Source organism: Phaenicophaeus curvirostris, chromosome 6, assembly GCF_032191515.1.
Source record: "Phaenicophaeus curvirostris isolate KB17595 chromosome 6, BPBGC_Pcur_1.0, whole genome shotgun sequence".
In the NCBI taxonomy this organism is placed as follows: domain Eukaryota; kingdom Metazoa; phylum Chordata; class Aves; order Cuculiformes; family Cuculidae; genus Phaenicophaeus; species Phaenicophaeus curvirostris.
In genome coordinates this window covers 13,469,320-13,541,408 of record NC_091397.1, presented here as the reverse complement: position 1 = coordinate 13,541,408, position 72,089 = coordinate 13,469,320, and positions in this window count along the sequence as shown.

Genomic DNA, 72,089 nt, shown 5'->3' with positions numbered 1-72,089 from the left:
GGAGAGGTCTCCATAGAGGAACATGACAGACAATGTCACTGGCTTCTAATACATGTGTGCTTTAGTGAAGATCATGTTTCTGATATTTGCGTAAACTGGAGTGTCAGGATCTTATTGCTTTGAGTGGGAGGATGAGATGATCGTATCAGTGTGCCAAGTTCCTGTAACTCATCACTTTCCATTCTCCATGAAGTGGCATTCCCCTAATCTGGCTGCCAAAAGCTGGTTTCTATTTTGCAGTCCCAAGGAGGATGTGAAGTCTCACTTACCTATTACCTGCTTCATAAGCTAATTGTTGAAAACCATGTTTCTGATTTGCACTTTTTTTTGAAGTGGTGGTCAGGTATTTATTGAACATATATAAAATTACATGTGTTCCCTTTCTGGGTTAAATGCAGATGGCTCATCCACCTAGGTAAGACTGGTAATTAATGTCTTGGGTAGGATAGGTGATACATCATCATTCTGAGACTAATAAACTCTTCTTTCTCAGACTCTTGCTCTTTCCTTACTCCAGCACACCCTCCCTGTCCCTTTCCCCCTTCCCTCTGTGGGCATACTTTGAAGTGTCTGCAAAATCTGTGTCCTCAGCATGTGTAACAGTCACTGCTTGCTCTTTTTCTTTCAGATGGATTGCGATGCAAGACCAAATGGGTCCTAACTGGAGTCAAACCTGCTCAAAAAAGTGTGTTATTATATTAAACTGCATTGTTTCTGTGTTACTGGCACTTAGATTAATATAATATTCACACATAACACTTCACAACTTTGGAAAAAGCAACACGTATTGCAAGTTGTGTCTGGAACAAGCAGGTATAATCCTGGGAAGGTAAATATAATCCAGTTGCTAGCACTGATTTCTTTTGCATTATATCAAACTCCCTGTTGTAGCAACGGCCTTATGCTGTTTTTTTCCATTATGCTTAACCAGCAGATGACTCAGCCTACAGACCCGGATAACGTAGTACAATTATAGCATTCAGAATGGTTTATGTGTGACTACTCAAAGCTTGTCTTCACTCTGCTTACTGGCTACCAGCAAACTAAGCTAAATGCAAGTTAACAAATTCCTAAAAATACTCCAGGGATGAATCATCCCTTTCAAAAGGGTTCTGGAGAATGTTTACCACTGTGATGGTAAGTCACGGGGTAGTAGGGAAGCCAATTTCTGTTACAGAAAGAGGCAAGCTTGAATCAGCCAAATGCTACATTACAGACTCTGAATGCTTTTGGCTTTACGAGTTAATGTCTTCAAACTTGGGCAGCTAAAGGAAATTGTTAAAGCAAAAAAGTTCCCAAAGTATCCACTTGCCTTGCAAGCCTGATTTCTGTTGCTTTCCTTAGGAATCCAGGTATTAAGATTTTTCTCATTTTTAGAAGAGTTACTCCCAAATCCTAGTGAGTCATCATTTTCAGAAAAAAAAACCCTGCACAGTCTGTTTGCTTGCAATTTACATGCTTGATTTTCAATACTGATATTTAAAAATTTAATAATAAAACCAGTAAAAATTAGGTGAAATTGAACTCTGCCTTGTAATAAACACCTAATAAAACATAATAGATTTACTCATTTCTCCAGAAGTACTTAATTGAGGTTTATCTCCAGTAATGCTACTTGACCCTCTGATTTAATCTGATTGAAGATTATTTACTGTAAATTAAAGATCGAAGAAATTACCTAAAGTTTAATTTATGGAGATCTCGCTGTTTTCTAAATAATCGTTCCACCTTTACATCTTAACCTCTGATAAACTGCATAGTCAGGCACACTCCACTGTGATTTAAGGAGTTGTCTCCAGTCCTACTGAACAATGCTCTTCTGATCGAAGTTGCCATCTACACATATCTAAGATAATATAGGTGGCTGCACTTCCATTGCATTTTAGGCACGCTGCTCACCCACCTAATTAACACACATGGCTTGTGCTCATTAGATGTATTTAGAAGCACCTTTAGATAATTCAGACTTTCAGGTAGAAGAATAAAGTCCTGAACTATCACTCAATAAACAGATAACAGATTTCAGAGAAATATTTTGAAAAGTTGACTTAAAATCATGGCAGATCATAGATATTTGAATCTTGACCAGTTACAAAATATGGCTACACACTTGAGATAAATATGGAAAGACCAGGATAAAAATATTTCTTAGAAATCCTCAGTCAAACAACTGAATATATACGTGGCGTATCACAGACCTCTGTTTATGACACACTCCTCTCTGTTCATGTTATGCCTGCCATCTGATCAGCAGCAAAGGGAAAGAAAGGTACACATTTGCTTTGGTAAATTTGAAAAAGGTTTCTGACTAATTAGATAAATTAAAAAGATGTAAAAAGTAGTATTTTGAAAATAGAGGCAGTGTGAATGAGATTACAGTCTGTCATCTTCTTCGCTGTTATCGCTGCAACCAAACAAGTTTAAAGTTTCTCACAGGTTACCAGTAAGATGGGTCACATGAGAGGAGATGGATTCACATCTTCACCTCTGTAGACCAGATATCCTGGATCCTCTACATGGGAACTGTTAAGTATTCAGAGAAAGGTACTTAATTTTACTTCACTGTGAATTAAAAACTTTTTTTTCTTAATTGTATTTGAAATTTAATCTTTCTCTGTTCTTTGACTTCCCCTCTCACTGTTATGCTTTAATAACAAAGCTGATATTTGCACTGAAATTCTGTTATAAATCTTTTTAGGTAGTACCCTATGAAAATTCTTACCACTCAGACATCTCTTGTCAGAAGGAAAAGTGTTACCTAAGATTTGCTGCAGCCATGTTTGTAGAGGCGGATCTGGAGAATTGCCTGATGGAAAGCATTTCTGTGTAAAGCAAATGAGGATATTTTTAGGTAATCACCTGTGTTTGAGACTTTCAAATATATACCAGAAACGTTTGTGATAGCAAAACCTCCCACTTGATCCCTGTGGAGATCTGGAGGAAAAGCTGCTGCTCTGAAGTGGTGTGTTATGTCACTATGGATGCTCAGCTGAAGTCTATTGCAAAACCTTTGTTTCTAGCTTGACGTGAACTGAAAGCTCTTCGCTCCTGCACTTTGTCAGATGATCCATTTGCTGTCTTTCAAAGACAGTACTTTGAAAGATGTGCTGTAATGCAGCTTCTCAAAGTGAGATGCAAAATAAATGAGCCTTCAGGCAGGATGCTACTTAACAGCCTTCTGGGAGCTGTTTATCAAAGCCTAGCTCTGCCTCACATCCATCCTCACCATCACTCGTCCGTAGGGATGTCAGAGCACTCACTGAAACCATTGGACAGATGCAAACCTACCGTATAGTCCAAATGCATGAGGGGCCAGGAGATAAGGATTTGAAAACTCTATACTTCCATGTTTTCCCTCTGACTTTTTTACAATGAGACAAAGGCGGCTGGCAGGCTGTGAAGACCTCTCACAGGCTGTAGAAATGCTTGATCCTGTTAGCTTGTACATAAGTATAGAACAACTGCAGAATGGTTTTGCAAATACTTTAATTAGAGTTAAGATTTATTGAGATAGCAAATTCACAGTTTTATAATAATTTCGTTTTCTGTTTTTTCTTCTTTCTCACAAGTGTGTAATGCTGTTAGAACAGTATCCAAACAACAGCAAAAAATATATTCTGCAATAAAATTGCACACATAGAAAAAGTTAGTCCTTCAGAAAAGTGCTTGAAGAAGTTCAAACACAAATAACTGTCTTAAGTGTGTATGGCTTTCTCAGCTGCATACTTTTTTCTATAATTAGAGCTTCATGAATAACAGTTCTTTTCTGTTTGCTGGCAGCTCTACATACAGACCAAATCAATGAATGTACAGCCATCCAAGGACGTTTAGTATTGATTAAAATTAAAAAAAAATCCAGTTTTAAAAATTTTCAATGAATCAGTTCCCTTTTTTCTGAATTTGTTACAAGAACAACTGGCAAAGATATGAATTTATGATATATTTTTATAGAGTTGTACATATATTTTTCACATGTAAAGTTATGCCTGGAAAGGTTTCTACAAATTGCAAATTAGAAAGTTACAACCTGTTTAACAAATGTAAACAGAATATCAGAATCCAGTTCTGTACCAATTTCATGAATACCTTGTACACGACACATAATTTCCTGTTTTGTGTTTATTTTTCCTACTTATTTTTAATATTTTATCTTAACTTTCTTATTTTCTTTTTTTTCTTTAGCTTCCTCCTATACATAGCTTATTTCACAACACTTGGGATACTCACATGCTAACAGTGAAATCAGATCATAGAATCATAGAATAGTTAGGGTTGGAAGGGATCCTAAAGATCACCTATTTCCAATACCCCTGCCATGGGCGGGGTCATTCATGTATTCAAAATAAAAGGGGAAAAACTGCCTTCTGTGACTTAATATTTCTAGATTTGACATGATTGACAATATTATAGTCTAGATTAGTTTATATTTGTGATACTCTTCAAGAATTAGTCACTGTGTTGACCTCCTAGGACTGGGAATAGCTCAGCAAACAAATGGAAGAGAGAAACTTGCTCAGAGTGTTAGACTAAGTAAACACTAGACAGAAATCACTAGGGTAGGCTCATACATATACACTGTCAAGGCGTCATCTTGACAAAGTCTAATTTTTCACTACAGCTGTATGTTTTATACTGTCAACAGGTTTTAGAAGTGAAATACATGAATTACATTGTTAGAATTAAAAAGAAAGCTTTAGAATCCCTCTCTGCACCATTTTTTCAACAAGGTATTAAGCAAAAATGCTGTTAACACAGAAAGAGAAAACGTGCAGGGAAAGGTCAGTGTGATAGGTTTAAAGAATCATAGAATCATAGAATCATAGAATAACCAGGTCGGGAGAGACCCACGGGATCATCGAGTCCAACCATTCCTATCAAACACTAAACCATGACTCTTAGCACCTCGTCCACCCGTGCCTTAAACACCTCCAGGGAAGGTGGAATCAACCACCTCTCTGGGCAGCCTGTTCCAGTGCCCAATGACCCTTTCTGTGAAGAATTTTTTCCTGATGTCCAGCCTAAATCTCCCCTGGTGGAGCTTGAGGCCTTTCCCTCTTGTCCTGTCTCCTGTTTAAGGCACAGGTGGACGAGGTGCTAAGGGGCATGGTTTAGTATGTGATAGGAATGGTTGGATTCGATGATCCGGTGGATCTCTTCTAACCTGGTTATTCTATGATTCTATGATTCTATGATTACTCTGTCACTTGGGAGAAGAGGCCAGCACCCTCCTCTCTACAACTTCCTTTCAGGTAGTTGTAGAGAGCAATGAGGTCTCCCCTCAGCCTCCTCTTCTCCAGGCTAAACGACCCCAGCTCTCTCAGCCACCCCTTGTAAGACTTGTTCTCCAGCCCCTTCACCAGCTTTGTTGCTCTTCTCTGGACTCGCTCCAGAGCCTCAACATCCTTCTTATGGCGAGGGGCCCAGAACTGAATACAGGATTCGAGGAGCGGTCTCACCAGTGCCGAGTACAGAGGGAGGATAACCTCCCTGGACCTGCTGATCACGCCGTTTCTGATACAAGCCAAGATGCCATTGGCCTTCTTGGCCACCTGGGCACACTGCTGGCTCATATTCAGTCGGCTGTCAACCAACACCCCCAGGTCCCTCTCCTCCAGGCAGCTTTCTAGACAGACTTCTCCTAGTCTGTAGCACTGCATAGGGTTGTTGTGCCCCAAGTGCAGGACCCGGCATTTGGCCTTGTTAAACCTCATCCCATTGGACTCTGCCCAGCGGTCCAGCCTGTTCAGATCCCTTTGCAGAGCCTCCCTACCCTCCAGCAGATCCACACTTCCACCCAGCTTAGTGTCGTCCGCAAACTTGCTAAGAGTGCAGTCAATGCCTTCATCCAGGTCGTTGATAAAGACATTGAACAGGGCTGGACCCAGCACTGAGCCCTGGGGAACCCCACTTGTCACTGGCCTCCAGCTGGATTTCACACCATTTCCCACCACTCTCTGGGCCCGGCCATCCAACCAGTTTTCCACCCAGGAGAGTGTGCGCCTGTCCAGGCCAGAGGCTGACAGTTTCTCAAGCAGAGTGCTGTGAGAAACTGTGTCAAAGGCTTTGCTGAAGTCCAGGAAGACCACATCCACAGCCTTTCTCTCATCCAGCAGCCGAGTCACTTTGTCATCGAAGGCGATCAGGTTAGTTTGGCAGGACCTGCCTTTTGTGAACCTGTGTTGACTGGGTCTGATCACCTGGTTCTCTTGCGTGTGCTTCATGATAGCACTCAAGATCACCTGTTCCATGACTTTCCCTGGCACTGAGGTCAGACTCACAGGCCTGTAGTTTCCTGGGTCCTCCCTGCTGCCCTTCTTGTAGATGGGCACAACATCAGCCAGCCTCCATTCCAGTGGAACTTCCCCAGTCTTCCAGGACTGTTGGAAGATGATGGAAAGGGGTTTGGCCAGCACATCCGCCAGCTCCTTCAATACCCTTGGATGAATCCCATCCGGCCCCATAGACTTGTGGGTGTCTAGTCAGGCTAGCAAGGCTCTGACCACCTCCTCTTGGATCATGGGAGCCTCATTTTGCTCCTCTAGCTCCTGGGTTTGTACACAGACGGAACAACTTTCTTTACAATTAAAGACTGAGGCAAAGAAGGCATTAAGTACCTCAGCCTTTTCCTCATCCCCTGTCACTGTTGTTCCTTCTGCATCCAATAGGGACTGTATGGTCTCCCTAGTCCTCCTTTTATTATTTATATATTTATAGAAGGATTTTTTGTTATCTTTCACAGACTTTGCCAATCTGATTCCTAGTTGAGCCTTAGCCCTTCTGATTTTTTTCTCTACACAATCTCACTTCCCTCCTGTAGTCTACCCATGAGACCTGTTCCCTCTTCCAGAGCCCATAAACTTTTCTCTTCTTCTTGATATCACTCAAGATCTCTCTGTTCAACCAAGCTATTTTTTTCCCCTGCCGTTTTTTTTTCCGGAACAAAGTGCAGATGATGACTCAGTAAAGCTAACATCAATGACGATTTTAAACAGAGGCCTTGCTGTCTCTCCAGTAAGTATCAAAAACACTGGGGCCTGGACAGGAGATAAACAAATGCATAAAGTTCATGAGTTCTTAAATTCATCATTCTTCACAGAAACATGAAAGTTCATCCCCTTAACTAAAATTGCCTTGTTGTATTGCTGTGGGTGGAATAGGAGTGTGAATTAGGAGTGTGCTAAAGCCTTGGTTTCAGATGAGGATGATGACAGCAAGGGGAGATGGTTCAGGCTCCCAGTGGATCCTGATGGCCGTGGAAGTCTGACCACTGGCAGTGGGTTTAACGGAATAATTTGATACACACCTGCCTACACTGCTCAGAAGTAATTAACAATTCAGTCTCTTGCAGGTATTTTATATCTGGCAGTGTCTTGGCTTTGATTACACTGGAAATGTAATATGCATATCCTTTTCTACAGAAAGGAGGAAAAAATCAGGTTGCTGCATTAGACACCTGCGTATCAGATTGTACAGCGATATACTGCTAGTGGCTGGGGATAAAATACTTGTGATACAGATATGCTAGAGTTCCAGGTAGCTCTGCATGATCCTATCGCACATTATGAAACATGTTAGGAGAAACTAAACCCTAAACTGACCAAAGAAACATAATTTTACATACAGTTTATTTTCATGTTCTGTCTTGGATGAGGAATGGAAAATCAATCTGCGACTGTTTTCTGCCCACCTGGAGCCAATAGCTGCATTTCTTTCATGTGCTGCAGAAACATATTGTCAGCTATCCCAGAAGTCTGCTGTGAGCTAATATAATAACAAGTCTGTGTACATAAGGGAAGAAAAAGAAAGAAATGAGGGGAGCAGGGAAACTGCAGAAAATAGAGAAATACTGCAGAAACTTTTCTGTCTCTGTCAAACAAAACAAAATAGTTTAACGAAACTAAGCTTCCATCTGATAACTTGTGATTTTTAATTGCTTGATAGGGAAGGTATTCCTGGAGGAATTTCTGCTTCAAGAGTAATTACCAGCAATGTTTTGACTGCTGATGCCTTTGGGCAGCAATTTTCTTCTGTTTAGTTTTTAGGTACTGTGATGTCAATCAGGTTTGTGGCTGTATTCATAGGCAGTTTTATCACCCAAACCAAGGGAAATACATGCTAAAAGGCATGTCCTCCCATCCATGTTTAAGGCAGAGTCATTTAACCAGCTGCACTTCTAAGGACAGGAGACAAAAAGTGTTAAATGGAGAGATGAGAGATTTATTCAGTATGAAAGCAATAGGGAACGTATTTCTCCTCTTTTCTCCTTTGCACAGTTTTATTTAGAGACGTTGGTAGTTCTGTAATTATTTATCATATTTCTTTGCACAACATTAATAAATCATAGAATCATAGAATAACCAGGTTGGAAGAGACCCATGGGATCATCGAGTCCAACCATTCCTATCAAACACTAAACCATGCCCCTTAGCACTTCATCCATCTGTCTTTTAAATACCTCCAGGGAAGGTGACTCAACCACCTCCCTGGGCAGCCTGTTCCAGTGCCCAATGACCCTTTCTGTGAAATTTTTTTCCTAATGTCCAGCCTAAACCTCCCCTGGTGGAGCTGGAGGCCATTCCCTCTTGTCCTGTCCCCTGTCACTTGGAAGAAGAGCCCAGCTCCCTCCTCTCTACAACCTCCTTTCAGGTAGTTAGAGAGCAATGAGGTCTCCCCTCAGCCTCCTCTTCTCCAGGCTAAACAACCCCAGCTCTCTCAGCCGTTCCTCATAAGTGTAAACTATTCTTTATGAAGTTCAGCACAGTCTCCAGCCCTCCCTCCTTCCTTCTATGGATCTGTCCTGCAGCTCATCAAAATTAACTGCATTTTCCACAAGACTGTTCTAGCCAAGAAAAATTTAGGTAGGCAGAAAATCTCTGTGCTGGGATTTTGCTGGAGGTGGTGGGAAAATTGTCATTTGTTTCTTTTTTCTTTGCCAGCTTCCTGCAGTCTGTCTTCATGTGTATAACAATCATAACTAAACCTTAAGTTATTATTACTAGACTTTAATAGTATATAGTATGTTTTGATTTTTGATTGATTAAATCTCTTAGAATTAGTATTGCAAATACTAATTTAAAAAGGAGTCTATGGATGTTCTACATACTGATTTAAATTTTTGACAATGTTCCTAAACTTCACAGTCTTTTTGTTTTAAGGTCTTAAATGATGCACCACCCATTGATGCTGTTTCTAACACCTCATGGTCCCACTTACTAGAAGATAAAGGAATATAATTTTAGCTGTTCAGGGGCAGGCTGCTGAGCTATGGGGAGAATCTGATCACTGACACACTTTAGTCAGTATTTTCAACTGCAGTATACGTAAGTGCATCTCACTCCTGGAAAGGACTTCCATCCTGCCCACATCCTACTTCCACATCAAGCCAGATTTTTTCCTGTGGGAAGGACAGAGGCAGGAGCATTTCTGTAATACATAGCATGCTTTAGATGTTGCCATGAGAAGTCTGTAGAAGCAAAGAAGTACCTTTCCTGCGTCCACACATACTGATCTATCCTTCTTCTTAGGAGAAGTGCAGAACGCTAGTAGATGGAAAGATGAATGTAGGCAAAAAGATCTAAAAGTTGTTTCAAAAAGCTATTTTATATTGTTAACCATAATCACAGTGATTATTATATCTTAGCACTTAGAGATCCAAGTTCTTTATTCCAGAAATTATCTAAACCTACAGTGACTGAAGGTGCCCAAACTCTGAAGTTTTCAGCTACCAGCAGAGATGCAAAATGCTTTCCAGTGCGTTGCAACAGATGAAATGCTAGATTGTACTTCTATGAATGGATGACCTCGCAATGTTTGGCAAGTGACTTTATCACCTTGTGCCTATTTCCTATTCACAGATTTGTATTACGACTACGACACTCCATGTTGTAGTATTTTCAAATCTGCAGGAAATCAGGAAACAGTGCTGTCAAACAAGGCAGCATTAAAGAAAATATCTGTAAAGAATCTGGAAATATAAAAGGTTTATCTATTCCTTTGCCATGCATTTTTTTTTGACTATACAGTGAAATCTTATATAATTCTCTAAATGAATCATCCTTGGGAAGAGAGCTCTGGAAGAGTGCAGGAAAAACAAAGTCAATGAAGTTGAAATTAAAAAGGTAGACAAAAAGTAAAATTTTCAAATCCTAATCACCTTAGTCCCTAGAAAGAAGATTAATCTTTTTTTATTTTATTTTTTTTTAAAAAAACAAACCTCTATCTGGACATTTTCTCTAACTTCTTCATTCTATGCTACAGAATTCTGGAAGTCACACAAATAAAATTTCTATTTAGACTGGACTTGAACTCCTCTCTTACTCTGCCAGAAAGCTACAGGGTGGAAAAATGGAGAAAATTGAGAAATTAAGAGTTTAAATATAATGTTTAGCTTGTCCCAGCTTTAGCAAGTGAAATAAACCCACAGTTTTTGTGCAATGAAATTAGAATATTATAGAACTGTAAGTTGTTTTTTGTAGATCCATACTCTTTTTATCCTTTAAAGAACAGTGAAAATGTCTTTATAAGTAGGGAAGGCAGGAAAGCTGCAATTTTCTGTGTATTCTTAATTTCACAGAGAGATCTGGAAGGAAACCTGAAAATTAATAGAAAAGCTGAACAGTCACACACTGAGTATTGTGTCTCATGTGGTAGCACAAGGACTAGTCAAGGACCATTAAAGGGATATCACTCTGGGCTCAGTTTATGATGACTGATAACATTGCAGGCATTGGATTTTTTTCAGCAAATAAGGCAAAACGTAAAACCTGCAAACTTCACTCCTGTATCTACATAACATCTTGGCTAGAGTCTGAGGTCTCACTGTCTTCTGCAGGGAAGAGAGAGCAGACATCCTGGCCTGTGCCACGTATCGCATCAGAGAACTAAACATACTGTCTCGAACAGAAGACTCTCCAGCAACTTTTGCAGGCTTGTTCAGACTGCTACACTGTGATGACACTGTCATACTCATTCTCAACTGCAGTTCATAGACACTACACAGTGAAAGAGCAGAAAGCAATTTACCCATCTCTGGTTGCCGCTCAATATTTTCATTTGCTGAACAACTGTGCCTGGGTGATGGCAGCATACAATGACAGAGACTTCACACTCAGCCGATCACGCTTCCAGTTGCAGTGCTGCAGGCCAGATCCTACCACAAAGCCTGAGACCAGGGTGAAGAGACTCAAGGAAAAGCATAAAATCAATTTTATGTTGATACAACTATTTTGAGTACCAGGGCAGACTTAGCAAGTAGCAGTCAAGGAATCACAAATACAGCCCCCGTGGTTTTCATCCTCCCTCTTTCCTTCTATTTATGAAAGCTGAAACAATATGTTCAGCAATTATATGGAGAGATTCAAAACAGGGTAGTAATAATCCTGTTAAGGTGACACCAGTCATGTTATACTTTTGTAAGCAGAGAGGCAGATAACATCATTATATCACAGATTCATACTAATAGGTGGGGTTAGGTGAAAGCCTTTCTGCAAGTGTATTTTCTGGAATTAGCTACTAAGTTTAATGCAACACCATGGACACTAGGATCTTCCTTGTTTGCCTAAAAATACTTCAGTACAGACAAACTTGCAGCATCATAATCTTAGTAAATCTGAATAAAAAATTCTTGATATACGTGAAAAAAAATACCACTTAAATATAACAATCTTAGTGCAATAAATTATTTTTTTCTTTAAGGATTTCAGGTTACAATTCCAAATTGAATGGATTCCGTGTCACCACACTCTGTGAACATCATTATTCCCCTTACACAGAGGGAGAAATTAACAGAGAAACAAAATTAATTGTTTGTTTCAGATCATGCAGAATTTTAAAACAAAGATTATTTGATTTTATAATTCAACATTAAAATCACAGAACAGCCAACTGCTGCTCTTTGAGTTGCTCTGTCATTCTTTGAGTCATTTGCATTTTCAGTCTGATTTAACATATGTTAAATGGTGCCGCCCATCTATAAATCAAATCCACAGCATTTAAATAGACTATATTAATTTTTAACACAACTCCATAGACTACTCTGCATTTACATTGTGGATAAATTGATGGACATCTTGGCATCCAATGAGTTTGACTTTTTATGGTAAAAGTAATATATTGTGTTTGTTCCCTGTCCTCAAGAATAACAGTTTCCATTATTACTGTCTCTAAAAAGCCAGAAGGCACATCTGTACTTTTCTGTTTTATATAACCTCACCTTTTAAAACCTGTGACAGTAGACCTCTGAGTAATTTAAACATTTCTCAATTACATTGTGAAGCTGAGCAACTCATTCATAGCTATTTACATCCTTCAGTATTTCTTCATCATTCTTCATTTAAAAGGCTGTTCCTGAATTAATCCTCTATGTTCTTTTGTTTCCAGTTGTGAATATTCATTTGGCTTGGGAAAGAGACAAATGCAGATTAGACTTTAAACAGTGCCTCAAGGTCAAATTGGTTGAGAAAATAAAGGATTCCAAAAACCAATCAAACAAAAAAAGTGCTATCCCAACCTCTGGCCTGCACAAACTTGTTTCATAAATATGAAGCACTATCCATGGGAAATTATGGAGATTTTATAAAGTGGTAGTCCATCTTCCTCCGGTATTATTTTTCATGAGGAATCAAGAGATGTTTTTTCTTCTGAGATGAGAAAAGCTACAGATAAAGATATTTACTCCAGACTGATCACAATAGGAGTTCCTAGTTAATATTCCATTGTGCGAAAAAGAAGTTTATACTTTCAAGAACTACTTTGTCTTCAGAAAAAGGCTTTCCTCAGAATAAAATGACCTCAATTGAAGGAATTCATACCCAGCTCAGCCTCTGAAGACCATGTTAGAAAATAGAACTTAAAATGGGCAGTTTTATTTTCTTGATGTTTTGAATAACTTTTGAAAGACTTCAGCAGTTCTCAAGTTTGATGCACCATTTTCAAGTGACAGAGATCCTTTGTCTGAAGATATATTTTTTTGTATGTATGCTTCTTTACTATGTAGAAAAGATATATAAAACTCAGTAGGTGTGGAGTTCTTCCACCGTAGGAAGCAGGTTCTTCTAATGAACAAATCACTCAGACTAGATTCTTACTAAAGCTTCAGGTGGAACCAAGAAGGAAAAATCCTGCCTTTATTTCTCCTCAGGGCTTCTGTTTTGATATTCCTTTAGGTGACAGCAGAGAAGCTTTAATGTACCTCTATATAAGTTCTTGTTATTGTGACATGTAGATAAGATTTAGGCAAGGCCATCAATAGTTACATACGAAATATATTAGACCTAGAAGAAAAAAGCAAGAAATTGCTCAGCTCTGGGGACAATGTCCATTCTCTGAGACCATATTTGATGAAGTTTTATGAAACATACTGTAAGAGAGAGTTTGTCTTTAGGGCCAGTCTTTTGCTTACTGTGGCTTTTTATAAAGTAGGGAGAGATAGAACGTTATTTTTCACAAAGAGTGAAAAAGATCAAGTTGTCTTTCATCTAATGCTTTTTACTGTTGGTTTTTTAAATTCATCATCTATTTTTTGTGGCATTCCATTTTCCTGAATATATGAAGGAAAAGAACACTCAGGCAGTATCAAAGTCACTGGCTTTTTCTTATCTTTCTGCATTTCATTCTGCTTTCTCAGGCTTTAATCCCTGGGCAGAGGGAGAGAAGCTGTGTGCAGAACATTGGTAGGAATAGAAAATGGAGGCAGCTTTTACCTTTGCCTATCCCCATGAACATTGTTGACAAAGTCTGTTTCCAAGGATCCTATGCACTTTATTTGCTCTAAAGGATATTATTCATATTCTATTGGTCTTGAAGTATGTGGGCTATTGGACATAGAGGGGGGCTCTTTTCATGTCTCAGTGAGGAAAGTTTATTACTTTCAAGGTATTTTACTAGTTGACTTTTTCTCCTCTATCCCCTTCCCTGCCTCTTCAACTCGGAAGTGTTATTTTTTCTGTCCAGTTGATGTAGGTCTATGAAATATATGACTGAAGACATATCTGAAAGACTTGGAAGAGATGGGTGAGATTTACTTCAACAAGGCTGCATCAGACCTGAATTGAAATGCCAGTTGAAAGACACCCATTGACACTAGTTGCTTAATCCAAGTTGGATTAAATGTGATAGGCTGAGACACAACAAGGACAAATTGGAATAATTGAAAAATTAACATTTAATTTTATATTTTTTTCCAAGGACCTGAATCCCTAATTAGTTTAGTCTCTCAAATATTCCTAATATGCAGGTAAATACAGAGGAGTGCTGAGATGTTTTTAATCTGGTGTCAGATTTGGATGCCATATCCATTTCATTGTTTGCCTAAGCTTTTTTTAAATTGTGTTAGTTCTACATCTTGCAATAATCCTAGGGACAGTAACCTAATAAGCCATGGGTTTGGTTAGGTTTGCTGATCACTAGACTATGTGATCACAATTCCTTCTGCTACGTGTAACCAACACCATTAATAAGAGAAGACCTTTTTATTTTATAAATGAGAGGTTTGACAAATATCAAGACTATAGCTCAGGAACCAGAGGTAGGAGGGGAGAGATAAAGAGATGGTTATAGAACATGTTCTAACCTGTCACGGTTAGACAAGGCTCAACTCAATCACTTCACTCAGTGTGAGTGGAAGCGTGTTCAAATATAGATGTTTTCTTACCCTTGGTCAGAAAATGTCAGTGTGCACCAGCCCACAATGCTTTGTCTGTGAAGAAATTTTTAGCTAATAACAACATCACTGTGCTTGAGCACCCACCCTGTTCACCAGACCTGGCTCCCTCCAATTTCCTATTTTTTTAAATTTATGATTCTTTTCTAATTGTGCATTTTTTATGTACTTGGGATGAAGTTGCAGTGGAAGATAAAATTAAAACCTACAATTGAATACTGAAGTAAAAATAATCTAAATAAGTACTCTGATACTCAGTTCTTCGGTCACTTTTGCACAGTACTCCATCTTACTTATTTTTGCTGATTTCCTCAAAGTCCGATCTTCTTCCTTTTGTTGCCAGCAGCAGTGTAGCAATGCCACCTGTGTGGACTATTTAAGACAGCACAGGATTTGCAAAGGTCTTTGTGTACGACTTCCATCACGCATGACACCAACCCTATGGAAACCCTGCAACACCATTAGACGAGGGCTCTCCCAGAGAAGAGAAGTGAGACAAATACAAAGGTGATCCATCCTTCAGTCATTCCTGTTCTTTACAGTGTGGGAAAAATCCCAGCAAATATTTAATAGTGCTTCAAATACACCATTATTCCTATAGGGGCTTTAGGATTTCCCTGTCTCTTTCTATGGAATAATAACAGAATAACAGAATAACAGAATAACCAGGTTGGAAGAGACCCACCGGATCACCGAGTCCAACCGTTCCTACCAAACACTAAACCATATCCCTCAGCACCTCGTCCACCCGTGCCTTAAACACCTCCAGGGAAGGTGACTCAACCACCTCCCTGGGCAGCCTGTTCCAGTGCCCAATGACCCTTTCTGTAAAGAATTTTTTCCTAACGTCTAGCCTAAACCTCCCCTGTCGGAGCTGGAGGCCATTTCCTCTTGTCCTGTCCCCTGTCACTTGGGAGAAGAGGCCAGCACCCTCCTCTCTACAACCTCCTTTCAGGTAGTTGTAGAGAGCAATGAGGTCTCCCCTCAGCCTCCTCTTCTCCAGGCTAAACAACCCCAGCTCTCTCAGCCGCTCCTCATAAGGCCTGTTCTCCAGCCCTTTCACCAGCTTTGTTGCTCTTCTCTGTACTCTCTCCAGAGCCTCAACATCCTTCTTGTGGTGAGGGGCCCAGAACTGAACACAGTATTCGAGGAGCGGTCTCACCAGTGCCGAGTACAGAGGGAGGATAACCTCCCTGGACCTGCTGGTCACGCCGTTTCTGATACAAGCCAAGATGCCATTGGCCTTCTTGGCCACCTGGGCACACTGCTGGCTCATATTCAGTCGGCTGTCAACCAACACCCCCAGGTCCCTCTCCTCCAGGCAGCTTTCTAGACAGACTTCTCCTAGTCTGTAGCACTGCATAGGGTTGTTGTGCCCCAAGTGCAGGACCCGGCATTTGGCCTTGTTAAACCTCATGCCATTGGACTCTGCCCAGCGGTCCAGCCTGTTCAGATCCCTTTGCAGAGCCTCCCGACCCTCCAGCAGATCGACACTTCCACCCAGCTTAGTGTCATCCGCAAACTTGCTAAGGGTGCATTCGATGCCTTCATCCAGGTCATTGATGAAGACATTGAACAGGGCTGGACCCAGGGCTGGACCCAGCACTGAGCCCTGGGGAACCCCACTTGTCACTGGCCTCCAGCTGGATTTCACACCATTTACCACCACTCTCTGGGCCCGGCCAGCCAACCAGTTTTCCACCCAGGAGAGTGTGCGCCTGTCCAGCCCAGAGGCTGACAGTTTCTCAAGCAGAACGCTGTGAGAAACTGTGTCAAAGGCTTTGCTGAAGTCCAGGAAGACCACATCCACAGCCTTTCCCTCATCCAGTAGCCGGGTCACTTTGTCATAGAAGGCGATCAGGTTAGTCCTTTGTCATAGAAGGCGATCAGGTTAGTCACCTGTGATCACCACACCCGTCTAAGCCAGACAGAAGCCTGAAGTTCCTTATAGCTTGGAGGTTTCCACAATGAATTAAAATAATGCATGTCACTCTTCTGAGCTGGTCACTCCAGTGTCAACTCAGGTAAACTACACACATCACAGCTGCTTCTGAGATTCAGTGAAAGACATGTAAATTTACCTGTAAATCTGTGTAGTCACTCCATCTGTATAAAATAAATTGCTAGATAAAATCACCATGCCTCAGAGAATCAGAGACTATGTATACTCATAAAACACAGTGAAACAAAAAAAAAACACAGCGAAACAAAAACTTTGTATGTTTTGCCAAGTGGAATTCCTTTCTTTTTGTAAAATGTGACTTGTAAAATCTCCCTACTCATTTGTAAACTCAGGCTATCCTGTTTTATTGGCAAAATTTAATTGGCTTGATCTAGGCACACTTGTGTAATTAACATTGCAAGAGAAATCCTTCCTTGCAGATAATCATTTGGAAGGTCGAAGAAAGATTTAATGTCAACAAATTGAAGTTCCTCTCATGTTGCTGTGCCTTTTATGAATCTAAATAAAGCACTTCTTAGGTCTTGGAGAGTTGTATCTGAAACTGCAATATATGTCCTGCTTCCAATGTGACCTTTAAGCTTTTATTTTTTTTGATAGGCTGCTGTTCACAGCAAGGAAAAGTGGCAGGAGATTTCTTTATAGAAGAATAAAAATATGTTTACCTAAAGGAAAAGCAACATGAGCTATAGACTGTTATTTCTTTTAAAATTATACAAAATCAGAAAAGGCTCCTCAAAGAGCCCTTGAGAGACTTGGATCACAACCTGTAGCAGAACTCATCAATATTTGGGCTTAATTCACTCATTTTATTCTTTGAGAGACTTTTATTAATATATATTTACCCTTCAGGAAACGTACTAAACTCAGGTTGTTGAAGCTATAACTTGTTTCTGTAGTGGTAGCAATAGACTAACAGTTTGATTTTATTTAAACAGAAACTAATATCCAATGGCTAGTTGTCTCCTTGAACTGACTGGGCAAGTTCATTTGGCGAGAGGATTAGTGACTAGAAGCCCCTGTGTGACTGTCCTGCGTCATACATTTACTACAGACACAAAAGTTGTGGTTTTGGAAGCCCTATTTAACCCTTTGCTTATCCCTGAGACCAGTTATAGCAAACAAAAGCCTGCAATAGAAGCAGAAAGAAGTAGTATGGTTCAGTGTGGACTATTTGTTTAATCTTTATTTTTGTCAAGGAGGACTAGAAGTATCATGCATTTGGTCTTTCTGTAACCACATGTCATGATCTAAGTGGGAATTGCAGTGTTGTTTCCATGTGTCTTGATGTTCATCAAAGTGCCTCAGGGACTGCGATATGCTGTACACAATCTCCTTGAAGAATTTTTTGTGTCTGTGACACTGGAGAGGTTTAGGCAAATATAACTGGGTTTCAGATTTCACATGGAGTTCGCCATTTAAACTTACTGGTCTGGTCAATAACGTGCTGAGGAAAAGACTCAGAAAACGTGAGTTTCATTCCCAGATCTCTCTTTGGCTTTCTGTATCACTTCAGTCACTTTTCTCTTAGCTTATTTCTTTGTCATTTCTTTGCCATTGAAACATGAATGGTGAACTATCTAGTACATTGTGAAGTCTTTATGTTATAATAGGTTCAAACATAATGAATAGATTTAAAATTTTGCATTTCCACCCCAGTGTATACTGTTCTTAAGTTGCCTATATATTTCACCACACACCTGATATGGTGAGTTGATAACAGTCTCCATCAGTGTACAGTACATGCATTTTCTGTTTAGACTGAAATAGGCAACATTTGAGCGTGCTGCAGGGTAGCACCCATCAGAAGGAGGTTCACAAGCAACAAAGTTAGCAAGTTTTCATTTATGCAAAATTGCAACCCCCATAGGTATTCAGAGTCACTACATAACAAATTCTGAACAGTGAGAATTAGTGAGGTCACACAGAAAAAGGTAATGTGCAGCTTGCAATTCAGCCTAAAGTTCTTATGAAGACAGACGAGAGAAATTTATTACAGCTTTTCAGAAACTCTTATGACAGCAAGTTCATTGTATTTTTGGTAAGGTAGAATTACACTTATTATCTGTGTAAATCCACAAAACACAACTTTCAGTAAATGAGTTTCAAATACCTCACACTCAGCAGGAAAAGAGTGACTACCAAAGTAGTTATTTCAAGTTGCTGAAAACACACTCTGTGTGTGTGTGTGTAAACGCTCCAAGAATATTCCCTGTTTTAATATTCCCTGTTTTGCCTTTCTCTGTCTGCTTTAATTTACTGTCTTTTTTAACTATGTTAAATCAATGAGATATAAGATTCTTTAAAACACGGCTTCAAACTTTGCAGAATACTATATCCTGTTAATAGCTTTCCTAACAAATGTCCAGAAAAATCTCAGAATACAATAACACTATGACAGTTCAGCTGTCTATATTTCCACTGACCTGCTACAAAGTTTCCAAGTAAATAACTCTGCTATGTCTAAATTTTTAACATCTTACCTTTTCTTTATTAGACAGAGAAATGTATTAGCTTACTATTAGTTCCATCCATGGTGTACAGCAATTTGTTAATGAACAGTGACACCAAAAAAATCTAGTCTCCAAAATGAAAAGAAGAATTAATTTCAGTTCATCTTAATATTAATGGAAGTAGTAGAATGAATGTCAACATTTCAGCAATGCTGAAAGCTGTTTGGGATTTGATCCTTCGCAGAACATTTCAGTGAATTGCTTGGCCATACTGATGCTCAATGAATTCAGAAATGAGCTTTTCTATGTCCTGTATTGAAGGGTAGCTATGAAATCAATATCCAATATAGTTAACATTCAGGTAAAGCCATTTTGATTTATCATTTCTACAGAGGTTTCATAGAGAAATAGTATTACTATTTAAAGGTAATGCATAGAGAAGGATAAATTGATTGAAAACACCATCCCTAGAGAAATTTGAAACTGTAAGCATTAGGAATATTCCATAGTGGGAAGGTGTACTGGATGTGCAAGATGAAAATATACTTTACCCTCACAGTGGGCAATACTACTTGCATTGATGTTCACATTTTACAAAATTCTCAAGTGAAAATGATTTTGTGTATAGACAAATTCTGGATTGTGTACTCAAACTTCGAGTCAAATCTTCCAGTCACCCATGAGAGCTGCTTCCAAAAATGTTGGTTTCTTCATGAATAGAGGTGGTGGGACAATGTACATAGGAACTTGAGATTATCGCAGCAAGTCCAAAACTAAAATTCTCTCATCCACATTTTGTTATTCATTAGTCATTCACAGCCAAGGAACCTGACAAGAGTTTGTTATAATCTGTGTGTAAATTTTAACTGCTCTGCCTTGTATAACATAGATCTTCACATGTCATAACAACTACTAAAAGTTTTTTCCCTGAACTTCTTAAAGGTAAAACTGCCAGCATTTTCATTTATCAGTTAATAATACCACTTAACAAGAAATAAGACAGGAAACGTTTAGGACACATAAACACACTTACCTTTGTCACTAGTGTATCTGGAATGTACTTATACTGTTAAGGTTCCTAGTGTTATTTTAGAGGTCTATCTTCTTTCAAGACTATTGTTATTACACAAGGATAAATCCTTTGGTTCTCTGTATCATGCTCTGATGCTCAGCCATCTTAACCTGTTACAGTTGCCATCTGAGACCTTCTTGACAGGAAGATCCCAAAGCACAATTAACTAAGCCAAAACTAAGCGTTGTCTTTATCTTGGAGATGTGGAGAAGTCCGTCATTCATCTGTTCATCGTGTATGTCTGAAGTGGTACTTTCATGACTAGACACATGTTAGGATAGCACTGTTCTTTAAAATATTACAGTTCTCCACTGGAGACACGTAAGTAATTATTTCCCCTGGATGGTTTACTCCTAGGACCGCTCATTAAATGGGTCATTTTACAATTCTTTGATTGTCTTTCCATAAATCTGAAAGTCACTTGAGGGTGTAACATCAATTTCTAAGAATTTTGGCATTATTTTTCCATGTTGAGACTGAATAAAATGCCAGCAGGTCTGAATTCTGGATTCATTTGTGCTGTGCCCAAATTTAACATCCTTAAATATAGCTCTGAGTTTGATTTTGAATTTTTTGACAAGACATTTGTTTAACACTATTTTCTACCAGGTCATTAGAGTGGATAGAGTGGCAACTTGAAGTGATATAGCAAAGCCTCTGTTTTCTGAAAACTGTTTAAACTCATAGTTAAAATGTTTCCCATTACAATTTCAGTTGTTCCTTGTTTAATGAAAGAGACTTCCATATTCAGGGTGTTTCTGTGGAATTTTGTAGTAAAATCAAGAAAACTAACTGTTTACTCTTTTGTGCTGATTTTTAATCCAGTTAAATCTCAACTTGCTTCTGGTAGTCACTTTTCCAGCACAGCAATTTGAGCCTGGGTTATTTTGACTGTTGTGCTGTTTGCTTGAATCCACTATAAAATTTCACCTCATTTTCTAAAATGATCAATCGTTTTTGTATATTTTCTGTAAGATCTAGAGATAATCACCATTAAGGCCTTTAATGTAAACCTCATCTAATTATGAGGATTATTCCTTACTCTGATGACAGTGATTTTCCTACAGTTCCTTAAGATCTTTATTCTGTGGAATAAGAAACACACAAGCAAAATAATAAATAAGTGAATAAAGCACAGGATTTTTTTGAGGGTCTTTTTAAAGTCAGCGCTTTCATTTTCCATTAATAAACACCAAAAAAATCTGCAAACTCACTCATGAAGCACTCTGATACACTTTTATGTGTGTTTGATTCATTTTTGCTCTTTTCACACCAGGCTTTGTCAGGGAATGGAACAACAGCAAACATAGCAAAAGTCCTGAGAATACTTTAATGTTTTGGATGTAAGGGGGCTTTGCTATGTCTGTATTGTCAGCACTATTGAAATTATAAATGGAATCACTATGGAAATTATAAATGTTCCCTCTCTAGCAAAACTATTAGTTATCAGTACAGTATGCAGGGTATAGTAATCATCCTCTGTCTTAAGACTTAAAATGTCATGTCTATGGCACAGACAATCATTACTATGGGATTTTTTCATAATTTAAAACATTACATAAGGCATCACATATTAGAAAAGGAGAAGTGCTGGTTCTTCTAAATTCAGTACCAAAACTTTTATGTTTTTTCATTTCTATGAATCAGAAACCTTGAATGTTATTAGTCCTTCTTACCAGTTCCAATGGTTAAATTTGTTTGTAATATTTGTAAGAATCACAAGGCAAAAGGAAAAAAAGTCAGTTTTCTGAGATAGCTGAGGTTAAAAACTGGTAAGATACTAATCTAATTAGAAGGTTGGTGCTCTTAATACTTTTCAGTTATTTGCATATTAGTTTACTTCAAGAGGAATAATGCTTCAGAGCTTAGTTGTCTGCAAAATGCAGCTGGAGTAATTATTACAGTGTGGTAAAAGCTCGGCACTACAACTCACTAAGCGAATGTCTTAGGTTCATCTCTCAGGGTGTGTTTGTGTATGTGTGAGTGTGCATGTGTTTGTGTTTGCCTTCAGTTTGCTTGGATACAATAGGTGTAAAATTAGCCTTGATTTTTCACAAGTGCTATTCAAATCAAATCAAAGAGCTGTAAAGTCACAAGTCTCGTGATAGTGTCTTTGAAAGCTGTTTTTTTTTGTATACGTGTAATGTTATATTCTTGAGAAAAATGGCTACTTTGCATTCACCACGACCCCCCCCCCCCTCATTTTTTTTCCCTTTCCTATATTTTTATCCCCTTTTGTGAAAACAAAACAAAGGTCTTGGCAAGGCAGCCTGCACTTACAGACTTCTTCCTTCTCCTTTGTGAAGCGTGATGTCACCACTTGGCACCGGGAAAGCCATTGTTTCGGTGAGACTCCCATAAATGGCCTTTCTGTGCTCCTGATTTACATGTTAAGAAATCGGATGGGAATTGCTTGCTGTGGTGACTCCCACTTTCCTTTCAGTTAAACATAATTCAGTAGTAAATATCCACAGGATACATTGTTATTCATGGTACATCCTGTCTACCACCTAAGCACTCTCTTTTTTTGTTGTTTTCTGGAACTCTGGGTTTGAAGGAATTTGCAAAATAAAGCTCTTCTTCCTTTCTCTCCTTTCTCCTCCCTCTCCTTCCAAACATTACAAACGTTGGCTCTGATATTTGAACATTTCAATCCTAGAACAAAGACAACTTGTTTCTTTATTTCAGAAGTAAACTCATAATGGTGGCACACTTCCAGAGTGGTGTAGTATTCCTTACAGAGTCATATTTACTATGCCTTGGACAAGTCATGGCAAAGCTATTCAATTTTTAGACTGCTCAGGATTGATTCATTTCATAATCAAGTGTTCCCTTCTGGACTGCAAACAGGAGTAGGGTTAAACTGGAAGATAAAGAAGGTTTTGTGAATAAAGACCTAGATAAAGAAAGCAAATAGAATCTACAGTTCTCCCACAGTCTTCTTTTAGGCTTTGGCAAATAATTTTATTAGCATTTTTTCCCCATAAAATGGGAAAAATACTTCTATATGGTTTGGGGGGATTTGGAATTTTGTGTGTGTGTGTGTTTGTATGTTTTTTTTCTTCTTTTTAATAGATTTGAAGTCTTAGGAATGGAGCTCTCCTTGTCTGTGTAAGAAATGTATTCCTGATCTTACATGAGCCCTCCATGAGCCATTGTGATAAAATAACTTACACTAGTTAAACCTCAAATCCCAGAGAACCTCAAATTTGATGGAAGAACAATGGCAGAAGTTCTATGACTACCAAAAAGTCAGTACCCCTCACTAATGACCACATCATTTGGAGTACTACTTAGATCTGTATCCAGGGTTCAGGCAGCTTTCAGCTGCAGGGAAAAGTTTGATGATGTTATTACCTCTATTTCTCTTAAAAGCTTTTAAAAACATGCCCATGATGAACACTTGCCATCTTCATTTGTTAGAATGTGGTAGGAGGGATCCCTAGTTGATTTAAGTCAATGTTGTTTTGATTGACATCATATTAAGTTTAGAATTTTGCCTTTTAAATAAAAAGGGAGCTCAGATATTGTTATAAATACAGCTGTGAGTTATTTTTACTTAGTCAATCAAGAAAAAATATTGCCACCCTAAATAAAGACAGTTTTAACAAGTCCTGAGTAGGTACTCTGGGGCTGTGAAAAATCTGTTTCTTCTCAGTGAGCATCTGGAACCCCCAGTGGAGCTCTGGCCTGTTCCCATACACTTTTCTTCCAGTAATAACACTGCGGAGTGGCAGTTTCCCATCAGCTCTGCAGAGCAGAACTCTAACCTCAGGAAGGAGTGAATAAACATCATTGCCAAGTAGCAGCTCCTGAGGAGAAGGGTGAAATTTCACGTGTTTTGTTCATGTGGAGAAAGGAATGTTGACCAAGTTCATCTGGATAATTGGAAAAATATCCTGGGCTTCACTAAAATTACTTTTTCCTTCCACGGGACTGACAGCCACTTTCTGTTTCATGACAGCAATGTTTTCCAAAACCAAAATTGTCAAATAATGCTGAAGCAACCTTTATGGAAAGAAAAAGCTGATTGGCTTATAATTAGTTAGACAAAGTAGACACCTTTTTAGACACATTCTACATTGCAAGTACTGGATGAGAATGAAATTTGTGTTTTGTCAGAGAGCATGTGTGCCTAAATGCAAGGCCAGTTTAGTATTCTAAAGCTTATTTATTGTTTTGAGACTAAGAAGTTGGTATAATTCACAATTGTTAAAATTCAGCTAATGCAACTAAATGTTATTATTTAGTTAAGAACTTCACAAAGGAAGACATACTAGTGTGTGCAACAATATGTCTTCTAGCAGATAATGCATGTTTCCAAACAAGATCTCTGAAAGAATACAAATGAACTCATCGGGAACTTGGAGTACAAAAATATTAAGACAACAAAGAGAAAAAGATGGGGGAGCATCACCAAATGAAAGAAAGGGAGAGAGAGAACAGATATGGTAGAAAAGTTATATATAGTGTGGAAAATAAGTTACAGGGATTTGAAAACATCTGGAATACATTTCTGGAATGTCTATGAAAAACAAAACTAACCACAGGAGGAAAGTCAGACTAAGTGTTACTCAATTCTTTTCTTCCTTTCCTTCTCAGAGAGGGAGGATGCAAAAATGTTTGATGTTAATGGAAAAATTCCTTCCAGTATATGTATTCTGCCTTCATAGGCCTCATCTAAGCAAGCACAAACCTTATTTTACATATTTTGGCAGCTTCTTGAAAATCAGTGGGATTATGCTTGTGTTTGAATTCGGTGAATAAAAGGGCCGAAGTGAAAACTACTTTCTAGTGATTTTGGTGAGTTTTGGAATAGGCTACTTCCAAGTTCCTTGCCTTCAGCATCCTATCCCTTAAAATTAAAAGTGGCACTTTCTAACTGAATGGGAGAAAGACCAGCATTGGCCAAAAGTTCAGTGAAGAACACTTTTGTCTTGCTTCAACTTCTGTGTGCAAGAGTGTTACAGAGAAGCTGGTGCGATGAAGCTGGTGAGGGGGCCGGAGAACAAGCCTTATGAGGAATGGCTGAGAGAGCTGGGATTGTTTAGCCTGGAGAAGAGGAGGCTGAAGGGAGACCTCATTGCGCTCTGTAACTACCTGAAAGGAGGTTGTGGAGAGGAAGGCGCTGGCCTCTTCTCCCAAGTGACAGGGGACAGGACAAGAGGAAATGGCCTCCAGCTCCACCAGGGGAGGTTTAGGCTGGACATTAGAAAAAAAATTTCCATGGAAATGGTCATTGGGCACTGGAACAGGCTGCCCAGGGATGTGGTTGATTCACCTTCCCTGGAGGTGTTTAAGAGATGGGTGCACGAGGTGCTGAGGGGCATGGTTTAATGATTGATAGGAATGGTTGGACTCGATGATCCCGTGGGTCTTTTCCAACCCGGTGATTCTGTGATTCTATGATTCTATGATAGTGAGACTATTATGAAAAAAAAAAGTTTTCAAATCTGTAAAGTATTACTTAGATTAACAAAAAGGTTTTCTATGAATGTAAAAAACTTCCAAAAGTAAAGATTTTCAGATCTGCAAATGTGATATATGTGCAGTCTGGTATTTTACAGGTATACATCATGTTGGTCCAAAATTTAACTGCTCTTGTTGAGTCATGTATTGATCCCTTAGAAAATGTAGCAAGTCTGGTGTTAGGTAGAGGCAGTAGCTTCTATCTGAAACAATGTCTTGAATCTACTCTCTCTAATCCTTATGAAAAAAAAAACCAAACAATTTTACTAAGAGAGAGACCACGATGGCATAAGCAAAGCTGATGTCATGAGAAAGGGATCAGACCCAAAGTTGCTGAGGTCTTCCAAGCTGGAGAGTTTGCAAAATACTGTGAATTCTGGACACAAAACAAGCTGACGTATTCCAAAGACATTCAGTTTGCTCTGAAAAACAAATGAAACCAGTGCAAAAGTAACACTCTAGGGAATTTTGGGTCTTCTTGCTTCCCACGCTCCATTATTCCCAACCCGCTGTCTCCTCAAGGAAGTGCTCAGGGCTCAGATTCCTTTAGAAGTAGTGATGCTTTAGTTAGCAGCACTAAGGCAGTGATATTTGTGGCCATGCTTGCTAAGACCATATTCTAGTTTAAGCCAACCTGAAACAGAGAGGTTATCACTGGCCTTAGTGATCATTCCACGCTATCATCTGTGGTCTAACCATGGCCACTGGCACCTTTTGTAAAGAGCAGAGGCATTTTTTCCAATGTGTCTGACTTTTGACATCTTCTTTACTAAATACCTTACAATTACTAATGCCCCCTGCCCTCCACCATACATTTCTCCTTAGACAATTATGTGATTCATCATATTTTTGTACTTGAAAATGTAAGCTCAATATTCTCATCTTTAATACTCTAAAACAAGACTATGTATAACATGGAGTTAGTCAGCTGCAACTGAACACGTTATATCAAAGGTTTTCAGACCCCAGGAAGCCAGAACTTGTGTTTATGTGGATTCCACATATATATCAAATTTCTGTGGGAGTGATGGAGCCAATTCTGTGCAGAATCTGAGCAGTTAGTGTTCTCAGAGAAAGAAAAGGTGGTTATGGTTTAATTCCCTATTTATTTTCCCAACTGATTCCTTGTATAATGTAACAACAGTCTCTTCTGAAGGGCTGAGAATGGCAATCTGATTTACGGTTGTGTGCCAGTGTGCTAAAAGGCAAGTTGGGTTTCTTTGGCCAAAAGAAAGTGGCAAAGTGGCAAAAAGGTTTGATATCTTGTGGTTTGAGTTCTCACAGGAAAATCTCAGCAATCCAAACAATGTTTTCTTGTGTGTTAAGCTGAAACTGTAAAATGTATAAGATATTTTGTGGTCGGCTGTAACACAAATGAAGATCTTTCTTATAAGTTCTTTATTAGCATAATATTTTTCAAAGTTGTAAGAAGATAAGCTAGTAATGTAACACACACTTGCTATTAGATCTTATCTTGACAGTATGACATTAAATATGTCAAGAACTGCCAAAATAGTGTGCATGAATTTTATACAGTACCTGAGCCCAGACATAACAATTAAATAAATGCAATGTAGTTTTATTCAATTTGACAATTCTGATTAAAGAATCTTTCACCTAGGATTTTTGGTGATTTAGGCAAAGTAGTTTACTCCAGGGCAGTCCTACTTGAAAAGCAAAAGTAATTTGCATCATTGATAAAGAAAAGTACAAAAGGTTTAATGGAGTTAAATGAGCAGGTCTTGTGATTACAACATATTCCCAATAGTTTGTCTCTATTATCTCAGTATTACAGCAATCCTAGGAATATCTTAGCAGAAATGTCTGAGCTTTTCCCTTCTGCAACAACCTCTATAACTTTTTCATTCAGTGCTTTTCTATTGTCTTTGGAACAAATAGCAGCTTCTTAACTTTCCTTCCACTCTGACTCCCAGTGCACATCCTACTCTAAACTTCAAAATATAATCACAAAGGGTATGAAATTTTCTTTCTTTTATTCATTTGCCAGGTGCTGTAATTGCATAATGAGCATGAAATATCAGGGGAATCCTCCTATAAAGTAGGTATTGAACAGACAACAAGCATAGATGGCAAAATTATGATTCTCTGATCCTAGTACTCCTGTCTTTTCTGGATATTAACCAAACTATTTCTTTTTCTGTAACTGCTGCAGAATGGGTGATTATTTGTTGCAATGAAATACTGTACCGAAAAAATGTAATCTTCATGTCAGTTCACAACAATCTTTAATTTTGCTGATTTTTTTTTATTGGTAAGTGGCCTAGAAGAACCAGTTAAGCTTATGGCTAGTTGATCAATAGGTCACTTTCCGATAGCCTTAGTTACTTATGATTCTGCTGTTGGCACATGTGAATGCTAAATGTTCCTATTTCTGCTATCCTCACTTCAAATTTTCAAGGAACTAACATGTTTAAAATAGAAAACAAATCAACAAATTAAAGGATTTTATTTATGATGAAAATTCATTTTATAAAATTAAAGTAAGTGGACATGTGTGTATTACATGTATATATTAAAATTTAAATCACTAAAAGATGTAAAAACAGAATGGTACCTCTCTGTATGCTAATAAAATTTCTGTGGGAAATGATTTGTTTTGCAAGGAATAAAAACTTCAGAATCTTTTATTCTTGCGGGGTTTTTTTTTACCTTCAAATGAGAATAGGCACTACTGGAAAACTGACTGATTTTTGATTAAGAAATTAAATATTTCAGAAGCATCACCATATTGCTTTATAGAACTGCAGTTGTGTCAGATCTCCATTCCTTTCTCTGAATTGTTCACTATGGTAATATGTATAAAAATACTGTCTCAGTAAGAGAAAAATACTGTCTAACATTGCAGGATATTGTCTGGTTGAAAATTTTGTGATAGGATAATATAGTTGTGGAATTGTACAACCGTCTTAAACTAAAATCAGCTTTTATTTTTTCCTATTTAATAAAAAATGGGATTTTGAATATTTCCTGGTGAGAGATAGGTGAAAGAAACATCTATTCCAAAGTCAAATGACTATTCCTGAAAACCCTTTCTTCGTTATTTGTCCAGTTATAACCTACCACGATTTCACATTCAGATACTCAGTGAACTGAAGGTGCAGACACACTGTGAGTGTCATATTAACTGGTAATAATGCCGTAAAACAAGTGGCAGTGCATATTAGACTGGAAAGAAATTACATAATAGGAAAATGTCAATGAGACAAACTGGGGTCTGCAAGAGTGACTGTTACTTATTTGTAGGATGAATTTTACTGAGTTATCCAGGATCTACAGATAAACACAAGGCCTCAACACAACTTTAGGTTTTTTTGAGCAACATATTCATACTAGGTACAGAGCTGAGCCAGCATCCTCCTAGATAACTTAATGTTTTGGCAATCATTAAAATAAAAATCAGCCAAGAAGTGCTGATCTTTTGAAATTTTTTGCTTTACTGTCAGTTAAACAACTTCTGCCACAAGGACTGATCTGTATATCTGGCATCTTATTACTGATGATAAAGCAATTCATTCTGCATTGGGTACTTTGACCCTTGAAAAGGGAACTCATATAGAAAATGTTCAATATCTTTATTATTTCTCAATAGGCAATATAGGTTTATTGGTTTTCAGTGACAGATTCAGTCCCACAGAAAGAAGGAAACTCTTAGTACAAAGGTAGGAATACTGCTGACTTTAATTCCTTACCATTCCAGGTCTTTCATTTGTTATTTATGGAGTGTTAGAATCCAGTAGGACAATCTGAGCTAAAACATGCGATTCATTATTACCCAGACTTCTTTATAACTTTATTCATTTTGAAGAAATTACAGGAAGCACAAAATAATTAATCTAGAAATGAAGTAGCTGATACTTTACATTTATTACAACTGTGAAGCCTTCAAGGTAGATGAGTAATAGTTTTTCATTCTCAACAATAGTTTTACAGAGAATACTTGGAGACTTGTGAAGGATGATTAACAGACTGTGCATTCCCATGTAATGGCATCATGCTACTAATTCACTTCAAAATAAGTTTGCCATTTACTACCAACAAGGAAAGAAATTGAAAGACTTGGCATTTTGCTCAAATTATCTGCTTTAATAACCATTTATTTTCAAGTCAAGTCCAAAATCTTTTCTAAAAATTGTGGAAGTCTACAGGGCGTAATTACCATGAATATATATTGTGCCTAGACTCAAGCTTTTTCTATTAAAAATATAAAAGATTTCAGAACTAGAAGGACATGAACTAATAATACAGACACAAAAACTCATGTGGAATTTTTGACCTGCACTTAAAGCTCTACTATTCCTGCATTAAGCTCCAAGACTAAAATTTAGAATGGAAGAAAAACAGAAAGGGGAAGGGGAACTTTGCAAAATTCAGTTGTATTTCAGGCAGTGGAGTTAGTCAAACATTGTTTAAGTACACACTGTGAAGCAGATTCCCTCTGGGCAGACTGAAGCTCTAATTCATGCAAAGATTTCCACTAGCATCATAAAGAAAAGCATACAGTTTTATACAAAGAGCAGCTTGGAGCTGACATAGTGGCTTTATATTCATAAGGCACATTATGAAAGTATTTAAATAAAGCAATTCTTAATTAACATATCTGACTTTACATTCAAAGATGGTTTCAGAATGCCTGCCACATCCTGCCTCAGGGCCACTGATTAGGTGATCAAGCAAGTTAAAGTTGAACCAATCTCAATACTACCAAGTATCTTGATTGTAGCCGATAATTATTTATGTTGACTTTGTGAAAATAACAGAACTTGGCAAATAATTTTTGCAGGAAGATGTTTCATTTAGGGTATTAAATTTCCTTAGAAACTCCTAGATATTTATTAATCATATAATCTTCAACAGGACTGTTTGCATTAGACATTTATCACTGTGATCTACAAGTTGAATGAAAAATTGTGTCTCTAGGATTTCTGTTCTTATCCCAGAGCCTGTATCAACGTCATCTGGAAGAAAGTTGTAGTCCATTGTCACATTTTGTATGTGTATTTTGGGATATACAAATCTTATAAATAAGTGTAAATCTTCTAACCAGAAGGGAATGGTCTGTTTAAGAGTATTTACTACAGCTGGTCACTACAGAAAATGCTCTTTTAAGAAACGCAACAGAGATTCCTGCTTTTAATGGTGAATATTCAGAATTCTTAATGCTATCCTAAACAGTTTGTTGCAAAAGTGGAGCATGAGCTCTTTGCTTCAATATTAGTGAATTGCACATAATCCAGTGGGGCTTTTCTAAGCTGGAGAAGTGTGTAACTTTCTATAAGGGTGTATAGATCCTTCTTCACCTGTAAACGATAAGCCCTAGCAGTGATGAATATATTCATTGAGACTCTCTCTGAAAAGGAGCTGGCATCTTCTGCTGCAGGCAGTATTTTACTATTTATAATTGCAGTGAATAAGCACATGCACAGTCTCAAACACTTTCTCTTTTCCACAATAATTTAGAGGAAAACTAAATAAATCACAGCTATTCCCAGGAAAAGATTTTCAGAAAAAAATATTGGATGCGTCAGTGAATGTAATGATTTACATTATAACAGATTCCTCCACGATGAAATGCATGAGATTTTTTTAATTTGATGAAAATGTGTTTAGATCTTTCATTTCTATAGTAACCAACAAAGCAGTTTTAGCACAACTTGACAGGTTATTTTTACATACATATGCATATATGTATGTGAATCTGTGTACATCATTTGCAGAAAATTGTGAAAAATTACTCGGAACTTCCAGCTGACCACTAAGTATTATGGGGAAAGATTTCTCCTGGGCTTTATCCCTTGGGTATCTTGCAGGATACTTACCTGTTCTTTCTCCCACTTACACTGCTTTTATTAGCTTATTTATTTCTATTATTTATAGTGAAATTTACCTGTTATACAAAATTTTAAACAGCATTGAACACAACCATCATCGTTTGGAATTCAGTACTATTGTCAGGTGGGTGAAATCACCATCACAAATGAAACAGGGCAGATGCCTGTAGGGTTCTGTGTATTTATAGCATTATGGATCACAGGGATTTAACAAGATAATCACAGAGAACATGTACTGGAATTAAAAACCTAAGAGTAACAGTCTGATTTACTGAAGGAGTCTTTTGTCTCTGTCTCTTCCAAAATTATGAATGAAACTAAAGTCACTCTTCAAGAGGAAAGTTGATTTTGTCTTTTATCTTCATTCTTCACAGCAGTGTAAAAATTGCAGGATTTAATATTTATTACTGATTCAATTCCAAGTATGATTCAATAGTGTGGATGTTGCGCACTGTTAAGCTCTTAAATTTATAGAATTTCTGCATGTTCCAGTGTGCCAGCTTTTCTGCAACTTACAGCAACTTTAGCTGTTTCTGCTTTCTGGTAAGCATCTCTTTATCACAGACTGTTGCCACAAAATACACTAAATGAACAACTACATCTTTGCAATCACCTCTTTATAGACTCCAATAGAGCATGCAAAATTTGTGTCAATTTACATATAGCATTTCTTTTCTTGCTTTTGTATCCTTTCTATCAAACATCTTCTGTGAATTTTCCCAAGGCAGCTTCAGGTCATAATCAGAGCCCTATCTACTGAGTTAGCAACATTTGCAAAACAATAGCAGTATTTGTTTGCTTAGGAGCTTCCTTGTTAGTGTTTCAAACCACTTTATAAAACCTTAAATAGTATAACCAGCTGGGTTATAATTTCCTTTGCTTGTTTGTGTACCTCTCCCTCTTCCTCCACTCTCCTTCAAGATACAGGTTAATTAAAGAGAAAATGTGGAAAAGGGGACTATGGTTCTGCATCTCTCCCAGCTCTCACTAGCCACAGGGCATGTGTGTACCCATATCACATGTCACAACTCCAGGAAGTGTCTCATAACCCCCTACTCTGCATTAGAATCAATTCCGTATCTATTCTTGTCTCAGTACAGCTCATGAATAGATAATTGTGGCAAACGTATTTAACTTCTAAAGATCATTTATTTAACTACACCTAGGGTGAAATGGGTAAGTTTGGTTGGTCCTGATTTCACCTGATTATAACTTTATGAAATAAAAAGTGACATTGGCCAAGTCAGTTTTCTGAAAAGGGTTATATTTTTTTGGTGGCATTAAAAAAGAAAATATTCTCTCCTCACACAGAATGATATTAAGGGGAAAGCAGTTTCTGTGACTATGTAAAGTATAGCTTTAAAAAATTGAGAAGTTACTCTAAGGCTCCCACAATGTGGGAGATGGAGAGAGCAAATTAGGCAGTAAAAAGGAGGGAGCAGCTGGGAGTTGATGGATGCGTAAGTACTCTATGTCTAAGTTCAAACAGGTAAGTTTGAACAACTGTGCCTTTATAGTGCACGGAGAGAATCAAGCAATTTGACATCCCTAAATAGCCTGCTGGGACAGGTTAACAGACTTCTACCCACCAACTATAAGAGACACACAGAGCTTAATGCATTACTTCAGATTTAGATGCTTTAAACTGGGATAAATGAGTTTGACCTACACCATCTATAATTAGATGGTCTCAATGCTATGTTCCTTACATATGGGGTTAGATTTCCCTAAACAGGCCTGTTAGGGTAATCTTTATCAATTTTTCTCCCTTGTATTTTTTCCTTAGGATCTGCAAACAGTGCCTGAGAAAATAATTTTGATAATGTAGTAAATAAGTGTACTGCAAACTGGCTTCTTGCTTTATTAGATGGAGAAGTCCAAAGTTGTGTAGTAAATGTAGCAAGAGAAGTGTTAAGAGAGAAAGGATAATTTAATCATTAAGATGACTGAACGCTGTGTGAATCCAGATCTTTGCATTAGTGGCATTTCTGATGGATCCAACCAATTCCCTTAAACTAAATTTTTCGCCAGTAGCTACTACCATGCATTATTCACTTTCTGATTACCCATCCTGGGTCACAAGGAGCCAGATTTTCCAAAACTGAGCACTCATAGCTGCAAATGTAGTCACTTGTGTTTTAAATGTGTTCTGAAAAGTGTTGTTACTCTTGAGGTTGTGTGTTTCAGGTAAAGAATCTAAAATAAGTGTATAAAATTGAAAACGTTGATGTTTATCTGTGCCTTAGCTCTTTGTTTGCAATATATGAATAATAGCCCCATCAAACTCTCAGGAGTAGTTTGAAGTGAAAATCACCTCCCATGTAAAGTATGTGAACTCCTCACACAAAGGAACACAGAAATAACCGTAACGACCTTATATTTCCTTCAGAGTTTAGCTCATATTCTCTAAATAAGATCTAAGCTACATTGAGCCAGAAGAATAGAATGAAATATTTAATATCATTCACTCATCTTAGGCTTGGGAAAGAGAACAGATTTAGCTTGAGTCTCTTATTGACACGGTTATAAAGATTACAGGAAGGCTGCAACGATGACTTCCCTTCTGAGGTGCTTAGAAGTGTAGTATTCTTCTCTATTTCTTTCAACATTAGTATTTGCTTTGTGTTACTGGTGTGTACAGACTTTTCTGGGGGTTTGGAGATGGGGACCTAGGTGTGGTTTTATTTTACTTTATGTTATTTTGCCTACAGTATCAGTTCAAATAAGGAAATTGTTCATAAGTAATGGATAATTAGGGTCACAAATTGCTTCTCCATTCAGATCAATGGAAAGATTTCCGAAACAGTGAAGGGATTTTACCTTCTTACCTTCTCACAGCATTGCATCAGTCAGAGATACCCAAGCCAATGAGATGATCCTTTATCTAGGAGTGTGAAAGCCATGCCAGCTCCCAGCCAAGGTTTCCTATCACCCATCGGAAACAAGCAATAATCCTTGTGCTCAGCTTGGCACTGGGAAAGCCTCATCTGAAAACCATACACCGGTTTGGACACCTCCTTCAGGTGAGGGGCAGAAACAATCCAGAGCAGAATAGCAAATTAGAGAAAACACAGCTGGGGAGGGGAACTGCTAGGAAGAACTGGGATTGCGTAGTCTATATGAGGGAAGGTACATTGAGGTAGGGTTTAGGGTTTAAGTACAGGATACATGAAATTCTGCTACAGAAGGGAAGAATTTATTCTTACTATGCAAGGAAAAACCAGTCAGAAATACAGGAAATCCTGTTTCAGCAGGATCCAATTTAGATGTCAGGAATAGCTTCTAATGTAAGCAAAGCACTATCAGTGATTCACTGAGCCAAAATGCCCAGGGCAATTTGGGAACATCTATTACAGTAAGTCCTTAAGAAAAAGTTATAAAAGTATCTCAGGATGACCAGATGGATGGATGAGGTGAGCTATCTGGGACCTGACAATTTTATCCTTCCACACTTCTGTGCTTCAGTTATAAATCTTCTCAGTAAGGCAAATTAACTTCTGTTAAGAGCTTCACTATCGTGACTATAATATTTCAAGAATCCCAGGTACTTGCTCGGTAATGGAGCTGCAGATATATGAGATATCGAGTCTTGTAGCTACCTTCAGTCATTTAGGAGCTATCACCTATAATCAAACCTTTAGCTCATTAGACCAAGAAACAATCCTGAAAATATTCCTGTCTGGTTACTGTCAATGGAAAACTATTATTAATGTGTAGTTTGCAAGAATAAATAAAATATATTTACTTGTAAATACTTACATGTGTATATTTATATGCATATTATCTAAACATAACAGATTCTTTGAATGGGAGTCAGGTCCTGAGTGGTAGAATGTCTTTTATTTGTACTGTTCCAGTTAAACATGATTTATAGACAATACAATAATTGTTGAGGAAAAAAAATATCTCTCAGAATGTCTTTGCATTTCAATGCATCTATGATGTTATATACCAAAAACTCCCTCAACACAAGCAGTGCACGTTCAGTTTACTTTAATAATGAAGAAAAAAAAGAAATAAAATCTCAAAGCTCTTAGGAAAATGTTATGCTCTTTAATAACAGCATAGCATGTGTGAAGAAAATCCTGTCTTCTTTAAGTTCCTACTTCACACAAAGGGAAGGAAAACCATTGTTTGTGTTAGGTCTTTAGTTTAGTATAAAATGACCATGTTCGAGTACTCCCCTGGACTCAGTAGCAACTACTTGGTTGTACTAGAAAGCAACATTCAAGCATATTGAAGTAAAAGAGCAAATTGCTGAATGGGACTAAACTGCAGACATTAAAAGGATGGAAAAAATTGTCATAAGCATAAAGCTGTGCTTTCACAATAAGTTTTCTTATTTGAAGTGTATCCTCAGTCTCTGTTTACATTTATAAAACATTTTTCCAAGCCCCTCAGAGAGACTTTTATAATGTGGAAGTTATCATTTAATTACCTTGAAAGGCTTCTGGGGAGTTTCTGGTGTTCACTGTTCTGTGTTTTTAGGGAACCTAATTTAGGCTAGCGGTTAAATTTTAGCTCCATTATTGCTCATTTTAGCTTCTTCAGCATTTCCCAGTATAGGACCTCTGAAAAAGCCTGATCAATCACGCACCATAATTTCAAGAGATATTTCCACTATGAATACCAGACAACCTGGTATACTCAATCTTCACCTAACTATACTTCAAAACTGAATTCTGATCACTTAGAATTCCTGTATGTTTGATCATATATCACTTAGAGCCATTCTTTTGGAAACACTCCAGATTTTCTCCACCTTTTCACCCTATCAACATTTAATTGAGTAAACACTGAAAATGCTTCTCTAGACACTATGTTTCTGTCACTTCCATTTTATAAAGTGTCTCTAGCTAATTTACCTGAAACAAAGATAATCCAAAATATAGCTACCATATTCCGGATTATGTAAATTCTTAGTAAGCAATTGCAGTGAACAGACAGTTAAACAAGTAATTAATCTTCAGTCAGAAGGTGAAAGAAAATATTTACTGCTTGTCCTTGATTAACTTCTTCTGAAAACCTGAAAAGAAAAGCTTCGATAGGCCTTTTGAAGTAATGAAATCCAAAGATGATATTAGAAGCAATTGACTGATTCCCTATAAAATGAGATGCCAGAATTTCTTTCCTGGATAAATAATGCACTAACAAGTAAAGATAAGACTAACTTATTTATTAATTTATTTAAACAAGATATATCAGCAGAAGACAGAGCAGGAAAACTCTGAAAAATGTGTCAGTATTTTAAATTATGAGATCAAAATATGGAGTCTAACTTCAAGCCACAACCCTGTCTGCTTTATTTGTAACTAATCATAACTAATGAGGTATGTTTTGAGGCATTGAAGTCCAACTCTGACATTTATTATTACGCAGAGTTTGAATTAGCATTGCATCTTCAGGCAGTTATGAATGTCAGCACCAGAGATAAAATCAGTCTTCTCTAGAAGAAATAAACAAATTTATAGCTGACGCTATTGGGGCCAAGAGAGAATACAACATTGTGCAACCAAATTGAGATTCATTTGCCCTGGCGATAGCATCTGGGATTTCTTAGACCCCTCTTTTACCATCAGCACACTATTTAGAGGTCCCCATGTCTTGCCCAGTTAGACAGGTGGCTGCCATTGACCACTAGGTCCCAACTGGAGCTGGGGAAGTCAGGCTACTCATCCTGTCCAATGGCTGGAAAACAGCTCAGCTATGCAGCCATGCACTGGCTGGGAAGGCAGCACACAAGGCTAGGGGTGAGGGGGCTGTTTATATCTTATAAGAAATAATAATTGGTGTTTTGCTCACTGGTAATAATTAGTTTCCCAGTGCTCCTAAAATGATAAGAAAGTTGAAAGATATTAGTATCGGCTTTGAAAAAATACAATTAGCTCAGTGCTTTCCTTCAGTCAGTTCTTTTTGAAGTTCTCTGCAACAAACACTAAGCAATTTCCTTTCCCTTTTAACATCAATAACCCTACTCGGTGGAGGACTTCGTTTAAATAGTTTTGTGTTGTCTGCAAACAAATCAAAGGAAAATAAAGTTAATTAATCTAATGAAAATGTGGCTGAGAAAAAAGGGGTATTGTTTAGTGTTGGTTCTTTGGCTCTAAAATGATGATTGCATTTAGATGCTCGAGCAAGGCCTCTCTAACCTTAAAAGCTGCCACTGTGACTTACTACCAAGACTGCTGGTTATACCAGTAAGCCTCAGGCCAAGCCTGAATGACACAGCAGGCTCAAAATAAACTGTAACCTTCTCCTGTGTGACACAGTTTGGGTTACGTCAAAAGCAGTGCTTGTGGGATTGTTTCAGCTTTTACTGTAAAACATGAGGTATGGAAGAGGATAATCAAATTTCATGCGTCCTAAAAATTGTTCCTGTGACTCAGACTTCATGTTATCTGGATCTGTCTGGATGAGCACCTCTTGGGAAGTATGAAAGTAACATTGACTACAAAAACAGTTTTATTAAACAACATGGTCTTTCCAGTTCTTTCTGTAAAGGAGATGACCTTTACAAATCATTTTGATTTTCTTTGCACAAGCAGATCACTTGTGCTTTGCCCTGCCTTGACTATTTAAAAGAAATTATATTATCACTGGATTATATTTACTTAACATATTGTAGTGAAGAGACACATCAGTGTTGAAAGTTAATATGTTCATGCTTCTCAGGTGGTGGGATGTTTGGGTACTTCTGGGTTTCAAAGGACGAGATCTCACCTGGAACAGAGAAGCTGAAACATCTTCATATGAAATTCCATACCTGCTCCTTGGCTTTCTCCAAGGATATTAAAGTGTTGCTTCCCATAAGTGTCGATAAGGGAATGTCGAGTTACTGAGACGGTTTTCTCAAACAGCGGCATAACTCAGAAAAGTATCTAAAAGAAGGATCAGAAATGAAGCTCATCATGGTGTTACTGGAGAAGTTCAGAACCCATGTGGTGGGTTTTGTTGCCCTCCCTCCTCCTCGGATGACTATGTGATGGCTGTAACTCTCCACCAAACACATCCAGAACTCAGAGCCTGCTGTACTCTGTAGCAGGGCCTGTAAATGAACATATTGCACAAATGTGAAGTCACTAAAGACCTTTGGCTAACAGACTTTTTCAAATGATGTTATCCACACTAAAACTACATGCAAGAGTTACAATCTGATGATGTTATTCACTGACCAGCAAAACTGGACCAGTAAGGTACATGAGCTCAGTTCATGACTACTGATGACTGGAGTTCTCATGGTACAGAAGGGCCAAGGGCTGGTGGGTGCCAAGTCTCCAAGTCATTTTCAGGATGTGCTCCCACAGCTTGCCATCTGAGGTCCTGGTGACCTGGTGCCTCTCCACAATCCAGTTGCTTCCTACAGAGTGCTGCTATTCTTTTGGCAAGAAGTTGCCAGGAGTAGTGGGACTTAAAAGGCTCACCTTCTGGGAGACCATAATAGGACACTCGTAACATCAGCAATGTGAGATTTCCCTCAGAATCCACATGGCCCCAGCACACAGTGAAGCTGCTCAGTAATAAATTAGTGATTTCTGGTGGTCCCTGGTAGAGTGGGTATGTCTCATCTGTGTGGAAATAGAAATAGGTAACATTCACACTGATGATGCTTGTGAAATTCATTGTAAGGTCATTGCTATAGGGGATGTATCCTGTTACTATAATCTTGTTTGCTAGTCAAAAAAAGAAAAAAAAAAATCAGAAAACCAACACAATTTGGCTTTTATAATGCAGTATATTTGGGTTGTTTGCTGGAATAGTTACTAATGATATGTAATCCGCAGTTATAACTGCAACATAACCATGGTAATATGAGATAATAAATAATGCTGCAATTTTCAAGAAAATTACTTCTGCAGCCTATAAGAATTTTATTCTAATGCATTAAACTATGTATTTAAGAAATACTTGGTCAATAATAATGTATGTGAGAAAAGTAAGGTTTTTATCTTTTGTAAAAGTGATGTTTCTGGATACAGTGCTGTATGCCTTTGTCAGGCCAAAGTAAAAAAGGTCTTTGATTTTGTTAGAAAAGAATACTAACTCTGCTTCTTAGTTTCTGTTTATGTAAGCCCATTGCTTTTTGTCATGTTAGTGTGGCAAATGAGAAATGAACATAGAAAGAGGAGCAAATGTTAATCTAACCCTTTAATTGTAATGTGGTCTGACAGCACAGGAGTGCAATACTTTTATGTGCAGAGACTTCAATTTCTTTTCTCGAAGGTACCTAGCACAAGGTCAGCTTCAAACTCCTGTGAGGTCAGTGCATCCTCACTGTTATGGTGCCACATTGTATGGCAAGTATAAAACTCTCACTGTGCAGCTCTTCTGTAAAAGGTCAACATGAATAGGTGTGGGCTGTGCAGCGAAGCCAAATTACAACCAGAGATACCTCGGAAATTAAACTGGAAACAGAAAGGCTAAGATACAGTTTTACAAAACTCATCTCTCTTTTCTTCTCCAATGGAAATTTTTTCTTCTCCAAATGGAAAGTGCCACGGGAGAAATAAAGAAACTGGCATTGGAGTGAAAAGGACAAATAATGCAAAAAAGCATGTTGTGCTGCCTTGACTCCTTTTTCAGTGTACAGACTAGCAAAACTCCTCAACAGAGGTAACTTCAGCAGGAAAAATCTTTTAAGAGAAAAACTTTGATTTGGTGGTTTTGATTTATGAAGGATTTATTTGTAAGTGTTGATTGAAGGGGCATCTGCCAGTTGTTGTCTCTATAACGTTCAGGTTTATAAAGTTTCATGACTTATTATGGAGAACGGAAAGCTTGTGTGCCCACTGAATGCAGATGTAATCCAGACCAACCCAGCTCTCCTAACAGTCTCAGAACTGGCTTTATTTTTAAAATTCACCTTGCTTTTATGCTGGAATATCTCAAGATGAGGTTGGTAGTATTTGAATGTACCCACCTGCTTTGTGAAAAATTGATTCTCAAATTTCAGACACAAATTGTCATTGGGACGGGGATGGAGAGGTGGAGATGTTTGTTTCAGAACTGTTTTTTACAGGCCAAATGAAAGTAACATGAATTTCAGTATGAGAGATGAGATTTCCTGAAATGTCGAACCAGATAAAGAAAGTTTAGCACTTGCACCCTAATATCTTGAACTTCAGAAAATTTGTGTCTTCTGAAAGCTTGTTGGGTTCCTGCAGAGAGAAAAATCACTATAATAATTTAGGAAAGGACATAGATTACATGTCATAGCCATCTTATATAAAGGGGGAGAGAATGATTTTTTTGTTTCAAATCTAATCTCTGACAAAGCTTCACCATGTCACTGATGTTAAGAAGACTTCTCCTACAAGCATGTTGTCCCATGATTTTGTAAAGATGTGTTCAACATCTATGATTAAAACTAAACTGAAAATAATGCCATCAGCATCACAACATTCTCTAAACATGCTGTCAAGGCTGATTCAGATGAGAAAATCCACCTAATGAATCATCACTCGTTTCCTGCACTGCCTAGGCAGGACATGCTGCTTTTAATATCAATTTTTGCCACAAAATAATTCTTCTACGTGTGAAACATACCAGGATAATAATTCAGTATTGGGGTTTGTGTTATTAAACCTGAAGTGTTCACCATGGATCTTTTTAAAGCCAACAGAAATCTAGGAAATATAGTCAATATGAATTAAAAGCTAAATCAATCTCACCATAATGTAGACAGATACACTAGGTCAGATGCACTGCTCCCTAAAACAGAAATACATATTGTTCTTTATTGCTTACAAGAATCATCAGAAGAGCAGTTTAGTTCTAGACAGCTGCGTCCTACACCTCTGCAGTTATTTGGGGTGAATGACCTTCGCAGCATCAGAAATGCAGTGTATCTGCCACTTCTCTCTTTTCTCTCAGGCTTTAAAAACATTCTATTAGAATTCAATACCTCTGAAATCAAAGTCATCCCTGGAATTTCACATCAAGGGAAAAGAACTTTCTATAGAAATCCTTCAGAGAAGAAATCACCTTGTTGATTTCATAATTTCAGCAAAATCACTTCCTTTTTTCCGTGTTTGTTAAATTTTGTGATTTTTTTCTGTAAGATTCTAGTCAAATATGCTAATTTATATTTTCTCCTTTGCATAATCTCCAGATCATAAGACCTGAATATCATTTTTTGAGCACATCTCATTCTTTTCCTAATTTTCTTTAGGCAAGTATGCTTATTTATATATACATACCTATATGGCAAAAATTATACAGAAATAGAAAATAATAAAACAGACATCAACTGTGGGCTATCTAGCAACATAAACTCTGAGTTTTATAAGTGTATATATAGTTATACCAATGCTATTTTTTCTGTTATTATTTCAAAGAACAATCCCACAGAATTTGAGAGGTACTGTATTGGGTAGGGTGACAGAAAAACATGTAAAGAAACCCATCAAATTTAAGGTGAGTCTATCAAAAATTATTACTAATAATAAAGGAAAGCAAATTTTGGAGTTAGAGTCTCTTCATCAGTCTATGGGAAAGCAGAGCATAGGGATCAGAAAATGTATACTTAAAGGATGATGATTCAGAGCTCATAAGGGAATATGTTATTGTAGTACGAGTAAAAGGTCTATGGGAAATATTTTCCTTGGGAGACCAGGAAATGCCTGAAAAAACTAAGCCACAGGGTGCATTAAAGAGAAATGTTTCCCTGGATCATCATTCCTTTAACAGAAGGAAAGAGGAATCTATTAAGTCAGGAATGAACAGTAAGATCAAGGGAAATTAATGAGCTGGAAGAGAGCTTTTCAGAGCTGCAGCAATGCTTAGACCTGTGGGCTGTCCTGAAATAAGATTCTGTTTTCCTGAAAACTGGTGATAACTTCACGCAGCTGCTCATTAGATAGCACAGATACCAAAGGAGAAATTGGGTCCCTGGTTGTGTTAGATTAACATTTCCCCCCTATTTCCTCCATTTATTTGCCAGATGGCATACCGATTCCCTATTATGTTTTATTTATACAAGGCTAAGCCCACTCCCCTTCCAGCTCCATTAACCTCAGTGGAACAACACCAGAAATGACTACGGTCCATTGACTACAGTACCTACTTGATATTGACTGTTTTCTTTAGGACGATTTGATTGACGCAAATTATTGCAGCAGATGTGTAATTTGTAATGGAACAGTTTATCCATTTGAATCCAGACAGCCTTTCTTCCAGAGCCTCCATTTGTTATGCCACTTATTAGGGTCTTTGAATCTTTATTGTGTCAAGTAACAGATATTTGCAGGGGCTGCTAAAAGCTGTGGGGGATTAATGCTCAGTCCTTCCACACTTAAATATCTTGCTGTTTTCATCTTGTTCTAGGTCACCGGTGGGAATGAATTTGGTCACCTCATCCTGGTATGTATTTACAAACTCACTGAAGTGCCATGGAATTTGATACACTTATCAGTCTCACTTCAAAAGGGTACCAGAATTGAAACAATAGAAATATCATGGACCAAGATTGAGTTATTTTGCAGGGTTATGTAAGATCCTTAACAATGGGCTCCACTACATTTATTTTCCTCTTATTCTTTTTTTTCTCAAGTTCTGAATTTCTTCATCATAAATACTACGTGTACATTATATGTATAGAGAAGCTGGCAAAGGAAACAGGATGTAAGAGGGATAATACTTAACATTTGGCTGTTTTAAACAGGACTCACAACACTAACCATTGCTTTAAAAAGTTACAAATATTGAACTAGTTTTTATTTGAATTGCAGGAAAATAACTATTCCTTCTTTTTATGCTTTGTGAATCAAAGTATAAGATCACCTTCTCCGTTACCGAATCAGGGCAAAGCATGCATCTGCATGCTCCTGACATGAGGGCACACAGAGTAGAAATCAGACTGTCTTGGGTAAGCATGACTTTCAGTATGGCCACGGCTGGCTTGTCTTCACAGCCAAGTAAAAGTATTCCAGGAAAAGAAAACAATATTCAGGGTGAATGCAGACACATGTAAGGAGAGGTGGGGTGGCCACAGTGCCTTCATGTGACAAAGACCCTGTGCTCCACTCTTCAAGTCTGGAGGCGCTGGTGAGCTGGGACAAGAGGGGAAGGGCTGAGAAACTGGAAAAGTCTGGAAAAACACCTTGCTCTAGGTAACCTACTGCTCAGAAGAGCTCATTATCTTAAACCCTGCACTGCCTGTGCTGCTGCCGAGTTAGCTGGGGAGCCCATTCCAGCACACTGCTTCTTGGGGCAGGCAGATGCTTCATGACTGTTGAGAGAAGTTTGGATGCTAGTGTGCTACTGAGGTGTAGAATAATTGCAGTGCACTATCAGTGAAAAACAGTTTTTGACAGATGGCCAAGATGGAAATCAGAACAAAATGTTATTTTGGCTTGATCCAAACTGTAACAGTTTAATGTTTAATTCTTTTTATTTCTCTCTCATTGTTTTAGGAAAATGTAGGAAGAAAAATAATATGAATTAATATTTCTTTAATGAAAATCAAAATGTGCTTTATTTAAGTAAAGGATTTTTTTGTTTTTTTTTTTCCTTATTCCTCCATTTTTCTTTCCTTGACTTTAACTTTGGGCAAACTTTCTATTATAAAACAGAGAGAAAATGCTTTGTATCAAATGAAATTGCCTGTTTTCCTGCGGTGCTTTTTTTTTTTTTTTTTAGTCCAATCTGCTAATTAAACTGCATCTAAATCACAAATATTTCTATTACACAAAAGATGCAATTTAAGTGGCTTAGCAGCTTGAAGCATTATATTCTACACAAGAGAATCAAATATATCTTTCCCAAAGCAACCCCTAGCGTACTTGAAACACATGCCTTTTGCAGGGATTATACCTTTTTATTTCATTGCTCAGATACCACCAATCTTCCTTTCCTTTCCCATAACACTTACCAGCCTCAGAGGACACATAAATATGCATTAAAAATTTATGGCCATTTCACAATGTATTAAGGCATCTACTCTCTTCTAACAAACATCTTTTTTGTACAAAATGTCCAATAGAGTTTTCACACTTAGGCTTTCTGCATAGGGTTCAAGTGATCAGAGGTTCTTTGTTAGTCTGCTGCTTGGAAATGGTCCATCAGCCATTAATCAGTGTTACATTGCACAGCTCGCTCAAAATATGCATAGAAACAGAACACGTTTATATTATTATCAGATGGACTTGGCCCTATATTGTAGTTAGAATGAAAATTAAAAAAAAATGTAGAGCAGCATGTCACTCTTAAAGCAGTCAGGAAGAATGGGTTTCATGGATCTATGATGCCTAGAATGAGCAAGGAAGACTACTTAATTGTAATATTTAATGTATTAGAGACTATATGATGTCAGGTGACAGGCAACAAAACATCTGGTTTTTGAACATGGAAGAATGACATTTGTTTTCATGTGTCAACTTCAAAGAAACATGGAAATTTGAGAAGCAGAATGCATCTATGCCTCTATAAACCATGGACAAAATGATGTTCTAAGTTGCTTTGAGTGTGCCTGTTTTTCTCTTGGGCTTGTAAACACTAATAAAAGTAAGAATAAGAATTAACATTACACCTCTGTGTCATTCCACTTTAAAATCACTCTCTTTTCTCCCCCCGGTATGAATATCCAAGTGGCTGAGAAAATGAAGGCATACAAAACCAAACAATAAAGAAAGTAAAATTTTCACAGTGATGGAAAATCTAGTGAAGATCACTACTCCCTGGAGGAATATGTTCTATGCTTACAAAAGTATTACCTGTCTTTCTAAAACATAGACATTAGGTAGCGGGAAGAGTATGCTTGGTGCACATAGTGATGCAGAGATTTAGAAAGGGTCTTTGCTCAGGTGTAGCCCTCTTGGTCTGCCTTCACCTCTGGTTACTTGGCCACCTTGGGACAGCAGCTCTGCCACCCACACCTCTACCCTCTCAAAGGCCCTGCTGTCTGGAGTGATATGAGCATTCCCAAGTGATATGCTGCTGTTTGTGCTATATAAATAGCATACTTTCTTCACAGACTAAGCGATCATAAGGTCTTCTGTTACCGTGAAAATCTATGAATCCAGTAATCTATACAGCAGTGAGGCAATATTTCTTCAGGAGAGATCTCTGGCATGTTAGCTGGCTCCCCATGTTCCTGTGGGGCAGAGACGGGACATTCATTCTTTGCCATCTTTCACAGTATTTGAAGCTTTTGTGAGTGGTAGAAAGTCAATGCTGAAATCCTAGGTTAATCCTGTTATCTGGTACACAGCCTAATGCATGCTTTGCAGAATTCACCAACATGCTTTCCCCATACGGGAACAATTTCAAAGGTTTTAAATTGAAAGGATAATATCAACTCTTGCATCCCTTCCTCCTCTTCCAAATTGCACTTGCTTTTAGAGACCCTTATCTGTGCTGGGCAACAAGATTAACTTTCTAAACTGCTGAAATAAACTTTTTGAATAAGATATATAGGTGTGCATGCAGAGTATCATAATAGCAGATAAGAAAAGAAATCCAAATAAAATAATGATGAACTAGCATCAATTTTAATCCACAAATACTGAAGTAATTTTCCTCCGGCATTTCAATAAAAATTCCAAGGCTGACTCGATGCTTCACTGGTTTCTAATGATGCTTCTTCTGTGAACCACAATTCACTGCTACTTTTCCTATATATACCTCCCACTGAATTTCTGTGGGATATAAATGTTTCAAAGAAACCTGGTGGGTGGAGCAGCAGCTTGTAACCTAGGGGTTAACTAGACAGAGCATCTGCTAGAGTTCCGTTGTTACTGGAAGGAAATCAACTGTATAACTTGGTGGAGAGCAGATTTCTAACCATTTTTAAGCACCTAATTGCTACGAATTGGGACCTAGGCCCTCTATATAGTCAATGGAGAAATATAGACTCCTAAATTAGATGTTCTGGTTTAAATCTGAAGAACTCGACGTTGCTAAAGTCAGACAATATTAATATTTCCCTGGTAACTTCTTGTTCTACTGAATGGTGTAAGTTTGTCTTGAATACAAAGCGGGTAGCCTTTATGACCATTGAAAACATGTACATGGACTGAAAATGTTCTTTCTTTATTCAAAGTGAGCAATACAGCATAAACCAACACAGTTAACCCAAAGCCACTCTCTGAAAAAGATACAGAATTATTCTCTCTTTTTCTTTCCCTGATTATGGTTAGCAAGTAAGTGTAATTACAAAATGCCTAGATTCTTAAAGAGCAGAGCAAACCACGGAGGCATACAAAGCAACAATAAATTTCTTGCTGTTGTGCCTTCTACTGAAGTAACTGAAACCCTAACTGAGGGTTGGTCCACAAAGCAACATATCAGCATGGTGGAGGACAGCTGGAAGAGAAAATGCATACTGTGAATTGCAATAACAATGGACAGGTGTACGAGAGGTTTCTGAGCTCAGGAATTTGTCCCTGAAACTTGGCACCTGATGCTGTTTGCTCCTGGGCTGGCATCCAGTGGAGTGAAAGGAAGCGAGACGGCTGCCAGTAGTTACACTGTGTGCACACTTTCAGATTCACTAGAAACCCGCATATTCTGGTGAAACATTTATAAGCCACGCTAGAACAGCTGCCAGCCAAGAGTATATGATCACACGATGTTTGGTAGAGTGTAAGGGGTCTTTAAAAAATAAAAGGGAAAGTCAGATTTACACAGAGGACGGTAAAAAAAAGAACTAAATATTACCAAATCTGCTAAAAAAGAAGAGTTTACTACCTGTGACATTACTAGCCATAGTTAGATAATTATTTACCTATACTTTATTTGACATTCAGGGTAGAATTTGGGTGTCATTTCTATGCTAGTCAAAGAGAAATCTTCTGTGATTAGCACAGACGGACAGGTACCCCCCAAGATCACACCTGCTTCTCTTAACCCTAGTGAATAAAGAGGGAGACCATATGATTAGTTCAGATGTGCAAAGTTGAAACCATGTAAAAACAGCTCTACATTTAAAAAAAAATCTAAGTGAACAGAATAGTTGTGTAACATTAAATAAAAATCATAAATGAAAAATACAATGGTGTAGACAGACACTTTTTTTGTGTGCAGTACTTCTTAGAGACTGAGTATTCCCAGACTGGATTGCATTGTCCTTTTATTAAGCACAATTTGTTAAATTATTGACACTGGATATACTTCAAATCTGGCTCAGTAGGCTATAGGAATTAATATATAAACAACAAGGAATAAACAAATATTAAAATACAAACAAATATTATACCCAAATTCACCTCCACTTAAAAACAGATTTTCTGGTTAAATAATCTGAACAAAACTATTCCTGAGGAATTTACAGGTGACTCCAGCATGAATTGTAATCTTTGGATAGTCAAAACAGAACTCTGCCTGTGTTCTTACAAAAACAATATCAAATTGCACAGGGTCATTTTCCTTCTGATAGTACCAGGGATTTTCTGATGAATAATGTAATCCACAAAGCATTTTTTTGCACTAAGTTCAAATATTTTTCAGTTCTGTTTCAGTGGTAATTATAAACCAGTAAATGCAAAACTAACTTGAAAAATACACTGTCACATACTCTATTCATTGAAATCTAAATGAAAATTTTGTGGCTTATTCAATTTCTCATATGCTTGTTCCTCTCTGGGTGAATCTAGGAAATGCTAATATTTAAAGAGAAGCATGGAAATGAGTCAAAATGATGCCTTGGGTACAGTCAAAGGTTTTGCTGCAGAATTCAGAATTCAAAGAGAGATTTAATGTCCTAATCAGGAAGATATTTAAACACAATTTCAATTTCCGGTGCCCAAAGGAATTAAAGATGTGACTAATATTAAGCACATGCTTAAACGCTTTTCCTGACTCTCAGTGTTCTCTTGAGATGAATATGAGCCTGAGCCTGGAAGCAAGAAAGTGTAGAGCATCAACATTAAAAAAAAGCCCATATACATATTTTATTCTATTCTCCTTAGAGCACATAGAGTTTTCTGAGCTCCTGTTACAACTTTAAAAACAAACACTGGTAAAAAGAAGCCATCCTAAACTCCAACATGAAAATCCAAGCTGCTGGTACAAATGTTGAAGGATCTGTCCAAACAAATCAGAAAGATAAGAGATCACACAACTCTAATTTGTATGAAGTAATTATTTAAACCATCTTAGAGGGCAGTAACAACAACCTAGAGAATGGGATTGTTCTGGTGGAAATAAAATAAAATAACATAAAATGTCCAAGATGCAGAAATCTTTTGTAAACACTAGGATGGGATCCAACTGGCTCACTTCTTTGTTAATCTCTGCTTCATTCTCTGTGACATTAATTATCTACATTTGTCTGGCAGTCATCTATTCCCAGTTTGGACAGTTTCCCCGTTAGTGAACCAGGCACATGGTTTGTACAGTAGTTATCAGGCAAAACTGCGACTACACTGGACTGCACTGAAACAACATCCTGGCCAAATATCAAATATCACAGGAATTTATAGAGGGTATGTTTACCCAGACATTTCAAACTCTAGGAAACACTGGGTAGGAAAAACATTACCAAAAAAGCCCCCAAACACTTCTTTTTATGAGTTCTTTTTTCTTCGCCTGTAAGCAGTTCATTACCAAGGCATTAACAAAAGTCTTTTTTCCTCTCTCTTGTGACCAGAGTACAATATGTACCACATCATATTCATTATAGAATCATAGAATCATAGAATAACCAGGTTGGAAGAGACCCACCGGATCATCGAGTCCTACCATTCTTATCAAACACTAAACCATGCCCCTTAGCACTTCATCCATCTGTCTTTTAAATACCTCCAGGGAAGGTGACTCAACCACATCCCCGGGCAGCCTGTTCCAGTGCCCAATGACCCTTTCTGTGAAGATTTTTTTCCTAATGTCCAGCCTAAATCTCCCCTGGCGGAGCTTGAGGCCATTCCCTCTTGTCCTGTCCCCTGTCACTTGGGAGAAGAGGCCAGCACCCTCCTCTCTACAACCTCCTTTCAGGTAGTTGTAGAGAGCAATGAGGTCTCCCCTCAGCCTCCTCTTCTCCAGGCTAAACAACCCCAGCTCTCTCTTATAAAAGTGCCATCTCCACAACTTGTTCTTCAATTGACTGCTGGCTCTTAGGTATATGGGTACTTATACATGCATAGTCATGTACACATATATATACAGCGACTGCAATTTTCACCATTTTGCCTCCATGAAAATAAACCGTTTGAAATCCATAGTGAGGCCATGCACACATGGACAGAGAGATGAAGCTCGAGGCAAAAACCTTCAGCACATCACACTGGGACAGCAACATACAAAGGAGCATGTTGTGCATTTAAAAGCATGAAAAAGAAACATGCTGCTTCTGGAAAGGTATTTATTTGAAAGTACAACAAATGTAGCCCTGATTCATTCTCAATAAGTTTCCGGGTAAAAAGACTAAATTGTCTTTAGGAATTGTCTCATGTTCACAGTTTGACATCCACAGTTTAATACTGTGCTGATGTTTTGCCTATCCGGACTCTTCTATCCTGTTCTCTGCTTATTGCAGTTTTGCCTTTCATGGGGTACAAAAGAAAGTGTTTTAATCTTACTGGTAATAAATGGGCTTTTGTTTGCTCTGGAGATTATGTGTAGACCCAGAAAATGAAATCGGTGAGCGTTCTTCATAACTGTCCACAGTCTGTAAGTCGGTACAGCTGCTTTGGAAAGAGATTTATACCACAGTTGTGTTGCATAGAATATTAAATATCACCCTAAATGGCATTAAATCTGCACTAAATAGACATTTCCCACTATGAGCATAACCAAATGAATTTTTCTGTATCTGGCTAGTGCATATAAACTACGTCAGTTGTCTAATGAGTATAAAATGAAAAACTATTTAGATACTTGGCTACTTCCTAGTGCTTTCTCCTGGTTTGACCAATCTATTCCAGCAGTGTTTCTTCTTGACCATTTCTGTGCTGTTCCACTTAGTGCTTAAAATAAACATGTGTTTTATACACAGTGCACATTTTGAGTGGAGAGGAGTGGAAAACTGCAGGAGCCATCATGCAGGGAACCACTGCCTTACAGAAACTTACTGTTATTTCTGCAAGTGGCTTTGTCTGTGGTGAGGTAAATTATTTAAAATTTAATTTTTTGACTACGATATAAACAAACCTGACAAATTCTCTACACTGAATCAGACCAGTGGCCCTCTTCTTTACCCCTCCATTTCTTAAAGAGATGCCTTGAAGTCTATTTAGAAAGGTGTAGGGAATTGAGTAGTTGGTAGCTAGCCCACTCACAGAAAAATCGCTTTCTAACAAAAGTGTTTGAGGGTTGAAATAGAATCTCTTACATTCGGGTAAACAAAATCAACTTCTTTTGTCAGACCTGGACAGAGCGTAGCCAAATATAAATAGTGGAAATAAATAGATAAAAAGCTAGGAAGTAATTCTAGCCTGATTCCAAAAGTGCAAAAAAACTAGCTCCATGGTTTAAATAGAATTGCATAATTCAGGTCTGGTTGTTATCCAGAAATTTTAAAATGCAAAACTCTTTCAAGGTAAAAAACAGTACCTCCAAATTATTTCCCTATGAGTTTTCAAGGAAAATACTATATACATGAAATGATAACTGCAGTGGCAGAAATCACTGTAGAAATACTGAGAGGTAAATAAAATCACAAATTATCAAAATAAAAGTATGTTGATAAGTGTTAGAAAGAAACTAAGACATCTTCCTCTGCTGTAATAATGAAATGTAGTATAACATGCAAACATGATCTGTTTTTAAACCTGTTTCTAAAGGTCCTTGAGCTCTCATGCTTACTTACTCTTATCAGACAGATGTATCTTTTCACTTCCAGGAGTGTGAGAGAATGGGGTCATCTCCGCCTTTACGCCCATCTGGCTCTCAGAGACAACAGCAAAGGCGGAATTGGACTTCGAAATTTCTTTTTTTTGTTTCCGAGACAGCATGAATGACAGAAAAGGGGCAACTTTAGCAAGGATTCAGCAGGGACCTCAGGTGAGATGTCCCTGTTACATGGCTGCTCTCCTGCCTACATGCCTCAGACAGGCTGTAATTCACATACCTACAGTTTGTTCAGCTGGTGAAATTCCTTGCTTGTCCTTAAGTGAGGATTGACCTGGAGGTTCTTCTGGGTGCATTCACTATTGCTGAGTAAGCTCACAGCAATAAGATACTCATTAGCAGAATTTCTGCCATACTAACAGTTCGTCCTCATATTTTCCCCATATGGTAACCTGATATCTGCACAGCTTTTCTGCACCCGCTACAATTTCTTTGTTGGACTACAAGATGAGATTCGTCTATGCTAGACTAATACATCTGAAATAAAAGAGTACTGTTTGGCATTTCATATTGCTGTTAAGAAGGCCAATCACTACAGACATAAGACTCTGTTCGGATATACTTCTTCATAGAGACAGAAAATTATTAAGAGAAATAATACAAGGAGTGGAAGCTGATTTCAAAACTTCAAGATTACTTTTCGTAACTTAGCCATATGACCTTATTTAAACATTGTTTCTCACTGCATGGTTTTGTTTGGGTTTTTTTCATGTATTAATCTCAGAATTTTTTTTTTTATTCTGCATGTTCATGTGCATTTTATGTAATCCAGCATCTGCAAACATTGTAGTGAATGGAGCCATGTTCAATAACTTTCTCAGAAAATAAAATGTGATGGAATATTTTATTAGAGATTTTTCACTGTAATGGAATCCTGGTGTGCTCCAGAGTGCAGCACTTGGCATATGTGAATACAAAAGTGTAAGAGGGATTATCAGCCACTAATTTTATGAATGTCCCGTGGCACCAAATCTAAGAGCAGTACTCCTGTCACCAGACTGCAAGGATAGTGGCCAATTAAAATGAAGTACTCATTATTTTTTAGCAGAAAGAACTTCTGCAATAAAGGTGTCTTTTAAATTCACAGATTATTAAGGAGAAATGAGGGGACATGTTTTCAAGTTCAGAGCTGAAAAATGCCACTTAAAAAACAATGTTTTTTAAAAAAATTCAGGTGTTGGCCAAGTACAATTGCTCTGGGCAGTTATTAAGGGGTTATAGCAAAATACAAGCGAAATTTGTCTCAGACTGATCTACAACTTTTAGTGCTATAAAGACATTGATAAGAAACCGCTTTCCCACAACATTTCTGACAGCAGGAGAACTTTTTGCTTGGTTTTTTGCCTTGGGGTGTTTGTTTCATTTTTGTCGCTTTCAACAGAATAGTTCATGTGAGTCTGGGTTATTCACATGCCTTGGAGTTATTGGTCTCACTTAGGCTTTGCAATCAGTGACACAGTCGACCGCTCACAGAACGGTGAATCTTAAAATTCATGTGCACATCAAAATATTTTACACAAAGCAGAGGATCTTCTGATATATTTATGCAGCTAAAAATGGAAACTGAAGCTCATTAGTATCTCCCTGGGAGACAGGCAGTTTCATATTTCAGAAAATCCCACCAGGTGCCATTCAGTCCTTTTGAGTGACTAAATATGCCTGAACAATACCTCAAAATCAAGCAGGTATATAAGTGCTTTCAGGAATAAGTATGGCTACTAGTTCACTCCTGTTAGAAAGGGATGAAAAATGCTAACAACCTTCTGAGGAATGGAGATGTGAGTAAGGGTTCATGGATTCAGCCATTTCAATGTATAATATGCAACCGATTACAAAAAAAAGATGGTCACTTAATATTTTCAAGAATTTATTATGTTCTTCTGTATCTAATGCTTTTGGGGGCTGTTTTACATCTTTAATTTTATTTAATTTTCTTTTATTTTGTTAAAAGTGGATAGATAGATGAGACAAGTGTTATATTGTCTGGGAGGAGTTTGTAAAACAGTGTCCAGAAAGGAAGATGACATCCTGGTTTTTCTAACTTATAAAGGAACAGAAAATAGCACATTAGGTCTAATTTCACCTATTCTGGATGAATTTCCTATTCTTTGCTGCTTTCAAGGTTCCTTGTTTTAATGTCAGTTCTCATAGAAAAACCCATATAGCAAGAAGATACCACTGTGATGAACAAATCTCCCTTCCTGACTACTAAAAATTGCAATTGCTCACACATAAAAAACAATCAAACAAACAAACCTCAGACTGAAATATTTTTCAACATAGCTTTTTAGATAAGTGTGTGGGGGTTTTAATTTGAGATCTGAAATTATGGTCCTAGTCTGCTTAAATACTTGCAGTTTACTACATTGAAAGCAGGTTCAAAACCACATTGAAAATCAGGGAAAGCTTAATTTTTAAAACCACAGGATTTTTAAAAATATTTTTCTTATGTTAGATTTAGATTAATATAAACTCTGATAATTCTTATTTTTTTCCAAAAGTGAAGGCTTGTTTACAGTTAATCTATAGTTTTAGTTTTGCTCACCACAGTGTCTGATTTTCTAGTTGAGGTTCCATCTGCCAGTTTGGAAGTTGTCCTAGAACTTATAATTAGTTTGATAATCTATGTTGCAAACACTGGAGATTGACCTCCCAGAAGCTTTGTTGCATTGCCATGTATGAAAAAGTCCGTTAGGTCTCCCACTTCTGCTGTGTGTGCAAAACTGATGCAGCCACAGCTCTTGTGGAACAAAATGTTCACCAGTTCAGTTTCCATCTTCACTGTCCCTGCGAGATGGTCTTTCTCAGCCAAGATTTCTCCTTTTGTGGCTTATAGTAATAGAAAAGGGAAGGAATATCATCCTATGATTCTTTAACTATAAACTTATAGAGGGGAATCAATTACTACAGTTACATGACTCTAAATAAAAAAGAAAAATAGAAATTATTTTGATATCCATTACAAAATATGGTATGAAGAGATCATGTAGCTCAACATAGCTAACGTGATTTAAAGGTACATCTAAAATAACACCATAGACATAGGACCTGACCAACTGTTATTAACAGCTTCCTATTTAGTTTTATCTCTGTCTCCTTACAAATACAATGTTCAGTGGGACTTAACCAGCACCTATTGAAATCACAGAAAATATACCCATCCATTTAATATAGCAGTTCTTTCAAATTGCAGTTAAATGTTCTCCAAATGAATAATACTCTATTAATAATCACACAGGTCAATAATCTCTGTTACTGCAAACAGAAGCATGAATCTCAAAGCATTGCAAGTGTGGCAGGCAAAAGAACTAATCATGATCAATAAACAGCCTCTCAGCCAGGGTTCTCAAATACTCCTAATCTGTTCTGTTCACAAAATGCTGAACAATAGAGAGAGAAAAACAAAAGGTTTTTTACATCTCAATCACAAACCCCTTCATTAGTCCTTTTTCATTGTCAATAATATTGCTTTTACATTGCTTTTAGCCATTACTGGCATTTGAACATTTGTCTGAGTCTGTTCTGCTTTTCCTTTGTTTTAAAAATATGAATACTGCCAGACTTCCCTTATGAAGCAAACAGATAACAACAGTCACTCATGACGGAAACAGTTAACATGACCATACACCTTTGAGGTATTTTAGAAGATTTCTGCTTACAAAAATAGAATTCTTTATGGTGAACAAAAACATAAAAACCCCATATCTAAATCCTGCCATAAATCTAAAAATGTTCCACCTAAATCTACATCCTTAATCAGCTCAAAGGTTTCTTCCCCTCTGCCTATACTCAATTTACTTTTCTCCCCAGGGTTTAAAATATAACCATGAAATCTTACTGAAATAAAATTTTTTCCTTAGTTTTGATGCTTGGAAGCAACCAAAATCTTGTAAGGTAATTTCTCTTTACTAAATATTGTTTCCATTTTTTTAGGCAGTACTGAAATAGATGGGCAGTATTGCATTTCAGATGAATACTAGAACATTTTTGCCATGTGTCTGAAGAATACCTTGAGACAACCTATTTAAAATTTACCCTTGGTGGTGGGAACACAAATTGCTTTGAACCATGTACAATAAACTGTATAAAATGGATGATTCTTGTTTTCCTCTTTTTCTTCCAACTCCAGGATCACTGCATCTCACTTCTTATCTGCTCATATTTAAGTCTAGTATCTTGCCAGGCAGCTGTCACTTCTTACAGCTGCTTTCAAAGAGCTGTGTTGGTATGGGACTGGGCACAAGTATGCTGTGATTTATGGCACAAGCAGCCAGCTGGCAGAATTCATTTGACTTAACTCGTACCATCTAAAAGTTAGGACCCTTCTCCAACCCTGTCCTCTAGAAGCTCATATTGTCTTTGGGGAGAAGCAGATACCTTCCAGGAAGTGATTTATCTAGAACTAAAGTGGGTATTATATAACTGCAGGGGAAAATACTCTGCTTTTCCTTCAGTTGCAATGAGAATACAGGCAGTTGTTCATACTAGTCACATTACTTTTCACATGGCTGAAGTTTGATGGAATGGATACAGACTTTTTTCTTATACAAATAGCTACCTTTATATACCAACCAATCCGAGTCAGAAGTAAGACTTTACCAGGATTTTTTGTGTGAATAACTCAATTCAAGCCTACTTGAATCGTATTAAAAATAAGACCTTGTCATGCATGATCATGCAGGAGAAAGTAAAGTTGCTTCTGAATTCTCTGCATGGAAACATTATGACAATGAGAGCTAAGCAGACCAGAGCTCCTTCTCTTGCAGAGGGAAGAGGAAATTTGTTTTCTTTTCCATAAACTGAGGCAGCAATGTAGCCCATGAGACACTTCCATGTTCTTGATTCATGACTTGAAAAAATTTCAGCTGTATTGATCACCTTTATCTGCTAAATATGAGGATGTGGATCAGGGGAACATTGATAGCAGACTCACAAAGACTGAGGAATGAACAGGACATTCTCTGTATGCTGAGTAGCAAAAGGATCGAGCCATAAGTGTTTATATGTTTATTTTCATACTGTCCTTGTTGCAAAATATGGAACAAAAAGGCAGCCAAATTTTGTTATCCGTGGTGCAGAGCGCTGCGACAGTTACAGACTGGGCCTCTGGTTTTGGCTTATTCTGAAGGTTCAGGACAGCCTTTAATGAGCAGGTGCAAGGTACATGAAGGGTGTGAGCCAAGTCATGAGCTGATTAGGAGTCTATTGACTTCAGAAGGCTTTGGAGCTTTTTCTTAGAGTTTAACTCATTCCCTGCAACATTCAGAATAGCAAAGAGGGACTTGTGAGTTCTTCACAATGTATTCCTTGTGCAGCACAGGTAGGTCCAAGTTAATTACTGCTGTCTTGCCCTGACACATCCTTTACAAGTTCTTCCTTCCCTTTCCCCCATACTTTCAAAAAATCTGCCACCACACTTTATTTAAAAGGCTTAAGGATGGTATCAGAGGTGATTACTACCCAGTGGTCATCCATGACAGCCTGTAGCCTGCTATTATTTGCAATTTAAGTCCATTACTAATATTTTATGACTGCACCTGCAGTTGCTGTCATCCAAATAAGATTTAATTACTTGACTCATAGAACCTGTCTCGTTAACAAATACACATTCTCAGTCCCCGCTATGCTCCTAGTGGTGTTTGCAGTTTGCCTTCTTTTTTATTTGTTCTGCTGCTGGATATCAGAGTTTAAGATGTGTAATCTTCATGAGCAGTATAGTAATAAAAGAAGTTAAAAAGGTGATAAGCAGCAGAAATCCTTGACTGGTGCTTAGGTTATTTAAGAGAAATCAATGGGCTTCATTTCCACTTAAAGAGCTATTATGTTCTTTTGTATTAAAAAAAAAATAATTCTGTTGGCCTGTGTAGGGCTTCCCCCTTCCCACGTCATGTAAGGATGATGGTAGATATAGATAAAAAGAAATATGTCGTTACAAATTTCTTTTATTATCAGCCTACAGTTAAAAAAGTTCTAGAATGTGTCAAAGTTTAAGGAATTCTTCCTATGTTTACAATTTCTAAGCTATGACAGTACTTGGTAGTTATAGTCATTTGGTGTTTGCAGATATTATTATTCAAAATTGTACCCTTGCAGTTGAATTTTAGGCATAGTTTAAATGGTAAACAGACAAGCCATCTTTTACAAGCCGTTAGTGGCAAAGAGGATGGAAACCTTTAAGAGGTTTTCCTAGTCCCGTGGCTACAAAGTGATAGATTGCAGGATATGAGAAATGGTCCATAAAACTAATTTAAAATACCCAAGACCTCATTAACTCAAGTAATTAAATGAAAGAAAGTAGGAAAAATAAAAATAATAAAAGAAGGATCAAATCTCAATTTTTTCTGATTATAAATTAAGGTGAATTCAGAAAAAACATCTAAGATACTCTGGTTGTATGCGAAAAAATTTTACATAGCTCTTAAATGCTTTTCAGAATATTTATGTGATACTTAGATAGACTGAGTAAAGGCATGAAGCTGTGCCCTTGTACTGCCTATCTTATCTTAAAGGTTTCCAGTGATAACATTTCCACAAATTCTATGAGAGGTCTGTGCCAGTGATTCAACATTTCCAAATAGACTTAAGCTAAATCTCTCACTGTCCAACTTGACGCCACAACTTTTTGTTCTGTGTCTCATAGATATGGACAATATATTATTCTCCTCCCTTTTTGCAACAGCCAAAACTGAGCACAAGATTCAAAGTACTCATGTGGTTAAAAATGTCCATTTCCCAGAATGTAATTGCAAATCCTGATCTCGTATCTTGTAAGCCTAGTGCTAGCATTGGTCTTAGTGATACTTACAGAGGTGATAGAAGGTGAAAAGTTTGAAACTTGATTAAGTAGAAACTATACATTCAAAGATAAACAATCTACTGTCTTTATAGAAGGATTCACATTTGTCTGGAGAGAAGTAGAAAGGTCTCAAATCTAGTTATTTAAAACTTTTTCAACAACACCGCTGTCTTGCCTCTGGCAACATTCTTATGATTATGTATATATAAAAATACATTTTTTTCCCAGATTACTTCCTCTTCCCTCTAATTGTGACCTGCAGAATTTTGTGCCAGGTAATTGCATTTCTAGACTCTTAAAAAATTGCCAGGTTTTGTCTAAAAATGTGGTTAATTGTAACTTTTTTTAAACCTTGCTTGTTACTGAAGAATTAATCAGTAGAATCAGGGAACTAATTTTAATGATGATTGCAGTTTTAATGGGGGAATATTTTTAGCTAAATCTAAAATGCAAAAAGGCTTTATGGTTTGGTGGAACTTTAAGTGAATACAAAACTGTAATACATCTACCAAGCACAGATAACACATTATCTTAATTCAAATTATGAAGGTATTTATAGAACAGACCAGCAAGTGGCAGTACATGTTGTGCATAAATCATGAACGATAAGACTAAAATCTTTAAAATGAAACTAAATAGACAGTCAAACAAGCTTTCATGTACAGTCTTATTCATTTTAACTGCCCTGCCAAAAACTGTAAATGCTTCATTCCAGATGACCTTATTTATTTTCCTGGAAATAATAAATATCTCTCAATTTTAAGAAAGATAGGAAACAACTCTCCTGTAACTGCTGGGACGCATTTGTGTCTCAGTTAATCAAAATGTATGTACTCTAAACCTAATGTTGGCTCAGAGTGGAAAATGGAATTTTCCAGAGACTGAAGTGTTATGAATTGCCATGACTCATAACATATTCCAATAAATAATCACTGCCTATGGGTAGCGTATTGTAATGGATGCAGAATGCTTACTCCAATGGTCTTTGACCCTGGTATCTTTTATGTGAACTCCATTTTATGCAATTTATTTTCATAGTTGAAATATTAGATGAAACCACAATATTTACTATTATAGATTTGTTCAAAGTCAGTGTAATATATTGCTAGGCAACATCCAGCAAGGAAAAAAAAAAAAAAAGAAAGAATGTTACCTTCATTCACTGAGTTAGCAAAGAGAATATTAAATATATGTGTTTTGATAATATACTAGTTTGAAAGCCGCAGTTATATTGATAAAGTGTTATCATGTTATAAATGGAATCATGCTTTTCTTCCCCAGAAGTATTTAGATGAATGTACTGTGCAACCATAATGACTGAGGTGAATATAATCTTCATACCCTAAAGACAGATGTAGAGAGAAATGACAAAGGGAACAGTTGATATTTTGCAAAAGCAGGTCATCTCTGACCCAGAGATGCTACTAGTATAGGTGAAGAAGTATTCATGCTGCAGCTTGTTTTACCCTTTCCCTACCAGCTTAGGATATTAGCCAGAATGCTAAATACTGCTGCTTGTGAATCTGAATGTTGGCACACTTATGCATTATATGTTGAATGAGACTGGCAATCTTTACTATCCAGCTTTCATGGAGAGCCACAGAAATTACTTTCCTTTTGCGTCCTTGCTCCTGGGGTTGTTAGGCATTATGGCTCCACTTGTTTCCTATGTAAAATAACGCTTTTCAAGCAGTAGGCTGTGGAATTTGTTAGTAAAATGCAGACAGAGTTGACTGAAAAGCTGTGAAATACGTTGTTTGAATTTCAGAAAAAGTTTCTGCATGTTTCAGTTACATTTGCAAATAGGCCATAGGCAGTGGGTGGCATCATTCTCTGATGCAGCAGCTGAGAATCGAAGGAATACATTCAGGTACAGGAAAGCTATGATTCAGTCTATTTTCTGACTGATGGGTTTTATTTCTCTTCTTTCCCCCAGAACTTCCTGTATTTGCTGTTCTTTAGCCTGTGTTTAGGTGTGCTCTCAGGTTGCCTTTCTAAGTATGTCAACCTTTTCTTGAAAAGACTTTTGAGAGAGCAGAATGAAGAACCACAGCTTTTCATTGTACAAATGGAAATCACTAGGCTGAGATTTGCTCCCTGAATAAATATGTATAACTTGCAAAACTAAATACACCCAGCAGGAGGAACCAAAAGACATTCACCTGCATATATAAGTATACTGATTGTATGCATTTTCTCTGTGCATCTAGAAATTTAAATCTCTCTTTCACAAGCTCCTAGTAGAGCTAGATGATGGGAGTAGACTTTGGGAGAAATTTTTCTTGCTGACTTCTACTGGAGGTATTCCACTTGGTGGAAAAAATACTTAAACAGTACCCGAAGACAGGCTTATGATGTACAAGGACTAAAGTACAGACAACAAGACAATGACGTTCTGCGCTGAGTCTTGCCCAGACTGGCTAAGATAAAGCCATGTTTTGTAACTGTAAAGCCCCATTGCATGCACACAAGTCAGGTAAATTTGTCTATCTCATCTGGTGATTAGGAGGTTCTTCTTCATAAAGACTACAATGGAAATATTTTCCACAAGGTTGTTTCTTAGCCAGTCTCTTCCCAGCCTGTACTATTCCATGGGATTACTCTGCTCTACATGCAGAACTTCACAGTTTTTCTTCTTGAATCTCCTGCAGTTTCTGTTGGCCTGGTTCCCAAGATTATTAAGGTCTTCTGAACTGAGTCTCTGTTGTGATTTGATGAGATTTGTTGGTCCCAAGGTTGTGTCTGATCAACATTAGAAACTACTTCTGAATTCAGATTTTATATCTCATGCTAAAGGTTTCTGAAACATTGGTATCTTTGTATTCTCAACTTTGCTCTGCAAGCTGAAGCTACATAAACTGTATTTATTTTATTTGGGTCTTAGGCTGGCTCTTTGTCTACGAACCTTCTCAAGTTGAAGTTTAATGTTATATCAGCCAGCTTCTGAAGAAATTGTCCTTAATTTTTGGAGGTCATCGTAAACATCTACTTATTTGTACTGAAGATTTTGGCTACAAGATAGCATCTTGTCTGCAATGACCATATTTAATGAGTTAGAAAATGTCAACATAAATAGGAATCAAACAAAACTCATGTAAGCCTGTGTAGGGTCTTGTCATAACCCTAGCTACAAACCACTGGAAAATCAGTGACCATGGCTGTAACACCATAGTGGAGATTCTGGTCTTTAAAAATGGAAATTTTACAGTGCCACATAAATTCTGCACTTACTTTTGCTTTTGTTTCTTGTTACAAAGGTAAGGGAATCCCCTGAATGTGTGGTAAGCAGCAGGGTTTATTTTGGGATACATTGCAGATGGTATATCCAGGTAACGTTTTCTGATTCAAAGCTGAAGTCAATAAAAAGTGATGGAAAGCATTAGCGAAGTCTTGGCCAGATTCTCTCTGTGCCTTTAGGACTCTGAATAAGACTTCCCTATTGGTACAATATCTTCTTTGTTCTTTCTTGGCCAGCGTCTAACCACCTTCTTTTTACATGGCAAAGGAAGATTAAAAAGACAACATGTCCTCCAGTTATTTTCCTCTGAACCAATGATGTAATAGGGAAGAAGAAAAAGAAGTAACATGAAGAGGAGTGAAGCAGAAGTGGAACAACTAAATTATAGAAGTTTAATTAATCCATTGAGATTCCTTCAACAAGAAAAAGGGAGATGGGCTGAAATATTTAAACAAATCACATCAAATTAGGGAAAACAAATAAAAATTTAGGATAAACCAATAGCAATACACGTAACTCATCCAAAATTTAGATCTTCTAGCAAAGATGTGTGACTATTACTTTTAATCTCCTTTTTTTTCATTTTAAAACAGAACGTGTCTTTCTGATCAAGATTTAGTTCATTCAGTACTGTAAGATGGTGTACAAGCAACAAAAATGTTAAGTTCAGGGTGTGTTCATGAATGAGAGACCCAGCAACAATCCAGTAATAAACCAGGAAAAACAGAAAGCCAAAAACACCATTGCAAATACTAACAGACTTCTACAGCAGCTCCTGGAGCGTGTGCTGTTCTCATTCTTGCAGCAGTTAACAGTTGTTACGTGAGTTCTCAACAAGTCAGGATCTGAAACAAATTATCAAGTGTATTCAGAAAAAAACCTCTTAATGCAAAGTAAAATCACAATCAGCTGAACAGTGTGATTCATGAATCAAATAAAAAGCAGGCAAAAAATGTCATTTTTTAGGTCAACATATAGCATTTGCAGTAATGTATGTGCTATTTTCAACTGAGGAAAATAGAAGCCTAGGAAAACTAAATTGCTAAAGGGCAGGAAAAAAGTTATTCTGAACCTCTAAATATAGAAACTTATCCTGTGTTATTTTGTAAAAGGTATGACCAGCTGCAAGAGCCATCCGGATCAGCACATTTTTTCATGATGTCTTGTTGACCTTTTCCCTTATACTGAACACAAGTCCCAAAGCAGAAGGGATCTGTATCTCTAGTAAAACTAGGGGAAAATAGCCACAAATAAATAATGATAAAGCCAAAGTACCAGTTCCAAGCAATTAATTACTGATGTACTTAAGCCCCTGAATTAAATAGCAGAAAAATTATCTTTAATAGGTACTGTACTACAATCTCTCACTCTTTGTGAAAATAAAGATATATGAAATTAGCATATTATTTATTGCATTTTCCTTGTATATGTATTTTGATTTGTCTTTGCTTGTGTTGTGGAAGTATGTATATTCTTAGCTAAGAATGGATGTGACGGCCAGAATGAATAGGAGAAAGAGAAAGAACAAATCCATGAGAAAATGTTCACATGTAAGGGCTTCATCAAAAAGACTTTTGTGATGTTCCAAACCTTTCAAACATTTTGTTCTATATTGTCACTTTTAATTAATGTTGGCTGGTAGTTCTCTATCATGTTGATTAATATTCAAGTTTAAACTCTTTCAAAAAGCTTCTAAAAGTTTGACATGCTTATTTCAGAGACATATTCTAGGCTCACGGCAAAGATGCTTGTGCCCATTAAAGGTGTGTACATACACCACTGAAATCCTCCTACCTTCAATAGAAGACATATTCCATTGTTATATATTTCTACAGCATTTTCAAGAATAACCAAGTAACCAAGATCTTTCCCAGACTGCACTCACTCACAGAGGTGATTGAATCTAGATTTATGGGGTTTAGATTCCTACTTCTGAAAAGCACATCCCATCTGTGACCACAGCTGTTGTCTTTACTCTCAGAGGAGGGAAGAACAAGACCTGCAGCAATATAAGTAACATCTATAACCCAGGAAATCAAGCTTTCCTGTCCACAGACCTATACAACTGACTTCCAGAATACTGGGTTTGGTACGTCTGAGTTATTGGATATGTGGCTCTATCTGCTTTCGCCTTGCATATGCCAAGCCAATATATACAGTTTATATATATATTTATATATATATATATTTTATGTGTGTGTTTGTATATTTAAGCATTTCAGGAAATATGTTTTTCAGTCTAGAAAGTAAAATTAATGCTATAGCCATATATTAGGAAGTTCCTACTTCCTTCTCTCTCATGGTTCAACATTCAAAAAAAAATGGCATCTGCATACCCTAATAGAAAAACTTATGTATATGTATGTAAGACAAATATATTTCGTAATAGATAAATACATTCACCATAAAAATAATCAAGAATTTAAAGACACAACAGAGATGAGCTGCAAAACATCACAAGGGAAAAGAAATTAAAACATGATAAACAAAGCAAGAAGAGGAGAAAAAACAATTACACTAGTAGTTAAGAAAAATAAAAATAAGTATTTCAGGTATATGAAGAACAAGAAGTCAATGAAGGAGAAACTAGAGGAAAGATAATTTATTTAAAATAAGATTCAACTGAGACCAAGATTAATCATTTTCCTCATCATTTATAAGAAGGGCAGAGAGTTGATACCAGAAGCCAATATACTATTGCCAAAGGGAGAAAGAAGATACACTGGTGTTAAGATACATACATGTTCTAGGAATGATTTTCTTCCAGGTCAATAGTGGCTTTTTCAGAAAACTGTAAGAAAGGTAAAAGACACAAATACAGCCATTACCAACCATAGGCAGGAAGACACACAGCTGTGTTACTGCCAACTTGAACTTGGAAAAATTCACACCAGTTTAAAATATCCACTTATGAAGTCTATCAGGTTGTAATGTTTCTTAATTATAAAGAGATCTTTGCCTCATACATTTAAAATTGAAAGGGAATTCCATACAGTTGTGTATATTTTTTTCTCCACAAATTTGTCTGTCTTTTTAAACAGAAAAAATCGCCTTATTTTTTGTCAATTGTGAAGGTTTATTGATTAAATCCTGTTGTGTCACTATTTAGATGTTAGTATTTTGTAGGGAATGAAGATACAGGGGTGAAGCAGACATATATTTAAATGATTTTAAATATTTTGTGTGTGTGTGTGCGCTATGCCTCCAGGATGTAGGTTATCTTGATATACTAAGGCTTCTGGACCTATACTGTCTGCTTGTTGGATTTCCTGGGTGTAATATGAGCATCCTAAATTTCTGCAGACACATTCTTCACTCACTTAGTATGTTATTTAAAGTGACCGGCATGTTTTTAGGAAACTCATATTCTGGTTAGGTAGGAATGTAAGAACTAGATACCAAAGCATGGTCAAGTACTTGAGAGCTTATCTCAGATCTTATTCTCAGGGTGCGTACACAGTTTTTCAAACCAAACACGTATATCAAGTAGGTGCCCAGGGAAATTCTGATATAAGTATTTCAATTCTTGGAAAAAGTAGTAGAAAATAATAATGGTTCACTGGTGCTTATTTATGGAAATGCCAAGTAACAGATGAATCTATTGTGAACTGGTGTTTTGCCTGTCTTTGGAAAAACATTGCACAATAACTTTAATTCTGTGATGAAGGTGTAGAAAATATACCAAAATTGTTACAGAAAAATAATCAAGTAAATTATGATTATACCAAATAGAGCAGAAATTGATGCCTGTTTTAGATTGTTATGATACAGTAGCAATCCAAACTCTATTCACCATCTACTGTGTCAGCTACAAACTTCCATTAATGTCAGTGGTGCAAGATAAAAGTCCTGAAGCTTAAACACTTCAGTCAATATGTTGCAGTGATCTATTTGTGCAGACAGAAAACGAGCTTAGACGAGGTGACCACTGAAAAGCCCTGTTATCACCTCTCATCTTTTTTACTCTATAAACCAACATCATGTGAACAAAGAGTCATCCATAAACCGAAAAAATTTATGAAAAGAGGAACAGGGAAATCAATAAAAATGTAAGAAGGCAATAAAATCAAAATTGCTTAGAAAAGGAAAAGCTGGGGAGATATAGTAAATACCTTAAGCGCATCAATAAAATGAAATGTGTACTTCAAAATAAGAATGAGAATTAAATAAAATATGAGATTAAAGACATATTTCAAAATATAGATTCAAAACCTAAAAGTGTTCTTGTATGTTCTATCACACCCCTAAAACTGGGGTTGAATAAATTTAATGTATCTTTATTCTCCCTAAGATGCATTTTGTATCTTGCTTGAGGAGTGGGTTTGTTGTTCTGGTCTTGAGATGTTTGTTTGCTGTCTTGTTTATTTGGATCTCTTTGCAAGCATTGTGTCTTAGAAAAACCCCTGACATTAAATAATAAAAGCAGAGTTTCACTCACAATTTCAAATGGCCAGAATCTGAGGATTTAGAAAAACAATAACGCTAGACAGTGCTGGACCCTGTGGAATTCAACTGAAAAATTTTGAATTCAATGCAAGTACTGCTAAGTTTGTGGTAAACACAAGACATGGTAGTTTCAAAATGCCTAAATAGTTAAGGTGTTCTGGTTAGCAAAGTTCTCAGTTTAAAACCTCAGATCCTAAAGATAAGCTTGTAGATACTTAGTGCTGAAACTCTTGTTGTTGGGCATTTTAGCCTTTCTCAACATTGTCTGGGCGGGGAACAGAAGTTATTTGCATAGACCTGATAGTACTGTTTTTAAAGTATGAGTGCTGAACTGGATGAGGTTCAAAAGTAAGTTCAAGAGATTTTCTATTGATATATATGTGTGTGTGTATATATATATAATATTATAAAATGAGTACTCAGAAGCTATGTATATGAAAAAAGAGACTGTATCTAAAAACATTAGGGAAGACATGGTAAAGGATTTCAATAACATTTATGTGCATATGGAATTTTAAAACAAACTTTCTTCCTGAAGAAAATATTTGGTAAGGCTTATTTAACAAGAAATTTGTGGAGAAAGTAACTTTAGTACTCAATTAGAACAGTAGGTGTATCAGAAGAAAATCCTCCTTTCTGCTTGATGCTTGATATTGGGAATTGTGATAGGAAGGCTCTTCCACCATACAGCAGACAAGACTGTGTTTTAGCTTTGATCAGGTTAAGGCACAGGGATGGAGTCTGGAAGAGCTTGAAGTATTTCTGCAGCAGACTGTTGGGGAGTTGATAAAAAACCAAACCTCTCTACAGCACCATGAAATGCTAAATCACTGCAGTTGGTCCCACATTGAAGAGCTAGATGGTTTCTGTGTCTGATCTGGTTTGTTTAAAGGAACAGGCACAGGCATTTAGCACAACCACAGGGTTGAGACTACCTGTGTTCAGATTTGACAAATGTCTTCTGAAAGAGCTTACACAACTTCTATGTTATCCATCTTGTCACTATTCTTATGAAGTACTGAGCCCAAGGAGCACTGAATGCCACTGTCCTGAGCATTAAGGACACCAGCATAAATTGAAAATAAATACATTAAAAAAACTCCAGTGATCATAAGTCTGTTCAGAGTGGATTACTAAAGCCAGACAACTAACTGGGTAAGATTTATTAGCTTGCCATTAGCAAATATCATTAACTTATAGCACAGATGCCCTTAAAAGCTGTTGTATACCATATAATCATTAGGAAGGCTCACGCCTAGTGTGACTTATGTATGTCACAAAAGGCCAAAACTGGCAAAAATCTGTCCTTTCTTATCCTATATCAACAGATATTAAATGAAATCAGTACAGATACAATCACTTTTAGAGAGATCAAAATAAATTTCAGGAAAAGAAAGTGTGTATATCTTGAAGACCCATATACCAAGACAAATTCTTGAATTATTAGAAAATACATAGCACACCTAGTTTTTGGAGAAAGGCAAATTGTACAATCTAGATGTATTGACATGAAGAAAGACTAAATGACGGATTATTATGACCTCAATCTGGAATGCCTCTGAACTTCTCGTATCATGACACCTACTGTATGAGATTTCAAATATACATGCACAGGCACACACACTTATTTATGTATTTTTTAAGGAGACAGTAATGGAAGCCTAAGATATAAGTCTAGAGAAATAAAGATTAAATAGTTAGTTTAATAGTTAAGTAAAGCCTCAACTACCACAAACAAAACTGTAACGTTTTTAGATTAGACACATACAAAACAATAAACAACCAAAGTCATGAATGAACCCATCTAAACAGAACTTCAAAAACTGTAAATGTGAATGGGGTAGGTCTAGCGTATTCTTGAACTTAAACAAGAAAATACCAGTTTTGAAACTTTGTCTGGCAAAATTGTCAATAATGCAGCATAGGAAGCAGTCCTCCACAAGTTTAGACACAGACTCACAAACAGGTAATATATACCTTTATATGATGCACATAAACCAAAAATAAAATACATATTATTAAAAAGATGCTCTTAAGGCAACATTCGCAAAGGCAAGGTGTCTCAGTGTGTTTCTAAAACAAGAGGTGAAAAGTTATTTGCTGATGTCAGAAACTGAGATAGCATTCTGTCATCTAGGAAAGGAACATATGCGAGTGTCCTTGCTCCTCTGGAATTCTTTTTTATTTTCTCTGAATGTATTGGTGGTGGAGGTAGGGGCAAGGGAAACTCTCATACCTGTTTACATGAGTTGAAAGCAAAACCTCTAAAGGATTTCAGCTGCTAAAATTAGAAAATGTCATGCTCCACAAAGTGCTTTTTTGTCTTGCTTTTCACTTTTGTTGTGAACTGTGTGGCCACAAAGAACAAGTTTATGTGCAGCAAAAGAAGGAAGTACAAGTCTTCTGGTTAATATACCTTACATAAATATGACAACTTCAGTAGCAAGCCAAGATGCGATTTACTTGATTAAATGTACACATCTACAATATAGTCACCCTAAGTGCTCTTTGCTGCTATTGAACATTAAGCCAGGATAAGTTACATTTAAGACACAATTTATCTATCTTAAAATAAATGCCTAAAATGTGTCAGATTTATCATGCCTTACAACCAAACTTACTATAACATCAGCTTACAGTGTCATCATCTGCATGTAAATGTGTAAAATTAGGTTAGAAAAGTCCTTTTGGCAGAAAGCATTGAGGCATCTCTTGATTCCTTATCTTTGCACCTTCAGTAAATGATTATTGATGCGATGAATTTCTTTGAATTTTCCCTCCTGTCTTGCCTTTACTTTTAAATAAATGCAAGACATGAGTCAATTCTATTTATCAAGAGCACATGCAAAGTTCTGCCATCTGCATTTGTCCCTGGAAATGTAAGATATGTTGGAAAGTATTGGAACTTTAATTTTTAGCTGTCATTTGCCTTCCTTCTTTCCTCATCCTAACAAGAAAGGCTGTGAAGAGTATTGCTGTTCTACATCCCAATGAGTTGGATATGACAAGATTCCCCCTGAACACTCTCTACTCACTGCGAGTGGGCATTTTGCCAGCCCCCAGAGCTTGTACAAATGATCTACTACTACCTGCACTGGGTATCAAAACTAGCCATCAGTCACATAGTAGCCAAAATCTGAACTGGATATTGCAGAAGAGGGAAAGGAGAAATATAGCCATTCATAACTCTTCTCAGTGGTACTACTGACGGTAGCGTATTATCAAGTTGAAATGTCTTTGTCTTCACCTTCACAAGGAGCGTAAGTTTGAGCCCCAAAAGCTTTACGTTGCAGATCCATATATCTATCTTCTTGATTTAAGTTATTGGTAACAGTAGTGTAAGGTGATGAGAAACTTCACAGGAATCCAACAAATTGCCTCTCTTATCATTGTTTTTATGAGAGTTTAATTTTGACAAGCAGTCCTTACCTGAGTGACAGCTTTTTAAAACATGATTGTCCCTCTTTGATTATTAAGACCACACTTAATTTTCAGCCAAAATGATTGTGAAAAGAGGTTTGTTTAATTTCCTGGCTCTAAGCTGTCAGGATGGACTAAAAAATAAAAGAATCCCATTGCACTTAAGATGATATAAATCAATATGATTGATACTCTTTTTTTACAAAGACAATGAATATTAAGCACACATGCTGCCTGAATTATCTCTAACAGTCTATGATTTAAGATGGTTCCAGTCAGGGAAGATATGTCATTTCCCAGGGCATGTAGATTTTAGTTTTGGCACTAGACCTAGTTGCTTAGGTTTCCTTTTGCAGGTCTTCAAAAGTAACATCATTTCTAAAAGAGCATAGTCCTGAATGTTCAAACCTTTTGTAACATCAGAGCAACCACTTCCTAACAGAGCATCTACGAGAAAGGAAGTACTAGGGGGTGAACTATGCAAAAGCATAGTGAGTGATGGTGCATAGATGCATAAGGGATCAGATACAGAGAGACATTAAAAGATGGAGTTGCAGAGCTTGAATTATTCTGTATAGAAAAATAGTTGACACTACTCAAATTATATACTAAAAAAAAAAAGGTGAGGATGTAGGAGAATAATTTCCTTTACTGGAAAACTAGAGAGCTTAAGGAATGAGATGGGAATGAAGGAGAAAGAAGGAAACTAAATTCAATGGATAAGTGAGGAGAAAAATGCAGTTGCTAAGGTTAGAGAGCATCAGGTATTTCTTGAAGAATTGGGCAGTTAGTCAAGACTAAATCAGGGATCTTTAGCTAAATAAGTACACCCAAAAAGGAGTTCAATGAGAAGACAATACCACTGATTTAATATAAATAATTCTGTTTAGTTGCATGATTTCAAGCTACTGCTTCAAGTTTTGCCTTCTTAGGAAAAATCCATTAAAATATAATCACGCAATTTAAGCATATCCTGGAGCCTAACCCACCGTGCCTTGCTGCCCATGTAGAGAATGGGTTAAAGCTCTTTATTCCGTGTGCTACTGGAAATGCACACAGGACAATTTTAGTTTGGAATCCTACAAAGGAGAAGTCAAGGCCAGAAGTGACAAGGGAATTTGCACAAGGCTCCAAGCCTGAAGTAGTCTGTGGACATACTTAAAGAATTAATGACTTTTGTTGCACTTCAGTGTTTTTCAAAGAGAAATCAAATTACTCTTTAGAAGAATCTTTATGAACCAAGGAGGATTTATTGGTAGAGAGAGAAAGATTGCAATCAGACATAGGGAAAACCTTTTGTTTCTCCCTCTCCCCATGCTTTGCTATGAGAGCCTGAAAATGGAACTAGCCCTGTTCTGCACTGAACCTTTCTTTGTCTACTCCAGACAGAGAGAAAATGTTAAGACACTTCGGGAGAATCAGGTTCACTTTTTACTGGTGTCTGGTATATTGCTTTTCATGCAGAAGTAATGACCTCATATCCCCTCTTGCAATACCAGTTTAGGACCAAGCCTGACAGTTCCCCAGCCTCCCTATGCACAGCTATATAGTTGCATTTTCCCTTCATGAGGCCATTGGATTTCCTGTCTTATGTCACAATGCTCCTGAAAGCTCCATTAGCAAGCTACCAGTACACTGTGGACTCAAATGTGATTCAAAATGACCCTGTACCTCCATCCTTCAACTGTGATCCAGATGTTTTATTTCCTGTTTTAGTTATGGTATAAAATATTCCTGCAGGAAATGGCCTGTGCTGATCTATACAGTCATATAAACGTCCTGTTGGCAGAAGCAGCAGCTTCAGCTTTTATGGTACTTGCTGAGGTAACATTTGTCAACAAAATAAGATGATGTAAATGTGTTCTTGAGGCCATTTCCTCCTGTCATATCACTTGTCACTTGGGAGAAGAGACCAACACTGGCCTTGCTACAATCTCCTTTGAGGTCATAGTAAAGAGCAATTGGGTCTCCCTTCAGATTCCTTTTCTCCAGGTTACAGCTGTTCCTCATAAGACTTGTGCTCCAGATCCTTCACCAGCTTCATTGCCCTGCTTTAGACAAGCTCCAGCACCTCAATGTCTTCCTTGTAGTGAGGGAACTAAAACCAAACACAGTATTTGAGGTGCCACCGAGTACAGGGGGAAATCACTTCCCTAATCCTGCTGGCCACACTATTTCTGTTACAAGCTGGCATGTTGTTAGCCCTCTTGGCCACGTGGGCACACTGCTGACTCCTATTCAGTCAGCTGTCAACCAACACCCCCAGATCCTTTTCTACCAGGCAGCTTTCCAGCCATTCATCCTCAAGTCTATAGTGTTGCATGGGATTGTTTTGGCCCAAGAGCAAGACTCAATACTTGACCTTGCTGAACCTTATACAATTGGCCTTATCCTATCAATCCAGCCTGCCCAGGTCCATCTGTAGAACTAACCTACCCACCTAACTTGGTTTCATCTGCAAACTCATTGAGGGTGCTCTTGATCCCTTCATCCAGATCATTGATAAAGATATTAAACAGAACCAGCCCCAACACCAGCCCCTAGGGAACAGCACTTGTGACAGGCCACTGACTGGATTTAACTGCATTCACTGTAACTCTTTGGACGGGGCCATTCAGCTGATTTTTCACTCAGCAAAAAGGAAACCTGTCCAAGCCATGAGCAGAAAAAATACAAAAATCAGTTGTTTTCCTAGGCTCTCCCTTTCAGTTTCTCCTTCTTTCCCTTCTCCCCCTCTACCCCCCCCTTCCAAAGACAAATTCTCAGCTTGACAGAAAAAAAAACAGTAAAAAAGAACAAACAAAGCCTGTGCTGTGATGCCCTGACTGCTTACTAGAATGCTGGAGAGTGGCCTTGAGGCTACAACTGTTTGGCCGTTGAAAAACCCGACAGGAGTAAACCCAGGAGGCTACATCTGTGAGTGTGTGAATGGAGTGGAGCTGCCC